The sequence below is a fragment of the Narcine bancroftii genome, chromosome 2 (assembly GCF_036971445.1).
Source record: "Narcine bancroftii isolate sNarBan1 chromosome 2, sNarBan1.hap1, whole genome shotgun sequence".
In the NCBI taxonomy this organism is placed as follows: domain Eukaryota; kingdom Metazoa; phylum Chordata; class Chondrichthyes; order Torpediniformes; family Narcinidae; genus Narcine; species Narcine bancroftii.
In genome coordinates, this window is record NC_091470.1 from 120,861,281 (window position 1) to 120,933,369 (window position 72,089).

Sequence of the window (72,089 nt, forward strand, 5' to 3'; positions counted from 1 at the left end):
TCCACAACAACTCTCCCACTACGGGACCTGTTCGTTTTCCGTTGTAATCTTCTGTAATGTCCACAACCCCTCTCCCCACTCCCCATCCTGTCTGTATCTCACTGTAACCATCCACAACAACTCTCTCCATTCACTGTCCTGAACGTATCCCGTTGTAACATGCAACAACGTTCTACACTCTCCGCATCACGTTGTAATATTCGACCCCATCAACAACACCTCTCCCAACTCCCCATGCTGACCGCATCCTGTTGTAACCTACGACAACCTTCTAAACCATACCCAACCACTCTACCCACACCCCGTCTTGTCCGTATCCCATCGTAACCAACAACAACCTTCTACAACTTCCACAACCCCTCGATGCACTGCCCATTCTGTCAACATCCCGTTGTAACCTATGAGAACCTTCTACACTGTCCACAAACTATCTCTCCACTCTCTGTCCTGTCCGTATTCAGTTTTAACCATCTGCACCATCCACAAGACCACTCCCCACTCCGCGTCCTGATCATATACCATTGTAACATACAACAAATTTCTACACTGTCCGTATCCCGTTGTAACCTTCCACACCGTCCACAACACCTCTCCCCACTCGCAGTCCTGTTTGCATTCTGATGTCACCTTCTACACTGTGCACAACCCCTCTCCTCACTCCCCATCCTGTCCTTATCGAAATGTAACATACAAAAACCTTGTACAACGTCCACCACTCTTCTCCATACACCCAGTCCTGTCCGTATCCCGTTGTAACCTACAATATCCATATACACCATCCGCAACGCCTCTCCCCACTCCCCGTCCTGACCCTATCCTGTCGTAACCTTCTGTACTGTCAATAAGCACACTCCCTTCTCCCCGTCCTATCCGTAAACCGTTGTAACCTTCTACACCATACAGAACACCTCTCTCCACTCCCCGTCATGTCTGTATCCCGTTGTAATCTACAACCTTCTACACCATCCACAATCCCCCTCCCCACTGCCTGAACTGGACGTATCCCATTATAACCTACAACAAACTTATATACAGTCCACAACCGCTCGCCCACTCCCCATCCTGAACGTATTCCGTTGTAACACACAACATTCTACACTGTCTGTATCACGTTGTAATATTCAACACCATTCACAACACCTCTCCCCACTCCCAGTGCTGTTCGTATTCTGTTGTAACCTTCTACACTGTCCACAAACCCTCTCCCAAATCCCCAATCCGTCCGTATGTCATTGTAACCATCTGCACCATCCATAACCCCTCTCCCCACTCCCTGTTCTCTCCATACCCTGTTGTAATCTATGACAACCTTCTACACCATACTCAACCCCTCTACCCACTCCCCATCCTGAACATATTCTGTTGTAACATACAACAATGTTCTACACTGTCTGTATGACGTTGTAATATTCGACACCATCCACAACACCTCTCCCCACTCACTGTCTTGCCTGTAACCCATTGTAACCTACAACAACCTTCTACACCTTCCACAACCCCTCGCCGCACTCCCCGTCCTGTCAACATCCCGTTGTAACCTATGAGAACCTACTATACTGTCCACAACTCCTCTCCCCACTCCCCGACCTCTTTGTTTTCCATTGTAACCTTCAACTCCCTCCACAACCCCTTTCCCCACTGCCTGTCATATACGTATTACGTTGTATCCTTCTACACGGTCCACAGCCCTTCCCTCCACTCCCTGTCCTGTCCATATCCTGTTGTAAACTCCTACACCCTCCATAACCACTCTCTCCACTCCCCGTCCTGTCCGTAACAAGTTGTAACCTTACACACAGTCCACAACCCCTCTCCCCACTTCGCGTCCTGTCTGTATCCCGTTGTAACCTTCTACACCGTCCACAATTCCTCTCCTCACTCCCCGTTTTGTACGTATCCCGTTGTAATATTCTACACAATCTACAATCCCTCTGCCCACTCCCCATCCTATCTGTTTACGGTCGTGATCTTCGACTGCCTACAATCCCTATACACACTCCCCATACAGCCGTATCCCTTTGTATCCTTTTACACTGTCCACAACCCTCTCCCCACTCACCATCCTGTGCTTATCCTATTGTGACCTATGACAACTTACTACACCGTCCATAACCCCTTTCCCCACTGCATGTCCTGTACGTATACCATTTTAAACTTCTACACCGCCTCCTACCCCTCTCCGCACTCCCTGTCCTATCCATATCCCGTTGGAAAATTCTACTTTATCCACAATCCCTCACCCCACACAGCATCCTGTCGGAATCCCGTTGTCTCACCCTCACCGTCCTCAACCCCTCTCACCACTCCCCGTCATATTAGTTTCCCATTGTAACCTTCTACACCATCTACAACACATCTCCCTGACCAGTCTGAATCCCGTTGTAACCCTCTACACTAACCACAAGCCCTCTCCCCATTCCCCGTCCTGTCCGTATAACATTGTAACCTACAACGAACTTCTACACCGCCCGCAACCCATTTGTCCAATCCCAGTCCTGTTCGTATCCCGTTCTAACCTTCACACCGTCCACAACTCCTCTCCCCACTCCCGGTCCTGTTCGTATTCCGTTGTAACCTTCTCCACTATGAACAACACCTCTCCCCACTCCCCGTCCTGTCCGAATCAAATTGTAACATACAACAAGCTTCTACAACGTCCACAACTCTTCTCCACACTCCCAGTCATGAACGTATCCCGTTGTAACCTATGAAATCCTTAAACACTGTCCCCAACCCCCTCTCCCCACTCACCGTCATGTCCCTATCCTTTTGAAACTTGCAACTCTGTTGACAACCCCTCTCCCCACTCCCGTGCCTATCCATAACCCGTTGTCACCTTCTACATCATCCAAAACCCCACTCCACACTCTCCCTCCTGTCTGTATCCCGTTGTTATCTTCTACAATGTCCACAACTCTCCCAACTCCCTGTCCTGTCTGAATCCAAATGTAACATACAACAAGCTTCTACAACATCCATAATCCTGCTCCACACTCCCAGTCATGAACGCATTCTGTTGTAACCTACAAAATCCTTAAACACTGTCCCCAACGCCCTCTCCCCACTCACCGCCATGTTCCTATACTTTTGCAACTTGCAACTCTGTTGACAACCCCTCTCCCCACTCCCGTTCCTGTCCGTAACCCGTTGTCACCTTCTACATCATCCAAAACCCCACTCCACACTCTCCCTCCTGTCTGTATCCCGTTGTTATCTTCTCCAATGCCCACAACTCCCCTCCCCACTCCCAGTCCTGTTCATATTCAGTTCTAACCTTTTACACCAAATACAACCCCTCTCCCTGTCCAGTCCATATACCGTTTTAACCTTCTACGCTAACCACAACCCTTCTCTCCACTCCCCGTCCTGTCCTTATCCTGTTGTAACCTAAACAACCTACTACACCGCCTACTACCTCTCTCCACACTCCCTGTCCTGTCCGTATCCTGTTGTAGCCTATGAAATCCTTATACACTGTCCCCAACCCCTCTCCCGACTCCCCTTCCTGTCCGTATCTCATTGTAATCATCTGCACCATCCACAACACCTCTCCCCACTCCCCATCCTGATGTATCCCGTTGTAACATACAACAACGTTCTACATTATCTGCATCACGTTGTAATATTCGACCCCATCCACAACACCTCTCCAAACTCCACATCCTGTCCGTATACCATTGTAACCAACAACAACCTTTCAACTTCCACAACCCATCTCTGCACTCCCTGTTTTGTCAACATCCCGTTGTAACCTCTGAGAACCTTCTACACTGTCCACAACCCCTCTCTCCACTCCCCGTCCAGTCCGTATCCCGTTTTAACCATCTGCACCATCCACAACAACTCTCCCCTCTCCCCGTCTTCAACCTATTCCGTTGTAAGATACAACTTTCTACAGTGTCCGTATCCCATTGTAACATTCCACACTGTCTACAACACCTCTCTCCACTCACAGTCCTGTTCGCATTCCTATGTAACCTTCTAAACCATTCCTAAACCCTCTACCCACTCCACATCCTGTCCAACAACAACAACCTTCTACACCTTCCACAACCCCTCGCCGAACTCCCCGTTTTGTCAACATCCCGTTGTAACCTATGAGAACCTACTACACTGTCCACAACACCTCTCCCCTCTCCCTGTCCTCTTTGTTTTCCATTGTAACCTTCAACTCCCTCCACAACCCCTCTCCCCACTGCCTGTCATGTACGTATTACGTTGTATCCTTCTACACGGTCCACAGCACTTCTCTCCACTCCCTGTTCTGTCCATATCCTGTTGTAAACTCCTACACCGTCCATAACTCCTCTCCCCACTCCCGTGCCTATCCATAACCCGTTGTCACCTTCTACATCATCCAGAACCCCACTCCACACTCTCCCTCCTGTCTGTATCCCGTTGTTATCTTCTACAATGTCCACAACAACTCTCCCAACTCCATGTCCTGTCTGAATCCAAATGTTACATACAACAAGCTTCTACAACATCCATAATCCTGCTCCACACTCCCAGTCATGAACGCATCCTGTTGTAACCTACGAAATCCTTAAACACTGTCCCCAACCCCCTCTCCCTACTCACCGCCATGTTCCTATACTTTTGCAACTTGCAACTCTGTTGACAACCCCTCTCCCCACTCCCGTTCCTGTCCGTAACCCGTTGTCACCTTCTACATCATCCAAAACCCAACTCCACACTCTCCCTCTTGTCTGTATCCCGTTGTTATCTTCTCCAATGCCCACAACTCCTCTCCCCACTCCCAGTCCTGTTCATATTCAGTTCTAACCTTTTACACCAAATACAACCCCTCTCCCTGTCCAGTCCATATACCGTTTTAACCTTCTACGCTAACCACAACCCTTCTCTCCACTCCCCGTTCTGTCCTTATCCCGTTGTAACCTAAACAACCTACTACACCGCCTACTACCTCTCTCCGCACTCCCCATCCTGTCCGTAACCCGTTGTAACCTTACACACAGTCCACAACCCCTCACCCCACTTCGCGTCCTGTCTGTATCCCGTTGTAACCTGCTATACCGTCCACAATTCCTCTCCGCACTCCCCATTCTCTACGTATCCCCTTGTAATATTCTACACAATCTACAACCCCTCTCCCCACTCCCCATCCTATCCGTATAGTCGTGATCTTCAACAAACATCTACACTGCCTACAATCCCTCCACATACTCCCCGTACAGCCGTATCCCATTGTATCCTTTTACACCGTCCACAACCCCTCTCCCCACTCACCATCCTGTGCTTATCCTACTGTAACGTATGACAACTTACTACACCGTCCATAACCCCTTTCCCCACTGCATGTCCTGTACATATCCCATTTTAACATTCTACACCGCCTACTACCCGTCTCCGCACTCCCTGTCCTGTCCATATCCCGTTGGAAAATTCTAATTATCCACAATCCCTCTCCCCACACAGCGTCCTGTCGGAATCCCGTTGTCTCACCCTCACCGTCCACAACCCCTCTCACCACTCCCCGTCCTATTAGTTTCCCATTGTAACCTTCTATACCATCTACAACACATCTCCCTGACCAGTCTGTATCCCGTTGTAACACACTACACTAACCACAAGCCCTCTCCCCATTCCCCGTCCTGTCCGTATAACATTGTAACCAACAACAAACTTCTACACAGCCCACAACCCATTTGTTCAATGCCAGCGCTGTTCGTATCCCGTTCTAACCTTCACACCGTCTACAACTCCTCTCCCCATTCCCCGTCCTGCAAGTATCCCGATGTAACCATCTACACCTTCCACAACCCCTCTACCCACACCCATCGAATCTGTATCCAGTTCAAACCTTCTACACGTCCACAACTCCTCTCCCCACTCCCAGTCCTGTTAGTATTCCGTTGTAACCTTTTCCACTAAGCACAACCCATCTCCCCACTCCTGTTTGTATTCAGTTGTAACATACAACATTCTACACTGTCCGTATCACGTTGTAACCTTCCACACATTCCACAACACCTCTCCCCACTCCACGTCCTGTCCGAATCCAATTGTAACATACAACAAGCTTCTACAACGTCTACAACTCTTCTCCACACTCCCAGTCATGAATGTATCCCATTGTAACCTACGAAATCCTTAAACACTGTCCCCAACCCCCTCTCCCCACTCACCATCATGTCCCTATCCTTTTGCAACTTGCAACAGTATCTTCAACCCCTCTCCCCACTCCCCGTCCTGTCCCTAACCCGTTGTCACCTTCTACATCATCCAAAACCGCACTCCACACGCTCCCTCCTGTCCGTATCCTGTTGTTAACTTCTACAATGTCCACAACAACTCTCCCCACTCCCCGTCCTGTCTGAATCCAAATGTAACATACAAGAAGTTTCTCCAACATCCACAATCCTTCTCCACACTCCCAGTCATGAACGTATCCTGTTGTAACCTATGAAATCCTTAAACACAGTCTCTATCCGCCTCTCCCCATCACATCGCTATCCTTTTGCAACTTGTAACACTGTCGACAACCCCTCTCCCCAATCCCCGTCCTGTCCGTAACCCGTTGTCACCTTCGACATCATCCAAAACCGCACTCCACACTCTCCCTCCTGTCCGTATCCTGTTGTCATCTTCTACAATGTCCACAACTCCTCTCCCCTCTCCCAGTCCTGTTCATATTCAGTTGTAACCATTTACACCCAATACAACCCCTCTCCCTGTCCAGTCTATATACCGTTTTAACCTTCCACGCTAACCACAACTCTTCTCTCCACTCTCCGTCCTGTCCTTATCCCGTTGTAACCTAAACAACCTACTACACCGCCTACTATGCCTCTCCACACTCCCTGTCCTGTCCGTATCCTGTTGTAGCCTATCACACTTTCCACAACTCCTCTCCCCACTCCCGGTCCTGATCGTATTCCGTTGTAACCTTCTCCACTATGAACAACACCTCTCCCCACTCTCCGTCCTGTCCGAATCCAGTTGTAACATACAACAAGCTTCTACAACGTCCACAACTCTTCTCCACACTCCCAGTCATGAACGCATCCTGTTGTAACCTACGAAATCCTTAAACACTGTCCCCAACCCCCTCTCGCCACTCACCGTCATGTTCCTATCCTTTTCAACTTGCAACTCTGTTGACAACCCCTCTCCCCACTCCCGTTCCTGTCCATAACCCGTTGTCACCTTCTACATCATCCAAAACCCCACTCCACACTCTCCCTCCTGTCTGTATCCCATTGTTATCTTCTACAATGTCCACAACAACTCTCCCCACTCCACATCCTGTCCGTATCCCGTTGAAACTTTTCACACCGTCCACAACTCCTCTCCCCACTCCCAGTTCTGTTCATATTCAGTTGTAACCTTTTACACCCAACACAACCCATCTCCCTGTCCAGTCCATATACCGTTTTAACCTTCTACGTAACTACAACACTTCTCCCCACTCTCCGTCCTGTCTGTATCTCGTTGTAACCTAAAACAACTTTCTACACCATCCACAACCCCTCTCCCCACTCCCCATTTTGTCCTTATCCCGTTGAAACCTAATCAACCTACTACACCGTGTATAACCCCTCTCACCACTGCCTGTCCTGGACATATCCCGTTGTAACCTTCTACACCACCTACTACTCATCCCCACATGCCCTGTCCTGTCCGTAACCCATTGTAACCAACAAAAACCTTCTACAACTTCCACAACCCTTCAATGCACTGCCCGTTCTGTCAACATCCCATTGTAACCTATGAGAACATTCTACACTGTCCACAACACATCTCTCAACTACCCATCCTGTACGTATCTCATTGTAACCGTCTGCACCATCCACAACACCACTCCCCACTACCGGTCCTGTTCGTATTCTGTTGTAATCTTCTGCACTGTCCACAACCCCTCTCCCCACTCCCCATCCTGTCCATATCTCATTGTAACCATCTGCAACATCCACAATACCTCTCCCCACTCCGCGTCCTGAACGTATCCCGTTGTAACATACAACAACATTCTGCCCTGTCCGCATCACGTTGTAATATTCAACCCCATCCACAACACCTCTCCCAACGCCCCATCCTGTCTGTATCCCGTTTTTACCTACGACAACCTTCGAAACCATACCCAACCGCTCTACCCACTCCCCGTCCTGTCCGTATCCCATTGTAATCAACAACCTTCGACAACTTCCACAACCCCTCTATGCACTGCCCATTCTGTCAACATCCCGTTGTAACCTATGAGAACCTTCTACACTGTCCACAACCCATCTCTCCACTCCCTGTCCTGTCTGTATCCAGTTTTAACATCTGCACCATCCACAACACCTCTCCCCACCCCCCGTCCTGATCATATACCATTGTAACATACAACTTTCTAAACTGTCCGTATCCCGTTGTAACCTTCCACACTTTCCACAACTCCTCTCCCCACTCCCGGTCCTGTTCGTATTCTGTTGTAACCTTCTCCACTATGAACAACACCTCTCCCCACTCCCCATCCTGTTCGAATCCAATTGTAACATACAACAAGCTTCTACAACATCCACAACTCTTCTCCACACTCCCAGTCATGAACGTATCCCGTTGTAACCTATGAAATCCTTAAACACTGTCCCAAACCCCCTCTCCCCACTCACTGTCATGTCCTTATCCTTTTGCAACTTGCAACACTGTCTCCAACCCCTCTCCCCACTCCCCGTCCTGTCCATAACCCGTTGTCACCTTTTACATCATCCAAAACTGCACTCCACACTCTCCCTCCTGTCCGTATCCTGTTGTTATCTTCTACAATGTCCACAACTCCTCTCCCCACTCCCAGTCCTGTTCATATTCAGTTGTAACCTTTTACACCCAATACAACCCCTCTCCCTGCCCAGTCCATATACCGTTTTAACCTTCTACGATAACCACAACCCATCTCTCCACTCTCCGTCCTGTCCTTATCCCGTTGTAACCTAAACAACCTACTACACCGCCTACTTCCCCTCTCCACACTCCCTGTCCTCTCCGTATCCTGTTGTAGCCTATGAAATCCTTATTCACTGTCCCCAACCCCTCTCCCGACTCCCCTTCCTGCCCGTATCCCGTTGTAACCTTCTACACCATACCCAACCCCTCTACCCACTCCCCGTCCTGTCCGTATCCCATTGTAAGCAACAAAAACCTTCTACAATTTCCACAACCCTTCAATGCACTGCCCGTTCTGTCAACATCCCATCGTAACCTATGAGGACTTTCTACACTGTCCACAACCCATCTCTCCACTACCCATCCTGTCCGTATTACATTGTAACCATCTGCACCATCCATGACAACTCTCCCCACTACCGGTCCTGTTTGTATTCTGTTGTAATCTTCTGCACTGTCCACAACCCCTCTCCCCACTCCCCATCCTGTCCGTATCCCGTTGTAACCTATGACAACCTTCTAAACCATACCCAAGCCCTCTACCCAGTCCCCGTCCTGTCTGTATCCCATTGTAACCAACAACAACCTTCCACAACACCTCTATGCACTGCCCGTCCTATCCGTATTCTGTTTTAACCATCTGTACCATCCACAACACCTCTCCCCACTCCTTGTCCTGATCATATACCATTGTAACATACAACAACTTTCTACACTGTCCGTATCCCATTGTAACCTTCCATACCGTCCACAACACCTCTTCCCACTCGCAATCCAGTTCACATTCCGATGTAACCTTCTACATTTTGCACAACCCCTCTCCCCACTCCCCATCCTGTCCGTATCTCATTGTAACCATCTGCACCATCCACAACACCTCTCCCCACTCCCCATCCTGATGTATCCCGTTGTAACATACAACAACGTTCTACATTGTCTGCATCACGTTGTAATATTTGACCCCATCCACAACACCTCTCCCAACTCCACATCCTGTCCGTATACCATTGTAACCAACAACAACCTTTCCAACTTCCACAACCTATCTCTGCACTGTTTTGACAACATCCTGTTGTAACCTCTGAGAACCTTCTACACTGTCCACAACCCCTCTCTCCACTGCCCGTCCAGTCCGTATCCCGTTTTAACCATCCACAACACCTCTCCCCACTTCCCGTCTTGAACCTATCCTGTTGTAAGATACAACTACTTTCTACAGTGTCCGTATCCCATTGTAACATTCCACACTGTTCACAACTCCTCTCCCCACTCCCCGTCCTCTTTGTTTTCCATTGTAACCTTCAACTCCCTCCACAACCCCTCTCCCCACTGCCTGTCATGTACGTATTACATTGTATCCTTCTACACGGTCCACAGCCCTTCTCTCCACTCCCTGTCCTGTCCATATCCTGTTGTAAACTCCTACACCGTCCATAACCCCTCTCCCCACTCCCCGTCCTGTCTGTAACCCGTTGTAACCTTACACACAGTCCACAACCCCTCTCCCCACTTTGCGTCCTGTCTGTATCCCGTTGTAACCTTCTATACTGTCCACAATTCCTCTCTGCACTCCCCGTTCTGTACGTATCCCGTTGTAATATTCCACACAATCTACAAACCCTCTCCCCACTCCCCATCCTGTCCGTATCTCGTTGTAACCTACGACAACCTTCGAAACCATACCCAAGCCCTCTACCCAGTCCCCGTCCTGTCCGTATCCCATTGTAACCAACAACAACTTCCACAACTTCCACTACCCCTCAATTCACTGCCCGTCCTATTCGTATTCTGTTTTAACCATCTGTACCATCCACAACACCTCTCCCCACTCCTCGTACTGATCATATACCATTGTAACATACAACAACTTTCTACACTGTCCGGATCCCGTTGTAACCTTCCACACCGTCCACAACACCTCTCCCCACTCGCAGTCCAGTTCACATTCCGATGTAACCTTCTAAACCATACCCAAACCCTCTACCCACTCCCCGTCCTGTCCAACAACAACAACCTTCTACAACTTCCACAACCCCTCTATACACTGCCCATTCTGTCAACATTCCGTTGTAACTAGGAGAACCTACTACACTGTCCACAACCCCTATCTCCACTCCCCATCCTTTCCTATCTCATTGTAACCATCTGCACCATCCACAACACCTCTCCCCATTCCCCGTCCTGATCATATACCATTATAACATACAACAATTTTCTACATTGTCCGTATCCCATTTTAACCATTGGCACCATCCACAACAACTCTCCCCACTATGGGACTTGTTCGTTTTCCGTTGTAATCTTCTGCACTGTCCAAAACCCCTCTCCCCACTCCCAATCCTGTCTGTATCCCATTGTAACCATCTACACCATCAACAACACCTCTCCCCACTCCCCGTCCTGTCCGTATCCCATTATAACCTACAACAAACTTATACACAGTCCACAACCCCTCTCCCCACTCCCCATCCTGAACGTATTCCGTTGTAACATACAACAATGTTCTACACTGTCTGCATCATGTTGTAATATTCGACGCAATCTGCAACACCTCTCCCCACTCCCAGTCCTGTTCGTATTCCGTTGTAACCTTCTACACTGTCCATAACCCCTCTCCCCAATCCCCGTTCCGTCCATATGTCATTGTAACCATCTTCACCATCCACAACACCTCTCCCCACTTCATGTTCTGTCCATACCCCGTTGTAACCTACGACAATCTTCTACACCATACCCAACCCCTCTACCCACTCCCTGTCCAGAACATATCCCATTGAAACATACAACAAATTTCGAAAATGTCCGTATCCTGTTGTAACCTTCTACACTGTGCACTACCCCTCTCCCTACTCCCCGTCCTGTCCGTATTCAACTGTAACATACAACAACTTTCTACAACGTCCACAACCCTTCTCCATTCTCCCAGTCCTGTACGTATCCCATTGTAACCTACCACATCCTTATACACAGTCCTCAACCCCTCTCCCTAATCCCGTCCTGTCCGTAAACTGTTGGAAACCTTCTACACCTTCCACAACCCTTCTCCACACTCCCGGTCCTGTCCATATCCCATTGTAACCATTTGCACCATTCAAAACAATTCCCCCCACTACCGGTCCTGTCCATATTCTGTTGTAATCTTCTGCACTGTCCAAAACCCCTCTGCCCACTACCCATCCTGTCCGTATCTCATTGTCACCATCTACACCATCCTCAACACCTCTCCCCACTCCCCATCCTGAACGTATCCTGTTGTAACATAAACAAAGTTCTACACTGTCCGCATCACGTTGTAATATTTGACCCCATCAACAACACCTCTGCCAATTCCCCATCCCGTCCGTATCCCGTTGTAACCTACGACAACCTTCTACACCATACCCAACCGCTCTACCCACTCCCCGTCCTGTCCATATCCCATTGTAACCAACAACAACCTTCTACAACTTCCACAACCCCTCTATGCACTGCCCGTTCTGTCAACATCCCGTTGTAACCTATGAGAACCTTCTACACTGTCCACAACCCCTCTCTCCACTCCCCGTCCTGCCTGTATCCTGTTTTAACCATCTGCACCATCCACAACACCTCTCCCCACTCCCCATCCTGAACATATTCTGTTATAACATACAACTTTCTACACTGTACGTATCCCGTTGTAACCTTCCACACCGTCCACAATAACTCTCCCCACTCGAAGTCCTGTTTGCATTCCGATGTAACCTTCTACACTGTGTACAACCCCTCTCCCCACTCCCCATCCTGTCCGTATCCAAATGTAACATACAATAACCTTCTACAAGGTCCACCACCCTTCTCCATACTCCCAGTCCTGTCCATATCCCTTTATAATCTACAACATCCTTAGACACTGTCCCCAAAGCCTCTCCCTTCTCCATATCCCGTTGTAACCTACAACCTTCTACACCTTCGACAAACCCTCTCCGCACTTCCCATCCTGTCAGCATCCCATTGTAATCTATGAGAACCTTCTACACTGTCCACTACCCCTCTCCCCACTGCCCATCCTCTGTATCGCGTTTTATCCTTCTACACCGTCCACAGCCCTTCTCGCCACCACCCGACTTGTCCATATCACGTTGTAGCTTCCTACACCATCCACAAACACTCTCCCCACTCACCGTTCTGTCCGTAACCCAATGTAAACTTCTACACCATCCACAACCCTCTACCACTCCCCGTCCAATCCATATCCCATTGCAACCATCTCACCATCCACAACAGCTTTCCCCACTCCCCGTCCTGTCCGTATCTCTTTGTAACCTTCTACACCATCTTCAACAACTCTCCCCACTCCCTGACTGTTAATATTCCATTGTAGCCTTCTACACTGTCCACAACCCCTTTCTCCACTCTCCATCCTGTCTGTATCTCATTGTAACCATCTGCACCATCCACAACACCTCTCCACACACCCCGTCCTGAACGTATTCCGTTGTAACATACAACAATGTTCTACACTGTCTGTATCACGTTGTAATATTCGACACCATCCTTAACACCTCTCCCCAATTCCCGTCCTGTCTGTATCCCGTCGTAACCTACAACAACCTTCCTCACGTTCCACAACCTCTGTCCGCACTCCCCGTCCTGTCAACATCCCGTTGTAACCTGTGAGAACCTTCTACACTGTCCACAAGCCCACTCCCCACTCCCCATCCTGTCTGTAACCCATTGTAACCATCTGCACCGTCGACAACATTTCTCCCCACTCCCCGTCCTGAACGTATACAGTTGTAACAATCAACAACTTTCTACACAGTCCATAACCCGTTGTAACCTTCCACACCATACAGAACAAGTCTCCCCACTCCCAGCCTTGTCAGTATCCCGTTGTAACCTACAACCTTTTACACCTTCGACAACCCCTCTCCGCACTCCTCGTCCTGTCAGCATCCTGTTGTAACCTATGAGAACCTTCTACACTGTCCACAACCCCTCTCCCCACTGCTGTCCTGTACGTATTCTGTTTTATCCTTCTACACTGTCCGCAGCACTTCTCTCCACTCCCCGACCTGTCCATATCCCGTTGTAACTTCCCACACCGTCCACAAACGCTCTCCCCACTCACCGTCATGTCCGTATCCCATTGTAACCTACAACAACCTTCTACAGCTTCCACAACACGCTCCCCACACTCCCTGTTCTGTCAAGATCCTGTTGTAACCTATGAGAACCTTCTACAACGTCCACCACCCTTCTCCATACTCCCAGTCCTGTCCGTATCCTGTTGTAACCTACAACATCCTTATTCACTGTCCCCAACGCCTCTCTCCATTCCCCGTCCTGACCCTATCCTGTTGTAACTTTCTGCACTGTCAATAACCCCTCTCCCTTCTCCCCATCCCGTCCGTAAACCGTTGTAACCTTCTTCACCGTCCACAACACCTCTGCCCACTCCCATTCCTGTCCGTATCCCTTTGTAACCTTCTACACCATACAGAACATCTCTCCCCACTCCCAGTCTTGTCAGTATCCCATAGTAGCCTACAACCTTCTACACCTTCAACAACCCCTCTCCACACTCCCCCTCCTGTCAGCACCCTGTTGTAACCTATGAGAACCTTCTACACTGTCCAACTCTCCGACCTGTCCATATCCCGTTGTAACTTCCTACACCATCCACAAAGTCTCTCCCCACTCCCCGTCCTGTCCGTATCCCATTATAACCTACAACAAACATACACAGTTCACAACCCCTCTCCCCACTCCCCACTCCCAGTCCTGTCCACATACATTTGTAATCTTCTACACCATCTACAACTACTCTCCCCACTCCCGGTCTTGTTCGTATTCCGTTGTAACCTTCTACACTGTGCACAACCCCTCTCCGCACTCCCCGTCCTGTCCGTATGCAATTGTAACATACAACAACTTTCTACAACGTCCACAATCCTTCTCCATACTCGCAGTCCTGTCCGTATCCCATTGTAACCTACAACATCTTTATACACACTCCCCAACACCAATCCCTACTCCCCCTGTCCATAAACTGTTGTAAACTTATGAGAACATTCTTCACTGTCCACAACCACTCTCCCCACTCCCAGTCCTGTCCATATCCCGTTGTAAAATACAATAAACTATTACACTGTCAGTATCCCATTGTAACCTTTGAGACCACCCATACCAATCTCCCAACTCCCTGTCCTTACCGTATCACGTTGTAACCTATGACAACCTTCTACACCATGCCAAAACACTCTCCACATTCCCTGTCTTCTCCGTATCCCGTTGTAACCTACAACAACCTTCTACACCTTCCACAACACCTCTCCAGACTCCCTGTCCAGTCCGAATACCGTTGTAACCATCTGCACCATCCACAACTCTCCCCACTAGCAGCCCTGTTTGTATTCTGTTGTAACCTTCTGCACTTCCACAACCCCTCCCCCACTCCCCATTCCGCCCGTATCTCATGGTAACCATCTGCACCATCCACAACACCGCTCCCCACTCCCCGTCCTGTCTGAATCCATTTGTAATCTTCCACACCATCTACAACAACTCTCCTCACTCCGTCCTGTTCGTATTCCGTTGTAACCTTCAACACTGTCCTCAACCGCTCTCCCCACTCCCTGTCCTGTCTGAAACTCATTGTAACCATCTGCACCATCCACAACACCTCTCCCCACTCTCCGTTCTGTCCATATCCCGTTATAACTTACAACAACCTTCTACATCTTCCACAATCCCTCTCCAAACTCCCTGTCCTGTCCGTATCCCATTGTAACCATCTGCACCATCCACAACAACTCTCTCCACTCCCCGTCCTGTCCGTAGCACCTTTGTAACCTTCTACACCATCGACAACAACTCTCCCCACTCCCTGACTGTTTGTATTCCGTTGTAACCTTTTACACTGTCCACAACCCCTCTCCCCACTCCCCGTCCTGTCCGTATCCTGTAGTGATCTACAACAAACATCTACACTGCCCACAACACCTCTCCCCACTCCCCGTCCTGTCCCTATCCAGTTGTAACCTTCCAAACCGCCCACACCTCGTTCCCCACTCCCGGTCTTGTTCATATTCTGTTGTAACCTTCTACACTGTCCAAAATTCCTCTCTCCACTCCACGTCCTGTTCGTATCCTGTGAAACCTACGACAAACTTGTATACCGTCCGCAATGCCTCTCCCCACTCGTCCTGTCCGTATCTAGGTGTAAACTATGACATCCTTATACACTGTCCTCAACCCTCTCCACACTCCCCATCCTGTTGTAACCTTCTGCACTGTCACAACCCCTCTCCCAACTATCCGTCCTGTCCGTATCCCAGTTACCTACGACAACATACTACACTGTAAACCCACTCCCCTCTGCCTTTCCCGTAAGTATCCCATTGTAACATTCTACATCAAACACTAATCCTCTCCCCACTCCCTATCCTGTCTGTATCCCATTGTAAACTTGGGGATGGTGTATAAGGAAGTCGTAGATTAAAACAGGATACAGACAGGACTGGGAGTGTGGAGAAGGGTTATGCACGTTGTCCACAGCACTTCTCCATACTCTCCGTCCTGTCCTTATCCCGTTGTAAATTCTACACCATCCACAACACCTTTCCCCACAATACATAGTAATCATCTGCACCATCCACAACACCCCTCACCATTCCCTGTCCTGAACGTATCATGTTGTTAACATACGACAACCCTCTACACAATCCCCAACAGCTCACCCTACTCCCCGTCCTGTCCATATCCCGCTGTAACCTACGACAACCTTCTACACCGTCTACAACCTCCCAGTCCTGTCAACATCCCGTTGTAACCTATGAGAACATTCTTCACTGCCCTCAACACCTCTCCCCACTCCCCGTCCTGTCCCTATCCTGTTGTAACATTCCAAAACGCCCACACCTCGTTCCCCACTCCCGGTCTTGTTCGTATTCCGCTGTAACCTTCTACACTATCCAAAATCCCTCTCTCCACTACACGTCCTGTTCGTATCCTGTTGAAACCTACGACAAACTTGTATACCGTCCGCAATGCCTCTCCCCACCCCGTCCTGTCTGTATCTAGGTGTAACCTATGACATCCTTATACACTGTCCCCAACCCTCTCCACACTCCCCATCCTGTTGTAACCTTCTACACTGTCACAACCCCTCTCCCAACTACCCGTCCTGTCCGTATCCCGCTGTTACCTACGACAACATACTACACTGTAAACCCACTCCCCTCTGCCTTTCCCATAAGTATCCCATTGTAACATTCTACATCAGACACTAACCCCCACTCCCTATCCTGTCCGTATCCCATTGTAAACTTGGGGATGGTGTATAAGGAAGTCGTAGGTTACAACAGGATACAGACAGGACTGGGATTGTGGAGAAGGGTTATGCACGTTGTCCACAACCCTTCTCCATACTCCCCGTCCTGTCCTTATCCCGTTGTAAATTCTACACCATCCACATAACCTTTCCCCACACTACATCCTGTCCGTATCCCATTGTAATCATCTGCAACATCCACAACACCCCTCACCACTCCCAGTCCTGAACGTATCATGTTGTTAACATACGACAACCCTCTATACAATCCCCATCAGCTCACCCTACTCCCCGTCCTGTCCATATCCCGCTGTAACCTACGACAACCTTCTACACCGTCTACAACCCCTTTCCGCACTCCCAGTCCTGTCAACATCCCGTTGTAACCAATGAGAACATTCTTCACTGTCCACAACCACTCTCCCCACTCCCAGTCCTGTCCATATCCCGTTGTAAAATACAATAAACTTCTACACTGTCAGTATCCCATTGTAACCTTCGACACCACCCACAACAATCTCCCAACTCCCTGTCCTTACCGTATCATGTTGCAACCTATGACAACCTTCTACACCATCCCAAAACCCTCTCCCCATTCCCCGTCTTGACCGTATCCCGTTGCAACCTACAACAACCTTCTACACCTTCCACAACACAAATCCCGTTGTAACCATCTGCACCATCCACAAATCTCCCCACTAGCAGCCCTGTTGGTATTCTGTTGTAACCTTCTGCACTTCCACAACCCCTCACCCACTCCCCATTCCGCCCGTATCTCATTGTAACCATCTGCACCATCCACAACACCGCTCCCCACTACCCGTCCTGTCCGAATCCATTTGTAATATTCCACAACATCTACAACAACTCTCCTCACTCCCAGTCCTGTTCGTATTCCGTTGTAACCTTCAACAATGTCCTCAACCGCTCTCCCCACTCCCTGTCCTTTCCGAAACTCATCGTAACCATCTGCACCATCCACAACACCTCTCCCCACTCCCCGTCCTGTCCGTATCCCGTTGTAACCTACAACAACCTTCTACACTTTCAACAACCCCTCTCCGCACACCCTGTCCTGTCAACATCACGTTGTAACCTGTGAGAAACTTCTACACTGTCCACAATCCCTCTCCCCACTCCCCGTTCCGTCCGTAACCCGTTGTAACCATCTGCACCGTCCACAACTCCTCTCCCCACTTCCCTGTCCTGTCCGTATCCCATTGTAACCATCTGCACCATCCACAACAACTCTCTCCACTCCCCGTCCTGTCCGTAGCACCTTTGTAACCTTCTACACCATCTACAACAACTCTCCCCACTCCCTGACTGTTCGTATTCCGTTGTAACCTTTTACACTGTCCACAACCCCTCTCCCCACTCCCCGTCCTGTCCGTATCCTGTAGTGATCTCCAACAAACATCTACACTGCCCTCAACACCTCTCCCCACTCCCCGTCCTGTCCCTATCCTGTTGTAACATTCCAAACCGCCCACACCTCGTTCCCCACTCCCGGACTTGTTCGTATTCCGTTGTAACCTTCTACACTATCCACAATCCCTCTCCACACTCCACGTCCTGTACCTATCCCGTTGTAACCTTCTACACTGTCCAAAATCCCTCTCTGCACTCCACGTCTTGTTCGTATCCTGTTGAAACCTACGAGAAACTTGTATACCGTCCGGAATGCCTCTCCCCACCCCGTCCTGTCCGTATCTAGGTGTAACCTATGACATCCTTATACACTGTCCCCAACCCTCTCCACACTCCCCATCCTGTTGTAACCTTCTACACTGTCACAACCACTTTCCAACCTCCCGTCCTGTCCGTATCCCGCTGTTACCTACGACAACATACTACACTGTAAACCCACTCCCCTCTGCCTTTCCCGTAAGTATCCCATTGTAACATTCTACATCAGACACTAACCCTCTCCTCACTCCCTATCCTTTCCGTATCCCATTGTAAACTTGGGGATGGTGTATAAGGAAGTCGTAGGTTACAACAGGATACAGACAGGACTGGGAGTGTGGAGAAGGGTTATGCACGTTGTCCACAGCCCTTCTCCATACTCTCCGTCCTCTCCTTATCCCGTTGTAAATTCTACACCATCCACAACACCTTTCCCCACACTACATCCTGTCCGTATCCCATAGTAATCATCTGCACCATCCACAACATCCCTCACCACTCCCTGTCCTGAACGTATCATGTTGTTAACATACGACAACCCTCTACACAATCCCCAACAGCTCACCCCACTCCCAGTCCTGTCCATATCCCACTGTAACCTACAACAATCTTCTACACCGTCTACAACGCCTCTCCGCACTCCCAGTCCTGTCAACATCCCGTGGTAACCTATGAGAACATTCTTCACTGTCCACAACCACTCTCCCCACTCCCCGTCCTGTCCATATCCCATAGTAAAATACAATAAACTTCTACACTGTCAGTATCCCATTGTAACCTTCGACACCACCCACAACAATCTCCCAACTCCCTGTCCTTACCGTATCACGTTGTAACCTATGACAACCTTCTACACCATCCCAAAACCCTCTCCCCATTCCCCGTCTTGTCCGTATCCCGTTGCAACCTATAACAACCTTCTACACCTTCCACAACACCTCTCCGGACTCCCCGTCCAGTCCGAATTCCGTTGTAACCATCTGCACCATCCACAACTCACCCCACTAGCGGTCCTGTTTGTATTCTGTTGTAACCTTCTGCACTGTCCACAACCCCTCCCCCACTCCCCATTCCGCTCGTATCTCATTGTAACCATCTGCACCATCTACAACACTGCTCCTCACTCCCCGTCCTGTCCGAATCCATTTGTAATATTCCACAACATCTACGAAAACTCTCCTCACTCCCAGTCCTGTTCGTATTCCGTTGTAACCTTCAACACTGTCCTCAACCGCGCTCCCCACTCCCTATCCTGTCCGAAAGTCATTGTAACCATCTGCACCATCCACAACTCCTCTCACCACTCTCCATCCAGAACATATCCCATTGTAACATACAACAACTTTCTACACTGTCCGTATCCCGTTATAACCTTCCACACCATCCAAAACACCTCTCCCCACTACTGGTCCTGTTTGCATTCCGTTGCAACCTTCTACACTGTGCACAACCCCTCTCCCCGTCCTGTCCGTATCCAATTGTAACATACAACCACTTTCTACAACGTCTACAATCCTTCTCCATACTCGCAGTCCTGTCCGTATCCCATTGTAACCTACAACATCCTTATACACAGTCCCCAACCCCTGTCCCTACTTCCCCTGTCCATAAACTGTTGTAAACCTATGAGAACATTCTTCACTGTCCACAACCACTCTCCCCACTCCCCGTCCTGTCTATATCGCATTGTAAAATACAATAAACTTCTACACTGTCAGTATCCCATTGTAACCTTCGACACCACCCACAACAATCTCCCAACTCCCTGTCCTTACCGTATCACGTTGTAACCTATGACAACCTTCTACACCTTCCACAACACCTCTCCGGACTCCCCGTCCAGTCCGAATCCCGTTGTAACCATCTGCACCATCCACAACACTGCTCCCCACTCCCCGTCCTGTCCGAATCCATTTGTAATATTCCACAACATCTACAACAACTCTCCTCACTCCCAGACCTGTTCGTATTCCATTGTAACCTTCAACATTGTCCTCTACCGCTCTCCCCACTCCCTGTCCTGTCCGAAACTCATTGTAACTATCTGCACCATCCACAACACCTCTCCCCACTCCCCGTCCTGTCCGTATCCTGTTGTAACCTACAACAACCTTCTACACTTTCAAAAACCCCTCTCCGCACACCCTGTCCGGTCAACATCCCGTTGTAACCTGTGAGAAACTTCTACACTGTCCACAATCCCTCTCCCCACTCCCCGTTCCGTCCATAACCTGTTGTAACCATCTGCACTGTCAACAACTCCTCTCCCAATTCTCGTCCTGTCCTTATCCTATTGTAACCTTCTACACCATCCACAACCCCTCTCCCCACTTCCTGTCCAGTCTGTATCCCGTGGTTACCTTCTGCACCATCCACAACAACTCTCTCCACTCCCCGTCCTGTCCGTATCCCTTTGTAATCTTCTACACCATCTTCAAGAACTCTCCCCACTCCCTGACTGTTCGTATTCCGTTGTGACCTTTTACACTGTCCACAACCCCTCTCCCCATTCCCCGTCCTGTCCGTATCCTGTAGTGATCTACAACAAACATCTACACTGCCCTCAACACCTCTCCCCACTCCCCGTCCTGTCCCTATCCTGTTGTAACCTTCCAAACCGCCCACACCTCGTTCCCCACTCCCGGTCTTGTTCGTATTCCGTTGTAACCTTCTACACTATTCACAACCCCTCTCCCCACTCCACGTCCTGTACCTATCCCGTTGTAACCTTCTACACTGTCCAAAATCCCTCTCTCCACTCCACGCCCTGTTCGTATCCTGTTGAAACCTACGACAAACTTGTATACCGTCCACAATGGCTCTCCCCACCCCGTCCTGTCCGTATCTAGGTGTAACCTATGACATCCTTATACACTGTCCCCAACCCTCTCCACACTCCCCATCCTATTGTAACCTTCTACACTGTCACAACCCCTCTCTCACTACCCTACCTGTCCATATCCCGCTGTTACCTACGGCAACATACTACACTGTAAACCCACTCCCCTCTGCCTTTCCCGTAAGTATCACATTGTAACATTCTACATTAGACATTAACCCTCTCCCCACTCCCTATCCTGTCCGTATCCCATTGTAAACTTGGGGATGGTGTATAAGGAAGTCGTAGGTTACAACACGATACAGACAGGACTGGGAGTGTGGAGAAGGGTTATGCACGTTGTCCACAGCCCTTCTCCATACTCTCCGTCCTGTCCTTATCCCATTGTAAATTCTACACCATCCACAACACCTTTCCCCACAATACATAGTAATCATCTGCACCATCCACAACACCCCTCACCACTCCCTGTCCTGAAAGTATCATGTTGTTAACATACGACAACCCTCTACACAATCCCCAACAGCTCACCCCACTCTCCGTCCTGTCCATATCCCGCTGTAACCTACGATAAACTTGTACACCGTCTACAACCCCTCTCCGCACTCCCAGTCCTGTCAACATCCCGTTGTAACCTATGAGAACATTCTTCACTGTCCACAACCACTCTCCCCACTCCCCGTCCTGTCCATATCCCATTGTAAAATACAATAAACCTCTACACTGTCAGTATCCCATTGTAACCTTCGACACCACCCTCAACAATCTCCCAACTCCCTGTCCTTACCGTATCACGTTGAAACCTATGACAACATTCTACACCATCCCAAAACCCTCTCCCCATTCCCCGTCTTGTCCGTATCCTGTTGCAACCTACAACAACCTTCTACACCTTCCACAACACCTCTCCGGACTCCCCGTCAAGTCCGGATCCCGTTTTAACCATCTGCACCATCCACAACTCTCCCCACTACCGGTCCTGTTTGTATTCTGTTGTAACCTTCTGCACTGTCCACAACCCCTCCCCCACTCCCCATTTCACCCGTATCTCATTGTAACCATCTGCACCATCCACAACACCGCTCCCCACTCCCCGTCCTGTCCGAATCCATTTGTAATCATCCACACCATCTACAACAACTCTCCTTACTTCCAGTCCTGTTCGTATTCCGTTGTAACCTTCAACACTGTCCTCAACCGCTCTCCCCACTCCCCGTCCTGTCCATATCGCATTGTAAAATACAATAAACTTCTACACTGTCAGTATCCCATTGTAACCTTCGACACCACCCACAACAATCTCCCAACTCCCTGTCCTTACCGTATCACGTTGTTACCTATGACAACCTTCTACACCTTCCACAACACCTCTCCGGACTCCCCGTCCAGTTCGAATCCCGTTGTAACCATCTGCACCATCCACAACACTGCTCCCCACTCCCCGTCCTGTCCGAATCCATTTGTAATATTCCACAACATCTACAACAACTCTCCTCACTCCCAGACCTGTTCGTATTCCATTGTAACCTTCAACATTGTCCTCTACCGCTCTCCCCACTCCCTGTCCTGTCCGAAACTCATTGTAACCATCTGCACCATCCACAACACCTCTCCCCACTCCCCGTCCTGTCCGTATCCTGTTGTAACCTACAACAACCTTCTACACTTTCAAAAACCCCTCTCTGCACACCCTGTCCGGTCAACATCCCGTTGTAACCTGTGAGAAACTTCTACACTGTCCACAATCCCTCTCCCCACTCCCCGTTCCGTCCGTAACCTGTTGTAACCATCTGCACCGTCAACAACTCCTCTCCCAATTCTCGTCCTGTCCTTATCCTATTGTAACCTTCTACACCATCCACAACCCCTCTCCCCACTTCCTGTCCAGGCTGTATCCTGTTGTTACCTTCTGCACCATCCACAACAACTCTCTCCACTCCCCGTCCTGTCCGTATCCCTTTGTAACCTTCTACACCATCCACAAGAACTCTCCCCACTCCCTGACTGTTCGTATTCCGTTGTGACCTTTTACACTGTCCACAACCCCTCTCCCCATTCCCCGTCCTGTCCGTATCCTGTAGTGATCTACAACAAACATCTACACTGCCCTCAACACCTCTCCCCACTCCCCGTCCTGTCCCTATCCTGTTGTAACCTTCCAAACCGCCCACACCTCGTTCCCCACTCCCGGTCTTGTTCGTATTCCGTTGTAACCTTCTACACTATCCACAACCCCTCTCCCCACTCCACGTCCTGTACCTATCCCGTTGTAACCTTCTACACTGTCCAAAATCCCTCTCTCCACTCCACGTCCTGTTCGTATCCTGTTGAAACCTACGACAAACTTGTATACCGTCCACAATGGCTCTCCCCACCCCGTCCTGTCCGTATCTAGGTGTAACCTATGACATCCTTATACACTGTCCCCAACCCTCTCCACACTCCCCATCCTATTGTAACCTTCTACACTGTCACAACCCCTCTCTCACTACCCTACCTGTCCATATCCCGCTGTTACCTACGGCAACATACTACACTGTAAACCCACTCCCCTCTGCCTTTCCCGTAAGTATCCCATTGTAACATTCTACATCAGACATTAACCCTCTCCCCACTCCCTATCCTGTCCGTATCCCATTGTAAACTTGGGGATGGTGTATAAGGAAGTCGTAGGTTACAACACGATACAGACAGGACTGGGAGTGTGGAGAAGGGTTATGCACGTTGTCCACAGCCCTTCTCCATACTCTCCGTCCTGTCCTTATCCCGTTGTAAATTCTACACCATCCACAACACCTTTCCCCACAATACATAGTAATCATATGCACCATCCACAACACCCCTCACCACTCCCTGTCCTGAAAGTATCATGTTGTTAACATACGACAACCCTCTACACAATCCCCAACAGCTCACCCCACTCTCCGTCCTGTCCATATCCCGCTGTAACCTACGATAAACTTGTACACCGTCTACAACCCCTCTCCGCACTCCCAGTCCTGTCAACATCCCGTTGTAACCTATGAGAACATTCTTCACTGTCCACAACCACTCTCCCCACTCCCCGTCCTGTCCATATCCCATTGTAAAATACAATAAACTTCTACACTGTCAGTATCCCATTGTAACCTTCGACACCACCCTCAACAATCTCCCAACTCCCTGTCCTTACCGTATCACGTTGTAACCTATGACAACATTCTACACCATCCCAAAACCCTCTCCCCATTCCCCGTCTTGTCCGTATCCCGTTGTAACCTACAACAACCTTCTACACCTTCCACAACACCTCTCCAGACTCCCTGTCCAGTCCGAATACCGTTGTAACCATCTGCACCATCCACAACTCTCCCCACTAGCAGCCCTGTTTGTATTCTGTTGTAACCTTCTGCACTTCCACAACCCCTCCCCCACTCCCCATTCCGCCCGTATCTCATGGTAACCATCTGCACCATCCACAACACCGCTCCCCACTCCCCGTCCTGTCTGAATCCATTTGTAATCTTCCACACCATCTACAACAACTCTCCTCACTCCGTCCTGTTCGTATTCCGTTGTAACCTTCAACACTGTCCTCAACCGCTCTCCCCACTCCCTGTCCTGTCTGAAACTCATTGTAACCATCTGCACCATCCACAACACCTCTCCCCACTCTCCGTTCTGTCCATATCCCGTTATAACTTACAACAACCTTCTACATCTTCCACAATCCCTCTCCAAACTCCCTGTCCTGTCCGTATCCCATTGTAACCATCTGCACCATCCACAACAACTCTCTCCACTCCCCGTCCTGTCCGTAGCACCTTTGTAACCTTCTACACCATCGACAACAACTCTCCCCACTCCCTGACTGTTTGTATTCCGTTGTAACCTTTTACACTGTCCACAACCCCTCTCCCCACTCCCCGTCCTGTCCGTATCCTGTAGTGATCTACAACAAACATCTACACTGCCCACAACACCTCTCCCCACTCCCCGTCCTGTCCCTATCCAGTTGTAACCTTCCAAACCGCCCACACCTCGTTCCCCACTCCCGGTCTTGTTCATATTCTGTTGTAACCTTCTACACTGTCCAAAATTCCTCTCTCCACTCCACGTCCTGTTCGTATCCTGTGAAACCTACGACAAACTTGTATACCGTCCGCAATGCCTCTCCCCACTCGTCCTGTCCGTATCTAGGTGTAAACTATGACATCCTTATACACTGTCCTCAACCCTCTCCACACTCCCCATCCTGTTGTAACCTTCTGCACTGTCACAACCCCTCTCCCAACTATCCGTCCTGTCCGTATCCCAGTTACCTACGACAACATACTACACTGTAAACCCACTCCCCTCTGCCTTTCCCGTAAGTATCCCATTGTAACATTCTACATCAAACACTAATCCTCTCCCCACTCCCTATCCTGTCTGTATCCCATTGTAAACTTGGGGATGGTGTATAAGGAAGTCGTAGATTAAAACAGGATACAGACAGGACTGGGAGTGTGGAGAAGGGTTATGCACGTTGTCCACAGCACTTCTCCATACTCTCCGTCCTGTCCTTATCCCGTTGTAAATTCTACACCATCCACAACACCTTTCCCCACAATACATAGTAATCATCTGCACCATCCACAACACCCCTCACCATTCCCTGTCCTGAACGTATCATGTTGTTAACATACGACAACCCTCTACACAATCCCCAACAGCTCACCCTACTCCCCGTCCTGTCCATATCCCGCTGTAACCTACGACAACCTTCTACACCGTCTACAACCTCCCAGTCCTGTCAACATCCCGTTGTAACCTATGAGAACATTCTTCACTGCCCTCAACACCTCTCCCCACTCCCCGTCCTGTCCCTATCCTGTTGTAACATTCCAAAACGCCCACACCTCGTTCCCCACTCCCGGTCTTGTTCGTATTCCGCTGTAACCTTCTACACTATCCAAAATCCCTCTCTCCACTACACGTCCTGTTCGTATCCTGTTGAAACCTACGACAAACTTGTATACCGTCCGCAATGCCTCTCCCCACCCCGTCCTGTCTGTATCTAGGTGTAACCTATGACATCCTTATACACTGTCCCCAACCCTCTCCACACTCCCCATCCTGTTGTAACCTTCTACACTGTCACAACCCCTCTCCCAACTACCCGTCCTGTCCGTATCCCGCTGTTACCTACGACAACATACTACACTGTAAACCCACTCCCCTCTGCCTTTCCCATAAGTATCCCATTGTAACATTCTACATCAGACACTAACCCCCACTCCCTATCCTGTCCGTATCCCATTGTAAACTTGGGGATGGTGTATAAGGAAGTCGTAGGTTACAACAGGATACAGACAGGACTGGGATTGTGGAGAAGGGTTATGCACGTTGTCCACAACCCTTCTCCATACTCCCCGTCCTGTCCTTATCCCGTTGTAAATTCTACACCATCCACATAACCTTTCCCCACACTACATCCTGTCCGTATCCCATTGTAATCATCTGCAACATCCACAACACCCCTCACCACTCCCAGTCCTGAACGTATCATGTTGTTAACATACGACAACCCTCTATACAATCCCCATCAGCTCACCCTACTCCCCGTCCTGTCCATATCCCGCTGTAACCTACGACAACCTTCTACACCGTCTACAACCCCTTTCCGCACTCCCAGTCCTGTCAACATCCCGTTGTAACCAATGAGAACATTCTTCACTGTCCACAACCACTCTCCCCACTCCCAGTCCTGTCCATATCCCGTTGTAAAATACAATAAACTTCTACACTGTCAGTATCCCATTGTAACCTTCGACACCACCCACAACAATCTCCCAACTCCCTGTCCTTACCGTATCATGTTGCAACCTATGACAACCTTCTACACCATCCCAAAACCCTCTCCCCATTCCCCGTCTTGACCGTATCCCGTTGCAACCTACAACAACCTTCTACACCTTCCACAACACAAATCCCGTTGTAACCATCTGCACCATCCACAAATCTCCCCACTAGCAGCCCTGTTGGTATTCTGTTGTAACCTTCTGCACTTCCACAACCCCTCCCCCACTCCCCATTCCGCCCGTATCTCATTGTAACCATCTGCACCATCCACAACACCGCTCCCCACTACCCGTCCTGTCCGAATCCATTTGTAATATTCCACAACATCTACAACAACTCTCCTCACTCCCAGTCCTGTTCGTATTCCGTTGTAACCTTCAACAATGTCCTCAACCGCTCTCCCCACTCCCTGTCCTTTCCGAAACTCATCGTAACCATCTGCACCATCCACAACACCTCTCCCCACTCCCCGTCCTGTCCGTATCCCGTTGTAACCTACAACAACCTTCTACACTTTCAACAACCCCTCTCCGCACACCCTGTCCTGTCAACATCACGTTGTAACCTGTGAGAAACTTCTACACTGTCCACAATCCCTCTCCCCACTCCCCGTTCCGTCCGTAACCCGTTGTAACCATCTGCACCGTCCACAACTCCTCTCCCCACTTCCCTGTCCTGTCCGTATCCCATTGTAACCATCTGCACCATCCACAACAACTCTCTCCACTCCCCGTCCTGTCCGTAGCACCTTTGTAACCTTCTACACCATCTACAACAACTCTCCCCACTCCCTGACTGTTCGTATTCCGTTGTAACCTTTTACACTGTCCACAACCCCTCTCCCCACTCCCCGTCCTGTCCGTATCCTGTAGTGATCTCCAACAAACATCTACACTGCCCTCAACACCTCTCCCCACTCCCCGTCCTGTCCCTATCCTGTTGTAACATTCCAAACCGCCCACACCTCGTTCCCCACTCCCGGACTTGTTCGTATTCCGTTGTAACCTTCTACACTATCCACAATCCCTCTCCACACTCCACGTCCTGTACCTATCCCGTTGTAACCTTCTACACTGTCCAAAATCCCTCTCTGCACTCCACGTCTTGTTCGTATCCTGTTGAAACCTACGAGAAACTTGTATACCGTCCGGAATGCCTCTCCCCACCCCGTCCTGTCCGTATCTAGGTGTAACCTATGACATCCTTATACACTGTCCCCAACCCTCTCCACACTCCCCATCCTGTTGTAACCTTCTACACTGTCACAACCACTTTCCAACCTCCCGTCCTGTCCGTATCCCGCTGTTACCTACGACAACATACTACACTGTAAACCCACTCCCCTCTGCCTTTCCCGTAAGTATCCCATTGTAACATTCTACATCAGACACTAACCCTCTCCTCACTCCCTATCCTTTCCGTATCCCATTGTAAACTTGGGGATGGTGTATAAGGAAGTCGTAGGTTACAACAGGATACAGACAGGACTGGGAGTGTGGAGAAGGGTTATGCACGTTGTCCACAGCCCTTCTCCATACTCTCCGTCCTCTCCTTATCCCGTTGTAAATTCTACACCATCCACAACACCTTTCCCCACACTACATCCTGTCCGTATCCCATAGTAATCATCTGCACCATCCACAACACCCCTCACCACTCCCTGTCCTGAACGTATCATGTTGTTAACATACGACAACCCTCTACACAATCCCCAACAGCTCACCCCACTCCCAGTCCTGTCCATATCCCACTGTAACCTACAACAATCTTCTACACCGTCTACAACGCCTCTCCGCACTCCCAGTCCTGTCAACATCCCGTGGTAACCTATGAGAACATTCTTCACTGTCCACAACCACTCTCCCCACTCCCCGTCCTGTCCATATCCCATAGTAAAATACAATAAACTTCTACACTGTCAGTATCCCATTGTAACCTTCGACACCACCCACAACAATCTCCCAACTCCCTGTCCTTACCGTATCACGTTGTAACCTATGACAACCTTCTACACCATCCCAAAACCCTCTCCCCATTCCCCGTCTTGTCCGTATCCCGTTGCAACCTATAACAACCTTCTACACCTTCCACAACACCTCTCCGGACTCCCCGTCCAGTCCGAATTCCGTTGTAACCATCTGCACCATCCACAACTCTCCCCACTAGCGGTCCTGTTTGTATTCTGTTGTAACCTTCTGCACTGTCCACAACCCCTCCCCCACTCCCCATTCCGCTCGTATCTCATTGTAACCATCTGCACCATCTACAACACTGCTCCTCACTCCCCGTCCTGTCCGAATCCATTTGTAATATTCCACAACATCTACGAAAACTCTCCTCACTCCCAGTCCTGTTCGTATTCCGTTGTAACCTTCAACACTGTCCTCAACCGCGCTCCCCACTCCCTATCCTGTCCGAAAGTCATTGTAACCATCTGCACCATCCACAACTCCTCTCACCACTCTCCATCCAGAACATATCCCATTGTAACATACAACAACTTTCTACACTGTCCGTATCCCGTTATAACCTTCCACACCATCCAAAACACCTCTCCCCACTACTGGTCCTGTTTGCATTCCGTTGCAACCTTCTACACTGTGCACAACCCCTCTCCCCGTCCTGTCCGTATCCAATTGTAACATACAACCACTTTCTACAACGTCTACAATCCTTCTCCATACTCGCAGTCCTGTCCGTATCCCATTGTAACCTACAACATCCTTATACACAGTCCCCAACCCCTGTCCCTACTTCCCCTGTCCATAAACTGTTGTAAACCTATGAGAACATTCTTCACTGTCCACAACCACTCTCCCCACTCCCCGTCCTGTCTATATCGCATTGTAAAATACAATAAACTTCTACACTGTCAGTATCCCATTGTAACCTTCGACACCACCCACAACAATCTCCCAACTCCCTGTCCTTACCGTATCACGTTGTAACCTATGACAACCTTCTACACCTTCCACAACACCTCTCCGGACTCCCCGTCCAGTCCGAATCCCGTTGTAACCATCTGCACCATCCACAACACTGCTCCCCACTCCCCGTCCTGTCCGAATCCATTTGTAATATTCCACAACATCTACAACAACTCTCCTCACTCCCAGACCTGTTCGTATTCCATTGTAACCTTCAACATTGTCCTCTACCGCTCTCCCCACTCCCTGTCCTGTCCGAAACTCATTGTAACTATCTGCACCATCCACAACACCTCTCCCCACTCCCCGTCCTGTCCGTATCCTGTTGTAACCTACAACAACCTTCTACACTTTCAAAAACCCCTCTCCGCACACCCTGTCCGGTCAACATCCCGTTGTAACCTGTGAGAAACTTCTACACTGTCCACAATCCCTCTCCCCACTCCCCGTTCCGTCCGTAACCTGTTGTAACCATCTGCACTGTCAACAACTCCTCTCCCAATTCTCGTCCTGTCCTTATCCTATTGTAACCTTCTACACCATCCACAACCCCTCTCCCCACTTCCTGTCCAGTCTGTATCCCGTTGTTACCTTCTGCACCATCCACAACAACTCTCTCCACTCCCCGTCCTGTCCGTATCCCTTTGTAATCTTCTACACCATCCACAAGAACTCTCCCCACTCCCTGACTGTTCGTATTCCGTTGTGACCTTTTACACTGTCCACAACCCCTCTCCCCATTCCCCGTCCTGTCCGTATCCTGTAGTGATCTACAACAAACATCTACACTGCCCTCAACACCTCTCCCCACTCCCCGTCCTGTCCCTATCCTGTTGTAACCTTCCAAACCGCCCACACCTCGTTCCCCACTCCCGGTCTTGTTCGTATTCCGTTGTAACCTTCTACACTATTCACAACCCCTCTCCCCACTCCACGTCCTGTACCTATCCCGTTGTAACCTTCTACACTGTCCAAAATCCCTCTCTCCACTCCACGCCCTGTTCGTATCCTGTTGAAACCTACGACAAACTTGTATACCGTCCACAATGGCTCTCCCCACCCCGTCCTGTCCGTATCTAGGTGTAACCTATGACATCCTTATACACTGTCCCCAACCCTCTCCACACTCCCCATCCTATTGTAACCTTCTACACTGTCACAACCCCTCTCTCGCTACCCTACCTGTCCATATCCCGCTGTTACCTACGGCAACATACTACACTGTAAACCCACTCCCCTCTGCCTTTCCCGTAAGTATCACATTGTAACATTCTACATTAGACATTAACCCTCTCCCCACTCCCTATCCTGTCCGTATCCCATTGTAAACTTGGGGATGGTGTATAAGGAAGTCGTAGGTTACAACACGATACAGACAGGACTGGGAGTGTGGAGAAGGGTTATGCACGTTGTCCACAGCCCTTCTCCATACTCTCCGTCCTGTCCTTATCCCATTGTAAATTCTACACCATCCACAACACCTTTCCCCACAATACATAGTAATCATCTGCACCATCCACAACACCCCTCACCACTCCCTGTCCTGAAAGTATCATGTTGTTAACATACGACAACCCTCTACACAATCCCCAACAGCTCACCCCACTCTCCGTCCTGTCCATATCCCGCTGTAACCTACGATAAACTTGTACACCGTCTACAACCCCTCTCCGCACTCCCAGTCCTGTCAACATCCCGTTGTAACCTATGAGAACATTCTTCACTGTCCACAACCACTCTCCCCACTCCCCGTCCTGTCCATATCCCATTGTAAAATACAATAAACCTCTACACTGTCAGTATCCCATTGTAACCTTCGACACCACCCTCAACAATCTCCCAACTCCCTGTCCTTACCGTATCACGTTGAAACCTATGACAACATTCTACACCATCCCAAAACCCTCTCCCCATTCCCCGTCTTGTCCGTATCCTGTTGCAACCTACAACAACCTTCTACACCTTCCACAACACCTCTCCGGACTCCCCGTCAAGTCCGGATCCCGTTTTAACCATCTGCACCATCCACAACTCTCCCCACTACCGGTCCTGTTTGTATTCTGTTGTAACCTTCTGCACTGTCCACAACCCCTCCCCCACTCCCCATTTCACCCGTATCTCATTGTAACCATCTGCACCATCCACAACACCGCTCCCCACTCCCCGTCCTGTCCGAATCCATTTGTAATCATCCACACCATCTACAACAACTCTCCTTACTTCCAGTCCTGTTCGTATTCCGTTGTAACCTTCAACACTGTCCTCAACCGCTCTCCCCACTCCCCGTCCTGTCCATATCGCATTGTAAAATACAATAAACTTCTACACTGTCAGTATCCCATTGTAACCTTCGACACCACCCACAACAATCTCCCAACTCCCTGTCCTTACCGTATCACGTTGTAACCTATGACAACCTTCTACACCTTCCACAACACCTCTCCGGACTCCCCGTCCAGTTCGAATCCCGTTGTAACCATCTGCACCATCCACAACACTGCTCCCCACTCCCCGTCCTGTCCGAATCCATTTGTAATATTCCACAACATCTACAACAACTCTCCTCACTCCCAGACCTGTTCGTATTCCATTGTAACCTTCAACATTGTCCTCTACCGCTCTCCCCACTCCCTGTCCTGTCCGAAACTCATTGTAACCATCTGCACCATCCACAACACCTCTCCCCACTCCCCGTCCTGTCCGTATCCTGTTGTAACCTACAACAACCTTCTACACTTTCAAAAACCCCTCTCTGCACACCCTGTCCGGTCAACATCCCGTTGTAACCTGTGAGAAACTTCTACACTGTCCACAATCCCTCTCCCCACTCCCCGTTCCGTCCGTAACCTGTTGTAACCATCTGCACCGTCAACAACTCCTCTCCCAATTCTCGTCCTGTCCTTATCCTATTGTAACCTTCTACACCATCCACAACCCCTCTCCCCACTTCCTGTCCAGGCTGTATCCTGTTGTTACCTTCTGCACCATCCACAACAACTCTCTCCACTCCCCGTCCTGTCCGTATCCCTTTGTAACCTTCTACACCATCCACAAGAACTCTCCCCACTCCCTGACTGTTCGTATTCCGTTGTGACCTTTTACACTGTCCACAACCCCTCTCCCCATTCCCCGTCCTGTCCGTATCCTGTAGTGATCTACAACAAACATCTACACTGCCCTCAACACCTCTCCCCACTCCCCGTCCTGTCCCTATCCTGTTGTAACCTTCCAAACCGCCCACACCTCGTTCCCCACTCCCGGTCTTGTTCGTATTCCGTTGTAACCTTCTACACTATCCACAACCCCTCTCCCCACTCCACGTCCTGTACCTATCCCGTTGTAACCTTCTACACTGTCCAAAATCCCTCTCTCCACTCCACGTCCAGTTCGTATCCTGTTGAAACCTACGACAAACTTGTATACCGTCCACAATGGCTCTCCCCACCCCGTCCTGTCCGTATCTAGGTGTAACCTATGACATCCTTATACACTGTCCCCAACCCTCTCCACACTCCCCATCCTATTGTAACCTTCTACACTGTCACAACCCCTCTCTCACTACCCTACCTGTCCATATCCCGCTGTTACCTACGGCAACATACTACACTGTAAACCCACTCCCCTCTGCCTTTCCCGTAAGTATCCCATTGTAACATTCTACATCAGACATTAACCCTCTCCCCACTCCCTATCCTGTCCGTATCCCATTGTAAACTTGGGGATGGTGTATAAGGAAGTCGTAGGTTACAACACGATACAGACAGGACTGGGAGTGTGGAGAAGGGTTATGCACGTTGTCCACAGCCCTTCTCCATACTCTCCGTCCTGTCCTTATCCCGTTGTAAATTCTACACCATCCACAACACCTTTCCCCACAATACATAGTAATCATATGCACCATCCACAACACCCCTCACCACTCCCTGTCCTGAAAGTATCATGTTGTTAACATACGACAACCCTCTACACAATCCCCAACAGCTCACCCCACTCTCCGTCCTGTCCATATCCCGCTGTAACCTACGATAAACTTGTACACCGTCTACAACCCCTCTCCACACTCCCAGTCCTGTCAACATCCCGTTGTAACCTATGAGAACATTCTTCACTGTCCACAACCACTCTCCCCACTCCCCGTCCTGTCCATATCCCATTGTAAAATACAATAAACTTCTACACTGTCAGTATCCCATTGTAACCTTCGACACCACCCTCAACAATCTCCCAACTCCCTGTCCTTACCGTATCACGTTGTAACCTATGACAACATTCTACACCATCCCAAAACCCTCTCCCCATTCCCCGTCTTGTCCGTATCCTGTTGCAACCTACAACAACCTTCTACACCTTCCACAACACCTCTCCGGACTCCCCGTCAAGTCCGGATCCCGTTTTAACCATCTGCACCATCCACAACTCTCCCCACTACCGGTCCTGTTTGTATTCTGTTGTAACCTTCTGCACTGTCCACAACCCCTCCCCCACTCCCCATTTCACCCGTATCTCATTGTAACCATCTGCACCATCCAGAACACCGCTCCCCACTCCCCGTCCTGTCCGAATCCATTTGTAATCATCCACACCATCTACAACAACTCTCCTTACTTCCAGTCCTGTTCGTATTCCGTTGTAACCTTCAACACTGTCCTCAACCGCTCTCCCCACTCCCCGTCCTGTCCATAATCGCATTGTAAAATACAATAAACATCTACACTGTCAGTATCCCATTGTAACCTTCGACACCACCCACAACAATCTCCCAACTCCCTGTCCTTACCGTATCACGTTGTAACCTATGACAACCTTCTACACCTTCCACAACACCTCTCCGGACTCCCCGTCCAGTCCGAATCCCGTTGTAACCATCTGCACCATCCACAACACTGCTCCCCACTCCCCGTCCTGTCCGAATCCATTTGTAATATTCCACAACATCTACAACAACTCTCCTCACTCCCAGACCTGTTCGTATTCCATTGTAACCTTCAACATTGTCCTCTACCGCTCTCCCCACTCCCTGTCCTGTCCGAAACTCATTGTAACTATCTGCACCATCCACAACACCTCTCCCCACTCCCCGTCCTGTCCGTATCCTGTTGTAACCTACAACAACCTTCAACACTTTCAAAAACCCCTCTCCGCACATCCTGTCCGGTCAACATCCCGTTGTAACCTGTGAGAAACTTCTACACTGTCCACAATCCCTCTCCCCACTCCCCGTTCCGTCCGTAACCTGTTGTAACCATCTGCACCGTCAACAACTCCTCTCCCAATTCTCATCCTGTCCTTATCCTATTGTAACCTTCTACACCATCCACAACCCCTCTCTCCACTTCCTGTCCAGGCTGTATCCCGTTGTTACCTTCTGCACCATCCACAACAACTCTCTCCACTCCCCGTCCTGTCCGTATCCCTTTGTAACCTTCTACACCATCCACAAGAACTCTCCCCACTCCCTGACTGTTCGTATTCCGTTGTGACCTTTTACACTGTCCACAACCCCTCTCCCCATTCCCCGTCCTGTCCGTATCCTGTAGTGATCTACAACAAACATCTACACTGCCCTCAACACCTCTCCCCACTCCCCGTCCTGTCCTTATCCTGTTGTAACCTTCCAAACCGCCCACACCTCGTTCCCCACTCCCGGTCTTGTTCGTATTCCGTTGTAACCTTCTACACTATCCACAACCCCTCTCCCCACTCCACGTCCTGTACCTATCCCGTTGTAACCTTCTACACTGTCCAAAATCCCTCTCTCCACTCCACGTCCTGTTCGTATCCTGTTGAAACCTACGACAAACTTGTATACCGTCCACAATGGCTCTCCCCACCCCATCCTGTCCGTATCTAGGTGTAACCTATGACATCCTTATACACTGTCCCCAACCCTCTCCACACTCCCCATCCTATTGTAACCTTCTACACTGTCACAACCCCTCTCTCACTACCCTACCTCTCCATATCCCGCTGTTACCTACGGCAACATACTACACTGTAAACCCACTCCCCTCTGCCTTTCCCGTAAGTATCCCATTGTAACATTCTACATCAGACATTAACCCTCTCCCCACTCCCTATCCTGTCCGTATCCCATTGTAAACTTGGGGATGGTGTATAAGGAAGTCGTAGGTTACAACACGATACAGACAGGACTGGGAGTATGGAGAAGGGTTATGCACGTTGTCCACAGCCCTTCTCCATACTCTCCGTCCTGTCCTTATCCCGTTGTAAATTCTACACCATCCACAACACCTTTCCCCACAATACATAGTAATCATCTGCACCATCCACAACACCCCTCACCACTCCCTGTCCTGAAAGTATCATGTTGTTAACATACGACAACCCTCTACACAATCCCCAACAGCTCACCCCACTCTCCGTCCTGTCCATATCCCGCTGTAACCTACGATAAACTTGTACACCGTCTACAACCCCTCTCCGCACTCCCAGTCCTGTCAACATCCCGTTGTAACCTATGAGAACATTCTTCACTGTCCACAACCACTCTCCCCACTCCCCGTCCTGTCCATATCCCATTGTAAAATACAATAAACTTCTACACTGTCAGTATCCCATTGTAACCTTCGACACCACCCTCAACAATCTCCCAACTCCCTGTCCTTATCGTATCACGTTGTAACCTATGACAACATTCTGCACCATCCCAAAACCCTCTCCCCATTCCCCGTCTTGTCCGTATCCTGTTGTAACCTACAACAACCTTCTACACCTTCCACAACACCTCTCCGGACTCCCCGTCAAGTCCGGATCCCGTTGTAACCATCTGCACCATCCACAACTCTCCCCACTACCGGTCCTGTTTGTATTCTGTTGTAACCTTCTGCACTGTCCACAACCCCTCCCCCACTCCCCATTTCACCCGTATCTCATTGTAACCATCTGCACCATCCACAACACCGCTCCTCACTCCCCGTCCTGTCCTAATCCATTTGTAATCATCCACACCATCTAAAACAACTCTCCTTTCTTCCAGTCCTGTTCGTATTCCGTTGTAACCTTCAACACTGTCCTCAACCGCTCTCCCCACTCCCTGTCCTGTCTGAAACTCATTGTAATCATCTGCACCATCCACAACACCTCTCCCCACTCCCCGTCCTGTTCGTATCCCGTTGTAACCTACAACAACCTTCTACACTTTCAACAACCCCTCTCCGCACACCCTGTCCTGTCAACGTCCCGTTGTAACCTGTGAGAAACTTCTACACTGTCCACAATCCCTCTCCCCACTCCCCATTCCGTCCATAACCCGTTGTAACCATCTGCACCGTCCACAACTCCTCTCCCCATTACCGTCCTGTCCTTATCCTATTGTAACCTTCTACACCATGCACAACCCCTCTCCCCACTTCCCGTCCAGTCTGTATCCCGTTGTTACCTTCTGCACCATCCACAACACCTCTCCCCATCTTGTCCGTATCCTGTTGTAACTTACGACAACCTTCTACGCAGTCCACAACCTCTCTCCCCACTCCCCGCCCTGTCCTTATCCCGTTCTAACCTTCTACACCATCCACAACCGCTCTCCCCACTCCCTGTCCAGTCCGTATCTCATTGTAACCTTCTGCACCATCCACAACACCTCTCCCCATCTTGTCCGTATCCTGTTGTAACTTACGACAACCTTCTACGCAGTCCACAACCTCTCTCCCCACTCCCCGCCCTGTCCTTATCCCGTTCTAACCTTCTGCACCATCCACAACCGCTCTCCTCACTCCCCGTCCTGTCCGAATCCATTTGTAATATTCCACAACATCTACGACAACTCTCCTCACTCCCAGTCCTGTTCGTATTCCGTTGTAACCTTCAACACTGTCCTCAACCGCTCTCCCCACTCCCTATCCTGTCCGAAAGTCATTGTAACCATCTGCACCATCCACAACTCCTCTCACCACTCCCCATCAAGAACATATCCCATTGTAACATACAACAACTTTCTACACTGTCCGTATCCCGTTATAACCTTCCACACCATCCAAAACACCTCTCCCCACTACTGGTCCTGTTCGCATCCGTTGCAACCTTCTACACTGTGCACAACCCCTCTCCCCGTCCTGTCCGTATCCAATTGTAACATACAACCACTTTCTACAACGTCTACAATCCTTCTCCATACTCGCAGTCCTGTCCGTATCCCATTGTAACCTACAACATCCTTATACACAGTCCCCAACCCCTGTCCCTACTTCCCCTGTCCATAAACTGTTGTAAACCTATGAGAACATTCTTCACTGTCCACAACCACTCTCCCCACTCCCCGTCCTGTCCATATCGCATTGTAAAATACAATAAACTTCTCCACTGTCAGTATCCCATTGTAACCTTCGACACCACCCACAACAATCTCCCAACTCCCTGTCCTTACCGTATCACGTTGTAACCTATGACAACCTTCTACACCTTCCACAACACCTCTCCGGACTCCCCGTCCAGTCCGAATCCCGTTGTAACCATCTGCACCATCCACAACACTGCTCCCCACTCCCCGTCCTGTCCGAATCCATTTGTAATATTCCACAACATCTACAACAACTCTCCTCACTCCCAGTCCTGTTCGTATTCCATTGTAACCTTCAACATTGTCCTCTACCGCTCTCCCCACTCCCTGTCCTGTCCGAAACTCATTGTAACCATCTGCACCATCCACAACACCTCTCCCCACTCCCCGTCCTGTCCGTATCCTGTTGTAACCTACAACAACCTTCTACACTTTGAAAAACCCCTCTCCGCACACCCTGTCCGGTCAACATCCCGTTGTAACCTGTGAGAAACTTCTACACTGTCCACAATCCCTCTCCCCACTCCCCGTTCCGTCCGTAACCCGTTGTAACCATCTGCACCGTCCACAACTCCTCTCCCCACTTCCCTGTCCTGTCCGTATCCCATTGTAACCATCTGCACCATCCACAACACCTCTCCCCACTCCCCGTCCTGTCCGTATCCTGTTGTAACCTACAACAACCTTCTACACTTTGAAAAACCCCTCTCCGCACACCCTGTCCGGTCAACATCCCGTTGTAACCTGTGAGAAACTTCTACACTGTCCACAATCCCTCTCCCCACTCCCCGTTCCGTCCGTAACCTGTTGTAACCATCTGCACCGTCAACAACTCCTCTCCCAATTCTCGTCCTGTCCTTATCCTATTGTAACCTTCTACACCATTCACAACCCCTCTCCCCACTTCCTGTCCAGTCTGTATCCCGTTGTTACCTTTTGCACCATCCACAACAACTCTCTCCACTCCCCGTCCTGTCCGTATCCCTTTGTAACCTTCTACACCATCCACAAGAACTCTCCCCACACCCTGACTGTTCGTATTCCGTTGTGACCTTTTACACTGTCCACAACCCCTCTCCCCATTCCCCGTCCTGTCCGTATCCTGCAGTGATCTACAACAAACATCTACACTGCCCTCAACACCTCTCCCCACTCCCCGTCCTGTCCCTATCCTGTTGTAACCTTCCAAACCGCCCACACCTCGTTCCCCACTCCCGGTCTTGTTCGTATTCCGTTGTAACCTTCTACACTATCCACAACCCCTCTCCCCACTCCACGTCCTGTACCTATCCCGTTGTAACCTTCTACACTGTCCAAAATCCCTCTCTCCACTCCACGTCCTGTTCGTATGCTGTTGAAACCTATGACAAACTTGTATACCGTCCACAATGGCTCTCCCCACCCCGTCCTGTCCGTATCTAGGTGTAACCTATGACATCCTTATACACTGTCCCCAACCCTCTCCACACTCACCATCCTATTGTAACCTTCTACACTGTCACAACCCCTCTCTCACTACCCGACCTGTCCGTATCCCGCTGTTACCTACGGCAACATACTACACTGTAAACCCACTCCCCTCTGCCTTTCCCGTAAGTATCCCATTGTAACATTCTACATCAGACATTAACCCTCTCCCCACTCCCTATCCTGTCCGTATCCCATTGTAATCTTGGGGATGGTGTATAAGGAAGTCGTAGGTTACAACACGATACAGACAGGACTGGGAGTGTGGAGAAGGGTTATGCACTTTGTCCACAGCCCTTCTCCATACTCTCCGTCCTGTCCTTATCCCGTTGTAAATTCTACACCATCCACAACACCTTTCCCCACACTACATAGTAATCATCTGCACCATCCACAACACCCCTCACCACTCCCTGTTCTGAAAGTATCATGTTGTTAACATACGACAACCCTCTACACAATTCCCAACAGCTCACCCCACTCCCCGTCCTGTCCATATCCCGCTGTAACCTACGATAAACTTGTACACCGTCTACAACCCCTCTCCGCACTCCCAGTCCTGTCAACATCCCGTTGTAACCTATGAGAACATTCTTCACTGTCCACAACCAGTCTCCCCACTCCCCGTCCTGTCCATATCCCATTGTAAAATACAATAAACTTCTACACTGTCAGTATCCCATTGTAACCTTCGACACCACCCACAACAATCTCCCAACTCCCTGTCCTTACCGTATCACGTTGTAACCTATGACAACATTCTACACCATCCCAAAACCCTCTCCCCATTCCCCGTCTTGTCCGTATCCTGTTGCAACCTACAACAACCTTCTACACCTTCCACAACACCTCTCCGGACTCCCCGTCAAGTCCGGATCCCGTTGTAACCATCTGCACCATCCACAACTCTCCCCACTACCGGTCCTGTTTGTATTCTGTTGTAACCTTCTGCACTGTCCACAACCCCTCCCCCACTCCCCATTTCACCCTTATCTCATTGTAACCATCTGCACCATCCACAACACCACTCCTCACTCCCCGTCCTGTCCGAATCCATTTGTAATCATCCACACCATCTACAACAACTCTCCTTACTTCCAGTCCTGTTCGTATTCCGTTGTAACCTTCAACACTGTCCTCAACCGCTCTCCCCACTCCCTGTCCTGTCTGAAACTCATTGTAATCATCTGCACCATCCACAACACCTCTCCCCACTCCCCGTCCTGTTCGTATCCCGTTGTAACCTACAACAACCTTCTACACTTTCAACAACTCCTCTCCGCACACCCTGTCCTGTCAACGTCCCGTTGTAACCTGTGAGAAACTTCTACACTGTCCACAATCCCTCTCCCCACTCCCCATTCCGTCCATAACCCGTTGTAACCATCTGCACCATCCACAACTCCTCTCCCCATTACCGTCCTGTCCTTATCCTATTGTAACCTTCTACACCATCCACAACCCCTCTCCCCACTTCCTGTCCAGTCTGTATCCCGTTGTTACCTTCTGCACCATCCACAACACCTCTCCCCATCTTGTCCGTATCCTGTTGTAACTTACGACAACCTTCTACGCAGTCCACAACCTCTCTCCCCACTCCCCGCCCTGTCCTTATCCCGTTCTAACCTTCTACACCATCCACAACCGCTCTCCCCACTCCCTGTCCAGTCCGTATCTCATTGTAACCATCTGCACCATCCTCAACACCTCTCCCCACTCCCCATCCTGTTCATATCCCGTTGTAACCTACAACAACCTTTTACAATGTTAGTAAGTGTGAGGTTATCCACTTTGGCAAGATAAAAAAAAAGAGCTGAATATTATTTAAAGGGTGAAAAACTACAGCATTCTGTTGTGCAGAGGGACTTGGGAGTGCTTGTGCATGAATCACAAAAAGTTAGGTTGCAGGTGCAGCAGGTTATTAAGAAGGCAAATGGAATTTTGGCCTTCATCGCTAGAGGAATTGAATTCAGGAGTAGGGAGGTGATGCTGCAACTGTATAAGGTACTGGTGAGACCACACCTGGATCCCTGGGATGAAGGGGTTGACTTATGATGAAAGATTAAATCGTCTAGAATTGTATTCGCTCGAGTTCAGAAGAATGAGAGGAGATCTTTATAGAAACATATAGGATTATGAAGGGTATGGCTAGGATAGATGTAGGAAGGTTTTTTGAGCTGGCTGGGGAATCTAAAACGAGAGGACACAGTCTCAAGATTCGGGGGAGTAGATTTAGGACAGAGATGAGGAAAAATAGTTTTTCCCAGAGAGTAGTGAATGTTTGGAATTCTCTAACCAGGGAAGTGGTTGAGGCTGCCTCATTAAACATATTTAAAATTTGGTTAGATTAATTTTTACATGATAGAGAAATTAGGGGATATGGGGAGAAGGCAGGTAGGTGGAGTTAGGTCATAAATTATATCAGACATGATCATATTGAATGGTGGAGCAGGCTCGATGGACTATTTCCTATGTTCCTACTTCCTATGTTCCTATGTACACTTTCGATAACCTCTCTCCGCACTCCCCGTCCTGTCAACATTCCGTTGTAACCTATGACAACCTTCTACACTGTCCACAACCCCTCTCCCAACTGCCTTTCATGTACGTATCCTGTTTTATCCTTCTACACCGTCCACAGTACTTCTCCCCACTCCCTGACCTGTCCATATCCCGTTGTAACTTCCTACACTGTCCACAAACGCTCTCCCCACTTCCCGTCCTGTCCGTAACCCGATGTAACTTTCTACACCATCCACAACAACTCTAACCACTCCCGGTCCTGTTCGTATTCCGTTGTAACCTTCTACACTGTCCACAACCCCTCTCCCCTCTCCGCATCCTGTCTGTATCCAATTGTAACCATCTGCACTATCCACAAAACCTCTCCCCACTCCCCGTCCTGAACGTATCCTGTTGGAACATTCAACAACCTTCTACACTGTTCATATCCCGTTGTAACATTCGACACCATCCACAAGAAGTCTCCCCATTCCCTGTCCTGTCCGTATCCCATTATAACCTACAACAACCTTCTACACCTTCCACAACCCCTCTCAGCACTCTCCGTCCTGTCTGTATCCTGTTGTAACCTATGAGTACCTTCTACAATGTCTACAACCCCTCTCCCCACACCCTGTCCTGTCCTTTTCCCGTTTTAACCCTCTAAACCATCCACTACCCCTCTCCCTGTCCAATCTGTATCCCATTGTAACCTTCTACGCTAACCACAACCTCTCTCCCCCGTCTGTCCTGTACATATCCCGTTGTATCCTTCGACACCGTCCACAGCCATTCCCCCACTCCCTGTCCTGTCCATATCCCGTTGAAACCTTCTACACCATCCACACCCCCTCTCCCCACTGCCCGTAACCCGTTGAAACCTTCTAAACTGTCGACAACCCCTCTTCCCACTCCCCGTCCTGTCCGTATCCCGTTGTAACATTCCACACCGATCACAACACCTGTTACCACTCCCCGTCCTGAAGGTATCCCGTTGCAACATATCACAAACTTCTACACTGTCCATATCTATCTCGGCTGCACCATTTCATCGGATGCAAGGATCGACAACGAGGTAGACAACAGACTTGCCAAGGCAAATAGCACCTTTGGAAGACTACACAAAAGAGTCTGGAAAAACAACCAACTGAAAAACCTCACAAAGATTAGCGTATACAGAGCCGTTGTCATACCCACACTCCTGTTCGGCTCTGAATCATGGGTCCTCTACCGGCATCACCTACGGCTCCTAGAATGCTTCCACCAGTGTTATCTCCGCTTCATCCTCAACATTCATTGGAGCGACTTCATCTCCAACATCGAAGTACTCGAGATGGCAGAGGCCGACAGCATTGAATCCACACTGCTGAAGATCAAACTCCGCTGGGTAGGTCACGTCTCCAGAATGGAGGACCATCGCCTTCCCAAGATCGTGTTTTATGGCGAGCTCTCCACTGGCCACCGAGACAGAGGTGCACCAAAGAAGAGGTACAAGGACTGCCTAAAGAAAGCTCTTGGTGCCTGCCACATTGACCATCGCCAGTGGGCTGATATCGCCTCAAACCGTGCATCTTGGCACCTCACAGTTCGGCGGACAGCAACCTCCTTTGAAGAAGACTGCAGAGCCCACCTCACTGACAAAAGACAAAGGAGGAAAAACCCAACACCCAACCCCAACCAACCAATTTTCCCTTGCAACCGCTGCAACCATGCCTGCCTGTCCCGCATCAGACTTGTCAGCCACAAACGAGCCTGCAGCTGACGTGGACATTACCCCTCCATAAATCTTCGTCTGCGAAGCAAAGCCAAAGAAGACACTGTCCATATCCCGTTGTAACCTCCTACACCATCCACAAACACTCTACCCATTGCCCATCCTGTCCGTAACCCGTTGTAACCTTCTAAGCCATCGACAACCCATCTCCCCACTCCCCGTCCTATCGGTATCTCATTGTAACCATCTGCACCATCAACCACACCTTTCGCCACTCCCCGTCCTGTCCGTATCCATTTGTAATCTTCTACACCATCTACAACAACTCTCCCAATTCCTGGTCCTGTTCGTATTCTGTTGTAACCTTCTACACTGTCCACAACCCCTCTCCCCACTCCCCGTCCTGTCCGTATCCCATTGTAACCTACAATAAACTTCTTTCTTCTTTGGCTTGACTTCGCGGATGAAGATTTATGGAGGGGTAATGTCCACGTCAGCTGCAGGCTCGTTTCTGGCTGACAAGTCCGATGCAGGACAGGCAGACACGGTTGCAGCGGTTGCAAGGGAAAATTGGTGGGTTGGGGTTGGGTGTTGGGTTTTTCCTCCTTTTTCTTTTGTCAGTGAGGTGGGCTCTGCAGTCTTCTTCAAAGGAGGTTGCTGCCCGCCGAACTGTGAGGCACCAAGATGCACGGTTTGAGGCGATATCAGCCCACTGGCGATGGTCAATGTGGCAGGCACCAAGAGCTTTCTTTAGGCAGTCCTTGTACCTCTTCTTTGGTGCACTTCTGTCTCGGTGGCCAGTGGAGAGCTCGCCATATAACAGGATCTTGGGAAGGCGATGGTCCTCCATTCTGGAGACGTGACCTACCTAGCGCAGTTTGATTTTCAGCAGTGTGGATTCGATGCTGTCGGCCTCTGCCATCTCGAGTACTTCGATGTTGGTGATGAAGTCGCTCCAATGAATGTTGAGGATGGAGCGGAGACAACGCTGGTGGAAGCGTTCTAGGAGCCGTAGGTGATGCCGGTAGAGGACCCGTGATTCGGAGTCGAACAGGAGTGTGGGTATGACAACGGCTCTGTATACGCTAATCTTTGTGAGGTTCTGGAAAAACAACCAACTGAAAAACCTCACAAAGGTTAGCGTATACAGTGCCGTTGTCATACCCACACTCCTGTTCGACTCCGAATCACGGGTCCTCTACCGGCATCACCTACGGCTTCTAGAACGCTTCCACCCCACTCCCCGTCCTGAACGTATCCCATTGTAACATACAACAACGTTCTACACTGTCCATATCACGTTGTAATATTCGACATTATCCACAACAAATCACCCCATTCCCCATCCTGTCCGTATCCCGTTGTAAACTACAACAACCTTCTACACTTTCGAGAACCCCTCTCTGCACACCCCGTCCTGTCAACATCCCGTTCTAACCTGTGAGAACCTTCTACACAGTCCACAACCCCTCTCTCCACTTCCCGTCCTGCCGTAACCTGTTATAACCATCTGCACCATCCACAACACCTCTTCCCACTCCCCATCCTGAACGTATCATGTTGTAACATACAACAAACTTCTACACTATACGTATCTCGGTGTATCCTTCTACACCATACAGATCACCTCTCCCCACTCCCCGTCTTGTCCGTATCTCGTTGTAACCTACAACCTTCTACACCTTCGACAACCCCTCATCGTACTCCCCGTCCGGTCAGCATCCTGTTGTAATATATGAGAACATTGTACACTGTCCACAACCCCTCTCCCCACTGTCTGTCTTGTACGTATCCTGTTTTATCCTTCAACACCGTACACAGCCCTTCTCCCAAATTCCCGTCCTGTACATAATCTGATGTAACCTTCTACACACTCCCCATCCTGTCTGTATCAATTTGTAACCTTCTATTCCATTCACAACAAATCTCCCAACTCCTAGTTCTGTTCGTATTATGTTGTAACCTTCTACACGGTCCACAACCCCTCTCCCCACTCTCTGTCCTGTCCGTATCTAATTGTAACTATCTGAACCATCCACAACACCTTTCACCACTCCCCGTCCTGTCCCTATCCCATTGTAACCTACAACTACCTTATACACAGTCCACAACCACTCTCCCCACTCCGCTTCCTGTCTGTAGCCCATTGCAACCATCTGCACCATCAACAACATCTCTCCCCACTCCCCGTCCTGCCTGTATCCATTTGTAATCTTCTACACCATCTACAACAAATCTCCCCACTCCCGCTCCTGTTTATATTCCATTGTAACCTTCTACACTGTCCACAACCCCTCTCCCGGTCCTGTTCGTATTCCTTTGTACCCATCTACATCGACCACAAACCCTATACCAACTCCCAGTCCTGTCCGTATCTCATTGTAACTACCTGCACCATCCACAAGAGCTTTCGCCACTCCCCATCCTGTCCGTATCCCGTTGTAACCTACAACTTTATACACAGTCCACAATCCCTCTCCCCACTCCGTGTCCTGTCTGTATCTCATTTGTAACCTACAACAAACTTATACACAGTCCACAACCCCTCAACCCACTCTCCATCCTGTTTGTATCCCGTTGTAACCTAATACAACTTTCTTCACTGTCCACAACCGCTCTCCACACCCCCCATCCTGTCCCTATACTGTTGTAACCATCTAGACCGTCCATACCTCTGCACTGCCCGTTTTGTACGTATCCAGGTGTATCCTTCTATACCGTCCGCAATCCCTCTACCCACTCCCCATTCTGTACGTATCCATTTGTAATCTTCTATACCATCCACAAAAACTCTCGCCACTCCCGGTCCTGTACGTATTCCATTGCAACCTTCTACACTGTCCACAGCCCCTCTCCCCACTCCCCATCCTGAATGTATCCCGCTGTAACATACAACAACGTTCTACACTGTCCGTATCACGTTGTAATATTCGACACAATCCCCAAACCCTCTCCCCACTCCCCGTACTCTCCCTATCCATTTGTAACCTTCTACACCATCTACAACAACTCTGCCCATTCCCGGTCTTGTTCGTATTCCGTTGTAACATTCTACACTGTACACAACCCCTCGACCCACTCTGTCCGTATCCTGTAGTAACATAAGACAACCTTCTAGATAGTCCACAACCTCTCTCCCCACTCCCTGTCCAGTCTGTATCCTGTTCTAACTTTCCACACCGTCCACAACCCCTCTACCTACTCTCCATCCTGTCTGTATCTCGTTGTAACCTATAACAACTTTCTTCACCATCCACAACCCCTCTACCCACTCCCCTCCTGTCCGTGTCTCGTTGTAACACTCCACACCATCCACAACTCCTCTCCCCATTCCCGATTCTCTTCATATACCATTGTAACCTTCTACACTGTGCACAACCCCTGTCCCAAACGTTGTCCTGAACATATCCTGTTGTAACATCCAACAACCATCTACACTGTGCATATCCCGTTCTAACTTTCTTCACCATCCACAACCACTCTCCACACACCCCATCCTGTCCCTATACCGTTGTAACCATCTACACTGTCCATACCTCCTCTCCTCACTGCCCGTTTTGTATGTATCCCGGTGCATCCTTCTATACCGTCCGCAACTCCTCTACCCACTCCCCGTCAAGTCCGTATCCCTTTGTAATATTCTACACAAGCCACAACCCCTCTTCCCACTTCCCGTCCTGTCCGTAACCCGATGTAAGCATCTCCACCATCCACAACCCCTCTTCCCACTCCCCGTCCTGAACATATTCCGTTGTAACTATCTGCACCCTCCACAATACCTTTCCCCACTTCCCGTCCTGTCCGTATCCATTTGTAACCTTCTACACCATCCACAACCCCTCTACCCACTCCCCGTCCTGTCTGTATCTCATTGTAACCATCAGCACCATGCACAACACCTTTCGCCACTCCCCGTCCTGTCCGTATCCCGTTGTAACCTATGAGAACCTTCTACACTATCCACATCTCTCCCCACTGCCTGTCCTGTACGTATCCCGTTTTATCCTTCTACACTGTCCACAAACGCTCTCCCCACTCCCCGTCCTGTCGAAAACCCGATGTAACCTTCTACACCATCCACAACCCATCTACCCACTCCCCGTCCTGTCCGTATCCCATTTTAACCATCTGCATCATCCACAACACCTTATCCCACTCCCCGTCCTGTCCGTATCCATTTGTAATCTTCTACACCATCCACAACAACTCTCGCCACTCCCGGTCCCGTTCGTATTCCGTTGTAACCTTCTACACTGTCCACAGCCCCTCTCCCCACTCCCCGTCCTGTCCGTATCTAATTTTAACTATCTGCACTATCCAAACAGCTTTCACAACTCCCCGTCCTGAACGTATCCCGCTGTAACATACAACAACGTTCTACACTGTCCATATCACGTTGCAATATTAAACACAATCCACAACACTTCTCCCCACTCCCCGTCCTGTCCATATCACATTGTGACCTATGATAAACTTCTACACCATCCCCAACCCCTCTTCCCACTCCCCACTCCCTGTACTCTCCCATTCCATTTGTAATCTTCTACACCATCGACAAAAACTCTCCCCACTCCCGGTCCTGTTCGTATTCCGTTGTAACATTCTACACTGTCCACAACACCTCTACCCATTCCCGGTCCTCTTCGTAGTCCGTTGTAACCTTCTACACTGTGCACAAACCCTCTACCCACTCCCCGTCCTGTCCGTAACCCGATGTAACCTTCTAAACCATCCACAACACCTCTTCCCATCCCCGTCCTGTCCGTATCCCATTGTAACTATCTGCACCATCCACAACAACTTCCCCCACTGCCGGACCTGTTCGTATCCCCGTTGTGACCTTCCACACCCTCCACAACTCCTCTCCCTATTCCCGGTCCTCTTCGTAGTCCATTGTAACCTTCTACACTGTGCACAAACCCTCTTCCCACTCCCCGTCCTGTCCGTAACCCGATGTAACCTTCTACACCATCCACAACCCCTCTTCCCATCCCCGTCCTGTCTGTATCCATTTGTAACCTTCTACACTGTGCACAAACCCTCTTCCCACTCCCCGTCCTGTCCGTAACCCGATGTAACCTTCTACACCATCCACAACCCCTCTTCCCATCCCCGTCCTATCCGTATCTAATTTTAACTATCTGCACGATCCACAACAACTTTCCCCACTCCTGGTCCTGTTCGTATTCCATTGTAACTTTCTACACAGTCCACAAACCCTCTCCCCACTCCCCGTCCTGTTCTTTTCCCATTGTAACCATCTACACCATCCACTACACCTCTCACTGTCTAGTCCATATCCCTTTGTAACCTTCTACACTAACCACAACCTCTGTGCCCACTGTCTGTCCTGTACGTATGCCGTTGTATCTTTCGACACCGTACACAGCCCTTCTCCCCACTCCCTGTCCTGACCATATCCCATTGTAACCTCCTACACCATCCACAACTCCTCTCCCCACTCCCAGTCCTGTCCGAATCCCATTATAACCTACAACAAACCTGTACACGTCCACAACCCCACTCCCCACTCCATGTCCTGTCTGTATACCGCTGTATCCTATGACAACCTGATACACCGTTCACAACGCCTCTCCCCACTCCCCGTCCTGTCCGTAACCCGTTGTAACGATCTGCACCATCCACAACACCTCTCTCCACTCCCCATCCTGAACATATCCCGTTCTAACATACAACTTTTTACATTGTCCATATCCCGTTGTAACCTTCAACACCCTCCACAATACCTCTCCCCACTCCCTGTACTGAACGTATCCCGTTGTAACAGACCACAAACTTCTATGCTGTCTGTATCCCATTGTAACCTTCGACACCATCCACAACGCTTCTCCCCAATCCCCATCCTGTCCGTATCCCACTGTAACATATGACAACATTCTATAATGTCAACAAATCTTGTACACACTTCTAGTCCTGTCCGTATCCCGTTGAAGCCAATGACATCCTAAAACACTGTCCCCAACCCCTCTTCTCCCTCCCCGTCCTGTCCCTATCCTGTTGTAACTTTCTACACCATCCACAACACCTCTCCCCATTCCCCGTCCTGTCAGCATCCCATTGTATCCTTCTACACTAACCATAACGCCTTTCCCCACTGCATGTCCTGTACATATCCCTTCGTATCTTTCTACACTGTCCACAGCCCTTCTTGCCACACTCCGTCAAGTCCGTATCTCGTTGTATCATTGTACGCCATCCCCAACCCCTTTCCTCACTCCCCGTCCAGTCCATAACCTGATGTACCCTTCTATACCATCCACAACGGCTCTATCCACTCCCCGTCCTGTCCATATCCCATTGTAACTATCTGCAACATCCACAACACCTTTCCCCACGCCCCGTCCCGTCAGTATTCCGCTGTAACCTTCTACACTGTCCTCAACACATCTCCCCACTCCCCGCCCTGTCCATATCCATTTGTAATCTTCTACACCATCTAGAACAACTCTCCCCACTCCCAGTCCTGTTCGTATTCCGTTGTAACATTCTACACTGTCCACAACACTCTCCCCACTCCCCGACCTGTCCGTATCTCATTGTAACTATCTGCACCATCCACAACAGCTTTTGCCACTCCCAGTCCTGTCCATATTCCATTGTAACCTACAACAACCTTCTACACTTTCGACAACCCCTCTACCCACTCCCCCTCCTGTCCGTATCTCGTTGTAACCCTCCACACCATCCACAACTCCTCTCCCCATTCCCGATTCTGTTCATATACCGTTGTAACCTTCTACACTGTGCACAACCCCTCTCCCAATCCCCGTCCTGAACATATCCTGTTGTAACATCCAACAACCATCTACACTGTGCATATCCCGCTCTAACTTTCTACACCATCCACAACACCTCTCCCCACTCCCCGTCTTGTCCGTATCCCATTGCATCCTTCTACACTAACCATAACCCCTTTCCCCACTGCCTGTCCTGTACATATCCCTTCGTATCCTTCTACACCATCCACAGCCCTTCTCCCCACACTCCGTCAAGTCCGTATCTCGTTGTATCATTCTACGCCATCCCCAACCCCTCTCTCCATTCCCCGTCCAGTCCCTATGCTGTTGTAACCTGCTACACTGTCTGCAACACCTCTCCCCACGTCCCGTCCTGTCTGTATCTCACTGTAACCTTCTACACCCTCCACAACACCTCTCTCCATTTTGCTTCCTGTCCTTATCCTGTTGAAACTTTTTGCACGGTACACAAGCCCTCTCCCCACTTCCCATCCTGTCCGTATCCCGTAGTAACATAAGACAACCTTCTAGACAGTCCACAACCTCTCTCCCCACTCCTTGTCCAGTCTGTATCCTGTTCTAACTTTCTACACCATCCACAACTCCTCTCCCCACTGCCGGTCCTGTCCGTAACCCGTTGTAACCTTCAAAACCGTTAACAACCCCTCTCCACACTCACCGTCCTATCCGTATCCTGTTGTAACCTTCTACACCATCCTCAACCCTTCTCCCCAATCAGCATCCTGTCCGTATTCCATTGTAACCTTCTACAACGTCCACAAACTCTCTCTCCACTCCCAGTCCTGTCCGAATCCCATTATAACCTACAACAAACCTGTACACGTCCACAACCCCACTCCCCACTCCACGTCCTGTCTGTATTCCGCTGTATCCTATGACAACCTGATACACCGTTCACAACGCCTCTCCCCACTCCCAATCCTGTCCGTAACCCGTTGTAACCATCTGCACCATCCACAACACCTCTCTCCACTCCACATCCTGAACATATCCCGTTCTAACATACAACTTTTTACACAGTCCATATCCCGTTGTAACCTTCAACACCCTCCACAATACCTCTCCCCACTCCCTGTACTGAACGTATCCCGTTGTAACATACCACAAACCTCTATGCTGTCTGTATCCCATTGTAACCTTCAACACCATCCACAACGCTTCTCCCCAATCCCCATCCTGTCCGTATCCCACTGTAACATACGAAAACCTTCTATAACGTCAACAAATCTTGTACACACTTCTAGTCCTGTCCATATCCCGTTGTACTCTTCTACACCATCCACAACCCCTCTTCAAACTCCCCATCCTGTCTATATCCCGTTGTAATCTTCTACACGGTGCACCATCCCTTTGCCAACTCCCCGTCCAATCCGTATACCGCTGTAACCTTCTACACTAACCTTCTACACCGTCCACAACCTCTCTCACCACTCCCCGTCGTGTCCTTATCACATTGTAACCTTCTACTCCATCCAGAACCGCTCTGCCTGTCCTGTCCTTATCCAGTTGTAACCTTCTACAGCCTCCACAACCCCTCTCCCCACTTCTCGTCCAGTCTGTATACCGTTGTAACCTTTTGCACCATCCACAAACCCTCTCCCCATTTTGTCTGTAACCCGTTTTAACTTATAGCAACCTTCTACACGGCACACAACCTCTCTCCCCACTCCCCGTCCTGTCCATATCCAGTTGTAACCTACGACAACCTTCTACACCGTCCACAACCCCTCTCTGCACTCTCCCTCCTGTCAGTATCCCGTTGTAACCTTCTACACCGTCCAAAACCCATCTTCCTGTCCAGTCCGCATCACGTTGTGACCTTCCATACAGTTTGCAATCCCTCTCTCCACTCCCCGTCCTGTCCATTTCCCGTTGTAACATATGAAAACATTCTACAACGTCCACAATCCCTCTCTCCACTCCCCGTCCTGTCCGTATCCCGTTGTAACATATGAAAACATTCAACAATGTCCACAATCCCTCTCCCCACTCCCCGTCTAGTCTGTATCCTTTTGTAACCTTCTGCACAATCCACAACCTTTCTCACCTCTCCCCGTCGTGTCCTTATCCCATTGTAACCTTCTACGCCGTCCGCAACCCAACTGCCAGTCGTGTCCGTATCCTGTTGTAACCTACAACAACCTTCTACGCCGTCCACAACGCCTCATGCACTCACCGACCTGTCAGTATCTCGTTGTAACCTATGAGAACCATCAACACTGTCCATAAACACTCTACCCCCTCCCCGTCCTGTCCGTACCCCATTGTAACCTTCTACACAATCCACAAACCCTCTCCCACACCCGTCCTGTCCGTATCCCGTTGAAATCTACGACAACCTTCTACACCGCCACAACCCCTCTCCCTACTCACCGTCCTGTCCATATCCCGCCGTAACTTACGAAAACATTCTACACTGTCCATAAGCCCTCTCCGCACTCCCCGTACTGTCCTTATCCCGTTGTAACCTTCTACACCATCCACAGTCCCACTCCCCATTCCCCTTCCTGTCAGTATCCCGTTGTAACCGACATCAACCTTCTAAACCACACATAACACCACTTTACACTCCCCTCCCTTTCCGTTTCCCGATGTACATTTCTCCACCGTCTAAAACACCTCTCCCCACTTCTCGTTCTGTCTATATCCAACAGTACCGTATCACAACCTCCGACACCACCACAACTGCTCTCCCCACTCCTCGTCCTGTCCATATCCCGTTGTTACCAACGACAACTTTCTGAACCGTCCACAACACCTCTCCCCTCTGCCCGTCCTGTACGTATCCCGTTGTAAACTTCTTCCCTTTTCACAAACCCTCTCCCACTCTTCGTCCTGTCCATATCCCTTTGTAACCTACGACAACCTTCTACGCCGTCCACAACGCCTCTCCGCACTCACCGACCTGTCAGTATCTCGTTGTAACCTATGAGAACCATCAACACTGTCCATAAACACTCTACCCCCTCCCCGTCCTGTCCGTACCCCATTGTAACCTTCTACACAATCCACAAACCCTCTCCCACACCCGTCCTGTCCGTATCCCGTTGAAATCTACGACAACCTTCCACACCGCCACAACCCCTCTCTCTACTCACCGTCCTGTCCATATCCCGCCGTAACTTACGAAAACATTCTACACCGTCCATAAGCCCTCTCCGCACTCCCCGTACTGTCCTTATCCCATTGTAACCTTCTACACCATCCACAGCCCCACTCCCCACTCCCCTTCCTGTCAGTATCCCGTTGTAACCGACATCAACCTTCTAAACCACACATAACACCACTTTACACTCCCCTCCTTTCCGTTTCCCGTTGTACATTTCTCCACCGTCTAAAACACCTCTCCCCACTTCTCGTTCTGTCTATATCCAACAGTACCGTATCACAACCTCCGACACCACCACAACTGCTCTCCCCACTCCTCGTCCTGTCCATATCCTGTTGTAACCAACAATAACTTTCTGAACCGTCCACAACACCTCTCCCCTCTGCCCGTCCTGTACGTATCCCGTTGTAAACTTCTTCCCTTTTCACAAACCCTCTCCCACTCTTCGTCCTGTCTATATCCCTTTGTAACCTACAACAACCTTCTACGCCGTCCACAACGCCTCTCCGCACTCACCGACCTGTCAGTATCTCGTTGTAACCTATGAGAACCATCAACACTGTCCATAAACACTCTACCCCCTCCCCGTCCTGTCCGTACCCCATTGTAACCTTCTACACAATCCACAAACCCTCTCCCACACCCGTCCTGTCCGTATCCCGTTGAAATCTACGACAACCTTCTACACCGCCACAACCCCTCTCCCTACTCACCGTCCTGTCCATATCCCGCCGTAACTTACGAAAACATTCTACACCGTCCATAAGCCCTCTCCGCACTCCCCGTACTGCTCTTATCCCGTTGTAACCTTCTACACCATCCACAGCCCCACTCCCCACTCCCCTTCCTGTCAGTATCCCGTTGTAACCGACATCAACCTTCTAAACCACACATAACACCACTTTACACTCCCCTCCCTTTCCGTTTCCCGTTGTACATTTCTCCACCGTCTAAAACACCTCTCCCCACTTCTCGTTCTGTCTATATCCAACAGTACCGTATCACAACCTCCGACACCACCACAACTGCTCTCCCCACTCCTCGCCCTGTCCAGATCCCGTTGTTACCAACGACAACTTTCTGAACCGTCCACAACACCTCTCCCCTCTGCCCGTCCTGTACGTATCCCGTTGTAATCTTCTTCCCTTTTCACAAACCCTCTCCCACTCTTCGTCCTGTCCATATCCCGTTGTAACCTACGACAACCTTCTACACTGTCCACAACCCCTCTCCGCACTCCCCCTCCTATCAGTATCCCATTGTAACATACAAGAGCTTTCTACACCTTTCACAACAACTCTGACTACGCCCCGTCCTGTCCGTATGCTGTTGTAACCTACGACAACAATCTACACCGCCCACAACTTCTCTCACCACTCCTCGTCCTGTCCGTAACCCGGATGAACTTTCTGCACCGCATACTGCCTCACTCCCCACTCCACGTCCTGTCCGTATCCCATTGTAACCCTCTGCACCATCAACAACCTTTCTCACCTCTCCCCGTCATGTCCTTATCCCATTGTAACCTTCTACGCCTTCCGCAACCCGACTGCCAGTCGTGTCCGTATCCTGTTGTAACCTACAACAACCTTCTACGCCGTCCACAACGCTTCTCCGCACTCACCGACCTGTCAGTATCTCGTTGTAACCTATGAGAACCATCAACACTGTCCATAAACACTCTACCCCCTCCCCGTCCTGTCCGTACCCCATTGTAACCTTCTACACAATCCACAAACCCTCTCCCACACCCATCCTGTCCGTATCCCGTTGAAATCTACGACAACCTTCCACACCGCCACAACCCTTCTCTCTACTCACCGTCCTGTCCATATCCCGCCGTAACTTACGAAAACATTCTACACCGTCCATAAGCCCTCTCCGCACTCCCCGTACTGTCCTTATCCCGTTGTAACCTTCTACACCATCCACAGCCCCACTCCCCACTCCCCTTCCTGTCAGTATCCCGTTGTAACCGACATCAACCTTCTAAACCACACATAACACCACTTTACACTCCCCTCCTTTCCGTTTCCCGTTGTACATTTCTCCACCGTCTAAAACACCTCTCCCCACTTCTCGTTCTGTCTATATCCAACAGTACCGTATCACAACCTCCGACACCACCACAACTGCTCTCCCCACTCCTCGTCCTGTCCATATCCTGTTGTAACCAACAATAACTTTCTGAACCGTCCACAACACCTCTCCCCTCTGCCCGTCCTGTACGTATCCCGTTGTAAACTTCTTCCCTTTTCACAAACCCTCTCCCACTCTTCGTCCTGTCCATATCCCTTTGTAACCTACAACAACCTTCTACGCCGTCCACAACGCCTCTCCGCACTCACCGACCTGTCAGTATCTCGTTGTAACCTATGAGAACCATCAACACTGTCCATAAACACTCTACCCCCTCCCCGTCCTGTCCGTACCCCATTGTAACCTTCTACACAATCCACAAACCCTCTCCCACACCCATCCTGTCCGTATCCCGTTGAAATCTACGACAACCTTCCACACCGCCACAACCCCTCTCTCTACTCACCGTCCTGTCCATATCCCGCCGTAACTTACGAAAACATTCTACACCGTCCATAAGCCCTCTCCGCACTCCCCGTACTGTCCTTATCCCGTTGTAACCTTCTACACCATCCACAGCCCCACTCCCCACTCCCCTTCCTGTCAGTATCCCGTTGTAACCGACATCAACCTTCTAAACCACACATAACACCACTTTACACTCACCTCCTTTCCGTTTCCCGTTGTACATTTCTCCACCGTCTAAAACACCTCTCCCCACTTCTCGTTCTGTCTATATCCAACAGTACCGTATCACAACCTCCGACACCACCACAACTGCTCTCCCCACTCCTCGTCCTGTCCATATCCTGTTGTAACCAACAATAACTTTCTGAACCGTCCACAACACCTCTCCCCTCTGCCCGTCCTGTACGTATCCCGTTGTAAACTTCTTCCCTTTTCACAAACCCTCTCCCACTCTTCGTCCTGTCCATATCCTTTTGTAACCTACAACAACCTTCTACGCCGTCCACAACGCCTCTCCGCACTCACCGACCTGTCAGTATCTCGTTGTAACCTATGAGAACCATCAACACTGTCCATAAACACTCTACCCCCTCCCCGTCCTGTCCGTACCCCATTGTAACCTTCTACACAATCCACAAACCCTCTCCCACACCCGTCCTGTCCGTATCCCGTTGAAATCTACGACAACCTTCTACACCGCCACAACCCCTCTCCCTACTCACCGTCCTGTCCATATCCCGCCGTAACTTACGAAAACATTCTACACCGTCCATAAGCCCTCTCCGCACTCCCCGTACTGCTCTTATCCCGTTGTAACCTTCTACACCATCCACAGCCCCACTCCCCACTCCCCTTCCTGTCAGTATCCCGTTGTAACCGACATCAACCTTCTAAACCACACATAACACCACTTTACACTCCCCTCCTTTTCCGTTTCCCGTTGTACATTTCTCCACCGTCTAAAACACCTCTCCCCACTTCTCGTTCTGTCTATATCCAACAGTACCGTATCACAACCTCCGACACCACCACAACTGCTCTCCCCACTCCTCGCCCTGTCCATATCCCGTTGTTACCAACGACAACTTTCTGAACCGTCCACAACACCTCTCCCATCTGCCCGTCCTGTACGTATCCCATTGTAATCTTCTTCCCTTTTCACAAACCCTCTCCCACTCTTCGTCCTGTCCATATCCTGTTGTAACCTACGACAACCTTCTACACTGTCCACAACCCCTCTCCGCACTCCCCCTCCTATCAGTATCCCATTGTAACATACAAGAGCTTTCTACACCTTTCACAACAACTCTGACTACGCCCCGTCCTGTCCGTATGCTGTTGTAACCTACGACAACAATCTACACCGCCCACAACTTCTCTCACCACTCCTCGTCCTGTCCGTAACCCGGATGAACTTTCTGCACCGCATACTGCCTCACTCCCCACTCCACGTCCTGTCCGTATCCCATTGTAACCCTCTGCATCATCCACAACCTTTCTCACCTCTCCCCGTCATGTCCTTATCCCACTGTAACATTCTACGCCGTCCGCAACCCGACTGCCAGTCGTGTCCGTATCCTGTTGTAACCTACAACAATCTTCTACGCCGTTCACAACGCCTCTCCGCACTCACCGACCTGTCAGTATCTCGTTGTAACCTCTGAGAACCATCAACACTGTCCATAAACACTCTACCCCCTTCCCGTCCTGTCCGTATCCCGTTGTAATCTACGACAACCTTCTACACCGCCCACAACCCCTCTCCCCACTCACCGCCATGTCCGTAGCCCGCTGTAACATACAAAAACATTCTACACCGTCCATAACCACTCTCCGCACTCCCCGTCCTGTCAGCATCCCGTTCTTACCTTCTACACCATCCACAACCCCATTCCTCTTCCTGTCAGTATCCCGTTGTAACCGACGTCAACCTTCTAAACCACACATAACACCACATCACACTCCTCGCCCTGTCCGTTTCTCGTTGTAAATTTCTACACCGTCTATAACACCTCTCCCCACTCCCCATTCTGTCCATATCCAGTTGTAACATATCACAACCTTCAACACTGCCATAACTGCTCTCCCCACTCCCCGTCCAGTCCATATCCCGTTTTACCCTTCTACACCCTCCACACCCCTTTTCCACACTCGTAATCCTGTCCGTATCCCATTGCAACCTTATACACTGTCCACAACACCTCACCCCACTGCCCATCCTGTCTGAGTCCCGTTGTAACCTACAACAACCTTTTACACCGTCCATAAGCACTCTCCCCACTCCCCGTCCTGTCCGTATCCTGTTGTAACCTTCTACACACAACCCTCTCCCCACTCCTTGTCCTGTCCATATCCCGTTGTAACCAATGACAACTTTCTGAACTGTCCACAACACCTCTCCCCATCCTCTACGTATCCCATTGTAAACGTTTATCCTTTCAACAAACCCTCTCTCTCTTTGTCCTGCCCGTATCCAATTGTAATTTTCTGCACCGTCGAAAACCTCTCTCCCCACTCCCCGTCCTGTTCTTATCCCATTGTCACCTACGACAACCTTCTACATTGCCCACAACCCCTCTCCCCAATCCCCGTCCTGTCCAGATTCTGTTGTAAACTACGACAAACTTCAACACTGCCCACAACCCCTCTGCCCAATCACCGTCCTGACCGCATCCCATTGTAACCATCTTTATCCACAACGCCTCTCACCACACCCCATCCTGTCCTTATCCCGTTGCAACAAATGACAACCTTCTACACCGTCTATAACACCTCTCCCCAGTCCCCGTTCTGCATATGTACCGTTGTAAATTTCTACACCATCTACTATCCCTCTCCGCACTCCCCATCCTGTCAATATCCCGTTGTAACCTGTGACGACCTTCTACACTGTCCACAACCCCTCTCCCCACTCCTCGTCCTGTCCGTAACCTGTTATAACCATCTGCACCATCCACAACTCCTCTCCCCACTCCCAGTCCTGTTAATATTCCGTTATAACCTTCTACACTGTCCACAGCACCTTTCCCCACTCCCCGACCTGAACGTATCCTGTTGAAACATACATCAACCTTCTACACAGTCCGCTTCCCGATGTAACCTACAACATCCACAACACCTCTCCCCACTCCCCGTCATGTCCTTATCCCATTGTAACCTTCTACACCATCCGCAACCCGATTGCCAGTCGTGTCCATATCCTGTTATAACCTACAACAACCTTCTACACCTTCCACAACGCCTCTCCGCACTCACCGACCTGTCAGTATCTCGTTGAAACCCATGAGAACTTTCTACACTGTACATATATACTCTACCACCCTACCCATTCTGTCCGTACCCTGTTGTAACCTTCCACATAATCCACAACCCCTCTACCCACTCCCCGTCCGGTCCGTATCCTCTTGTAACCTTCTACACATTCCACAACACTTCTCCCCACTCTTCGTCCTGTCCATATCCCGTTGTAACCAATGACAACTTTCTGAACCGTCCACAACACCTCTCCCCTCTTCCCATCCTGTACGTATCCCATTGTAAACGTCTACCCTTTCCACAAACCCTCTCCCACTCTTCGTCCTGCCCGTATCCAATTGTAACGTACGACAACCTTATACATCGTCCACAACTTCTCTTTCCACTCCAAGTCTTGTCCATATCCCGTTGTAATCTTCTGCACCGTCGACAACCTCTCTCCCCACTCCCCCTCCTGTTCTTATCCCGTTGTCAGCTACGACAACTTTCTACATTGCCCACAACCCCTCTCCCCAATCCCCGTCCTGTCCAGATCCTGTTGTAAACTACGACAAACTTCTACACTGCCCACAACCCCTCTACCAAATTCCCGTCCTGACCGCATCCCATTGTAACCATCTTCTCCATCCACAACCCCTCTCCCCACACCCCATTCCATCCTTATCACGTTGCAACATAAGACAACCTACTGCACCATCCATAACACCTCTTCCCAGTCCCTGTTCTGTATATATACCGTTGTAAATTTCTACACCACCTCCTATCCCTCTCCACACTCCCCGTCCTGTCAACATCCCGTTGTCACCTGTGAGGACCTTCTACACTGTCCACAACCCCTCTACCCACTCCCCGTCCTGTCCGTAACCCGTTGTAACCATCTGCACCGTCCACAACTCCTCTCCCCACTCCCAGTCCTGTTAATATTCCGTTGTAACCTTCTACACTGTCCACAGCACCTTTCCCCACTCCCCGACCTGAACGTATCCTGTTGAAACATACATCAACCTTCTACACAGTCCGCACCCCGATGTAACCTTCAACATCCACAACACCTCTCCCCACTCCCCGTCATGTCCTTATCCCATTGTAACCTTCTACACCATCCGCAACCCGATTGCCAGTCGTGTCCATATCCTGTTATAACCTACAACAACCTTCTACACCGTCCACAACGCCTCTCCGCACTCACCGACCTGTCAGTATCTCGTTGAAACCCATGAGAACCTTCTACACTGTACATATATACTCTACCACCCTACCCATCCTGTCCGTACCCTGTTGTAACCTTCCACATAATCCACAACCCCTCTACCCACTCCCCGTCTGGTCCGTATCCTCTTGTAACCTTCTACACACTCCACAACACTTCTCCCCACTCTTCGTCCTGTCCATATCCCGTTGTAACCAATGACAACTTTCTGAACCGTCCACAACACCTCTCCCCTCTCCCCATCCTGTACGTATCCCATTGTAAACGTCTACCCTTTCCACAAACCCTCTCCCACTCTTCGTCCTGCCCGTATCCAATTGTAAAGTACGACAACCTTATACATGGTCCACAACTTCTCTTTCCACTCCAAGTCTTGTCCATATCCCGTTGTAATCTTCTGCACCGTCGACAACCTCTCTCCCCACTCCCCGTCCTGTTCTTATCCTGTTGTCAGCTACGACAACTTTCTACATTGCCCACAACCCCTCTCCCCAATCCCCGTCCTGTCCAGATCCTGTTGTAAACTATGACAAACTTCTACACTGCCCACAACTCCTCTACCAAATTCCCGTCCTGACCGCATCCCATTGTAACCATCTTCTCCATCCACAACCCCTCTCCCCACACCCCATTCCATTGTTATCCCGTTCCAACATAAGACAACCTACTGCACCATCCATAACACCTCTTCCCAGTCCCTGTTCTGTATATATACCATTGTAAATTTCTACACCACCTCCTATCCCTCTCCACACTCCCCGTCCTGTCAACATCCCGTTGTCACCTGTGAGGACCTTCTACACTGTCCACAACCCCTCTACCCACTCCCCGTCCTGTCCGTAACCCGTTGTAACCATCTGCACCGTCCACAACTCCTCTCCCCACTCCCAGTCCTGTTAATATTCCGTTGTAACCTTCTACACTGTCCACAACACCTTTCCCCACTCCCCGACCTGAACGTATCCTGTTGAAACATACGTCAACCTTCTACACTGTCCGCATCTCGTTGTAACCTACCACACCATCCACAACTCCTCTCCCCATTCCCGATTCTGTTCATTTACCGTTGTAACCTTCTACACAGTGCACAAACCCTCTCCCTAATCCCCGTCCTGAACATATCCCGTTGTAACAGAAAACAACCTTCTACACTGTGCATATCCCGTTCTAACTTTCTACACCATCCACAATACCTCTCCCCACTCCTCGTCCTGTCCGTATCCATTTGTAATCTTCTACACCATCTACAACAACTGTCCCCACTCCTGGTCCTGTTTTTATTCCGTTGTAACCATCTGCACCATCCACAATACCTCTCCGCACTCCCCGTCCTGTCCGTATCCCATTGCAACCTACAACCTTCTACACTTTCGACAACCCCTCTCCGCACTCACCGACCTGTCAGTATCTCGTTGAAACCCATGAGAACCTTCTACACTGTACAGAAACACTCTACCACCCTCCCCGCCCTGTCCGTACCCCGTTGTAACCTTCCACACAATCCACAACCCCTCTACCCACTCCCCGTCCGGTCCGTATCCTCTTGTAACCTTCTACACACTCCACAACACTTCTCCCCACTCTTCGTCCTGTCCATATCCCGTTGTAACCAATGACAACTTTCTGAACCGTCCACAACACCTCTCCCCTCTCCCCATCCTGTACGTATCCCATTGTAAACGTCTACCCTTTCCACAAACCCTCTCCCACTCTTCGTCCTGCCCGTATCCAATTGTAACGTACGACAACCTTATACATCGTCCACAACTACTCTTTCCACTCCAAGTCTTGTCCATATCCCGTTGTAAGCTTCCGCACCCTCCACAACACCTCTCTCCACTCCCCGTCCTTAACATACCACAAACCTCTACACTGTCCGTATCCCGTTGTAACCTTCTACTCCATACAGCACACCTCTCCCCACTCCCCGTCTTGTCCATATCCTGTTGTAACCTACATCCTTCTACACCTTCGTCAACCCCTCTCCGCACTCCCCGTCCGGTCAGCATTCCGTTGTACCCTATGAGAATCTTCTACACTGTCCACAACCCCTCTCCCCACTGCCTGTCCTGTACGTATCCCGGTATATCCTTCTACACTGTCCACAGCCCTTCTCCCCACTCCCCGACCTGTCCGTATCCAGTTGTAACCTTATGTACTGTACACAGCCTCCCTCCCCACTTCTCGTCCTGTCCATATCCCATTGTAACCTACAACAACCTTCTACACCATCCACAACCCTTCTTCAAACTCCCCGTCCTTCTATATCTTGTTGTAATCTTCTACACAGTCCACCATCCCTCTGCCAACTCCCTGTCCAATCCGTATACCGCCGTAACCTTCTATACCATCCACAACCTCTCTCACCACTCCCCATTGTGTCCTTATCTCATTGTAACCTTCTACACCGTCCACAACCCCTCTGCCCGTCGTGTCCACAACCCATTGTAACCTACAACCTTCTACACCATCCACAACCCCTCTACACACTCCCCATTCTGCCGTATCCCATTATAACAATCTGCACCATCCACAACCCCTCTCCCAATCTTGTCCGTAACCCGTTGTAACTTACAGCAACCTTCTATACCGTCTACCAAGGCTCTCCCAACTCTCCGTCCTGTCCATATCCCGTTGTAATCTAAACAACCTTCTACACCATCCACAACACCTCTCCGCACTCCCCCTCCTGTCAGTATCCCGTTGTAATGTACAACAAGTTTTTACACCTTCCACAACAAGTCTGCCTACGCCGTGTCCTGTCCGTACACTGCCCACAACCTCTCTCACCACTCCCCGTCCAGTCCATATCCCGTTGTAACCTTCTACACTATACAGCACACCTTTCCCCACTCCTCGTCTTTTCCGTATCCGGTTGTAACCTACATCCTTCTACACCTTCGACAACCCCTCTCCGCACTCCCCGTCCGATCAGCATTCCTTTGTAACCTATGAGAACCTTCTACACTGTCCACAACCCCTCTCCTCACTGCCTGTCCTGTACATATCCCGTTTTATCCTTCTACACAGTCCACAGCTTTTCTCCCCACTCCCCAACCTGTCCATATCCCGTTATAACTTCCTACACCATCCACAAACGCTCTCCCACTCCCCATCCTGTCCGTAACCCGATGTAACCTTCTACACCATCCACAACCCCTCTACCAACTCCCCGTCCTGTCCGAATCCCATTGTAACCATCTGCACCATCCAAAACACCTTGCCCTACTCCCGGTCCAGTCCGTATTCATTTTTAACCTTCCACACCAACTCTCCCCACTCCCAGTCCTGTTCATATTCCGTTGTAACCTTCTGCACTGTCCATAACCACTCTCCCCACTCCCTGTCCTCTCCGTAACTCATTGTAACTACCTGCACCATCCACAACAGCTTTTGCCACTCCCCATCCTGTCCGTATCCTGTTGTAACATACAACAACCTTATACACAGTCCACAACCCCTCTCCACACTCCGTGTGCTGTCTGTATCCCATTGTAACCTTCTCCACCTTCCACAGCCCCTCTCCGCACTCCCCGACCTATCAGCATCCCATTGTAACCTTTGAGAACCTTCTACAAACCCTCTTCCCACACCCTGTCCTGTTCTTTTCCCATTGTAACCATCTACACCATCCACTACCCCTCTCCCTGGCCAGTCCGCAACCAGTTGTAACCTTCTACACTAACACAACCTCTCTCCCCATTGTCTTTCCTGTACATATTCCATTGTAACTTCCTACACAATCCACAACCCCTCTCCCCACTGCCCGACCTGTCCGTAACCCATTGTAACCTTCCAAACCATTGACAACCCCTCTCCCCACTCCCCGTCCTGTTCGTTTCCTGTTGTAACATTCTACACCATCCACAAACCTTCTACCCACTCCCCATCCTTTCTGTATACAGTTGTTACCTTCTACACCATCCACAACCCTTCTCCTCAATCCCCATCCTGTTCGTATTCCGTTGTAACCTTCTACACCATACAGAACACCTCTCCAAACTCCCCGTCTTGTCCATATCCCGTTGTAACTTACAACCTTCAGCACCTTCACAAACCCCTCTTCGCACTCCCCGTCCGGTCAGCATTCCGTTGTAACCTATGAGAACCTTCTACACTGTCCACAACCCCTCTCCCCACTGCCTGTCCTGTACGTATCCTGTTTTATCCTTCTACACCGTCCACAGACCTTCTCCCCACTTCCCGACCTGTCCATATCCCGTTGTAACTTCCTACATCGTCCACAACCCCTCTACCCACTCCCCGTCCTGTCCGTATCTCATTGTAACTAACCATCTGTACAATCCACAACACCTTTCCCCAATCCTAGTCCTATTTGTATTTCATTGTAACCTTCTACTCTGTCGTCAACACCTCTCTCCACTCCCCGTCCTGTCCGTATCTCATTGTAACTATCTGCACCATCCACAACACCTTTCGCCACTCCCCGTATTGTCCGTATCCCGTTGTAACGTACAACAACAACCTTATACAGTCCATAACACCTTTCCCCACTCCGCGTCCTGTCTGTATCCCATTGTAACCATCTGCACCATCTACCATACCTCTCCCCACTCCCCTTCCTGTCCCTATCCCATTGTAATCTACAACAACCTTCTAAATCATCCCCAACCTTCTCCCCACTCCCTGTCCTGTCCGTATACTGTTGTCACCAACAAAAACCTTCTACACCTTCCACAACCCCTCTCCGCACTCCCCATCCTGTCAGCATCCCGTTGTAACCTATGAGAACCTTCTACAATGTCCACAACACCTCTCCCCACTCCCTTTCCTGTCAGTAATCCGTTGTAACCGACCTCAACCTTCTAAACCACACAAAACACCACTTCACACTCCCCGTCCTGTCTATTTCCCGTTGTAAATTTCTACACCGTCTAAAACACCTCTCACCACTCCCCGTTCTGTCCATATCCAGTTGTAACATATCACAACCTTCTACACTGCCACAACTGCTCTCCCCACTCCCCGTCCAGTCCATATCCCGTTTTACCCTTCTACACCATCCACAACCCTTCTTCACACTCGTCATCTTGTCCGTATCCCATTGTAACCTTGTACATCGTCCACAACACCTCACCCCACTGCCCATCCTGTCCGAGTCCCGTTGTAACCTACAACAACCTTCTACACCGTCCATAAGCACTCTCCCCACTTCCCGTCCTGTATGTATCCCGTTGTAAGGTTCTATGTGGTCCACAACCCCTCTCCCCACTCCCCGTCCTGTCCTTATTCCGTTGTAACCTTCTGACCGTCTACAACCACTCTAACAACACCCCGTCCTGTCCTCATCCCATTTTAACCTACGACAACCTTCTACACCGTCCAAAAGAACTCTCACCACTCCTCGACCTGTCCATATTCCGTTGTAACCTTCTACACCATCCATAGCCCCTCTCCCCACTCCCTGTCCTGGCCGTATCCTGTTGTAACCTTCTACACAGTCCACAACCCCTCTCCCCACTCTGCGTACTGTCCATATCCCGTTGTAATCAATGACAACTTTCTGAACTGTCCACAACACCACGCCCCTCTCCCCATCCTGTACGTATCCCATTGTAAATGTCTACCCTTTCCACAAACCCTCTCCCACTCTTCGTCCTGCCCCTAGCCAATTGCAACGTACGACAACCTTATACACCGTCCGCAACTGCTCTTTCCACTCCAAGTCCTGTCCATATCCCGTTGTAATCTTCTGCACCGTCGACAACCTCTCTCCCCACTCCCCGTCCTGTTCTTATCCTGTTGTCACCTACGACAAACTTCTACACTGCCCACAACCCCTCTGCCCAAATCCCGTCCTGACCGCATCCCGTTGTAACTATCTTCTCCATCCACAACCCCTCTCCCCACATCCCATCCTGTCCTTATCCTGTTGCAACATATGACAACCTACTACACCATCCATAACACCTCTTCCCAGTTCCCGTTCTGTATATATACCGTTATAAATTTCTACAGCACCTACTATCCCTCTCCGCACTCCCCGTCCTGTCAACATCCTGTTGTAGCCTGTGAGGACCTTCTACACTGTCCACAACCTCTCTCTCCACTTCTCGTCCTGTCCGTAACCCGTTGTAACCATCTGCACCGTCCACAACTCCTCTCCCCACTCCCAGTCCTGTTCATATTCCGTTGTAACCTTCTACACTGTCCACAATACCTTTCCCCACTCCACGACCTGAACGTAACCTGTTGAAACATACATCAACCTTCTACACTGTCCGTATCCCGTTGTAACCTACCACACCATCCACAGCTCCTCTCCCCATTCTCGATTATGTTTATATGCCGTTGTAACCTTCTACACTGTCCACAACCCCTCTCGCCACTCCCCGTCCTGCCCGTATCTCATTGTAAACATCTGCACCATCCACAATACCTCTCCCCACTCCTCGTGCTGAACGTATCCCGTTGTAACATACAACAACATTCTACACTGTCCATACTACGTTGGATTATTCGACATCATCCAGAACACTTCTCCCCACTCCCCCTCCTGTCCGTATTCTGTTGTAACCTACAAGAACCTTCTACACTTTCGACAACCCCTCTGCGCACTCCCTGTCCTGTCAACATCCCGTTGTAACCTGTGAGAACCTTCTACATTGTCCACAACCCCTCTCCCCACTCCCCGTCCTGTCCATATCCTGATGCAACCTTCTACACCATCCACAAACCATCTATCCACTCCCCAGCCTGTCTGTATACAGTTGTTACCTTCTACACCATCCACAACCCTTCTCCCAAATCCCCATCCTGTCCGTATTCCGTTGTAACCTTCTACACCGTCCACCACCTCTATCCCCACTCCCAGTCCTGACCGTATCACATTATAACCTACAACAAACTTGTACACAGTCCACAAACACTCTCCCCACTCCGCGTACTGTCTGTATCCCACTGTATCCTACGACCACCGTATACACTGTTCACAACGCCTCTGCCCACTCCCCGTCCTGTCCAAATCCCATTGTAACCATCTGCACCATCTAAAACACCTTGCCCTTCTCCCGGTCCAGTCCGATTTCATTTGTAACCTTCTACACCATCCACAACAACTCTCCCCACTCCCAGTCCTGTTCGTATTCCGTAGTATCCTTATACACTGTCCATAACCCCTCTCCCCACTCCCCGTCCTCTCCGTATCCCGTTGTAACCTACAACAACCTTATACACAGTCCACAACCCCTCTCCACACTCCGTGTCCTGTCTGTGTCCCATTGTAACCTTCTCCACCTTCCACAACCCCTCTCCGCACTCCCCGACCTATCAGCATCCCGTTGTAACCTATGAGAACCTTCTAGAATGTCCACAAACCCTCTTTCCACACCCTGTCCTGTTCTTTTCCCATTGTAACCATCTACACCGTCCACTACCCCTCTCCCTGGCCAGTCCGCAACCAGTTGTAACCTTCTACACTAACACAACCTCTCTCCCCATTGTCTTTCCTGTACATATTCCATTGTAACTTCCTACACAATCCACAACCCCTCTCCCCACTGCCCATCCTGTCCGTAACCCATTGTAACCTTCCAAACCGTTGACAACCCCTCTCCTCACTCCCCATCCTGTTCGTTTCCTGTTGTAACATTCTACACCATCCACAAACCTTCTACCCACTCCCCATCCTTTCTGTATACAGTTGTTACCTTCTACACCATCCACAACCCTTCTCCCCAATCCCTATCCTGTTCGTATTCCGTTGTAACCTTCTACACCATACTGAACACCTCTCCAAACTCCCCGTCTTGTCCATATCCCGTTGTAACTTACAACCTTCTGCACCTTCACAAACCCCTCTCCGCACTCCCCGTCCGGTCAGCATTCCGTTGTAACCTATGAGAACCTTCTACACTGTCCACAACCCCTCTCCCCACTGCCTGTCCTGTACGTATCCTGTTTTATCCTTCTACACTGTCCACAGACCTTCTCCCCACTTCCCGACCTGTCCATATCCCATTGTAACTTCCTACATCGTCCACAACCCCTCTACCCACTCTCCGTCCTGTCCGTATCCCATTGTAACCATCTGTACAATCCACAACACCTTTCCCCAATCCCAGTCCTATTTGTATTCCATTGTAATCTTCTATTCTGTCGTCAACACCTCTCTCCACGGAGGGAGTCACGTGATGGAGTAGTGGCCGGACGGTGAACTCCAGCCCTCTCCAGAAAAGTCGGGAAAATCAAAGGAAAACACAAAGGCACAGAAATAAAAGTTACAGAAAAGTGAGTATAAAGGTGGAAAGAAGATGGCGACAAAAAAAGAAAAATCGAAAGCAATGGTAAGAACAGAGGAAGAGAAGACAAAGGAGGAAAAAGGAGGCCCGCTGCGGAGAGAGAAACCCACTCCCTCAGGTCGGTATATAATGGACTACAAAAATGGCTCGCTGAGCCGAGTAAAAGTGCGCAACCGCGCATGAAAAAAAACACACCGACGGGAGGTGGGACCAGCTGGGGAGTCGATCTCCACAACCGGCAACGACAGCTGCAGAACACCTGCAGCAAGAAGAGACCACAGAAGACAATAGAAACAAGAAAGAAGAGAAGGAAAGGGCACCAAAGAAACAACAGATGGCCAACCCAGAGGAAGAAGAAGAGGAAGAGGAAGAGTACAGTGAAATAGAAGAAGAAAAGAAAGGCAAGATAAAGGATATACTTTCTCTTATTAAAGGATACATGGAATCATTTAAAGAATGGCAAACACAGGAATTTAAGGATTTAAGAAAAAGAATAAACAACACAGAAGAGAAAATGAATAAAATAGAGATGACCTTAACAGAAATGGGAAAGAAAATGGACAAGATGGAAGAGCGGGCAGTAGCAGCAGAAATGGAGGTAGAAGACTTAAAAAAGAAATTGGAGGAATCTAATAAAAAAACTAAAGAGACACAAGAACTACTAGCTCAAAAAATAGATACAATGGAAAATTATAACAGAAGAAATAACATAAAGATAGTGGGCCTTAAGGAAGATGAAGAAGGCAAGAATATGAGGGAGTTTATAAAAGAGTGGATCCCTAAGACCCTAGGATGTCCAGAACTACAGCAAGAAATGGAAATAGAAAGGGCACATAGAGTATTGGCCTCTAAACCACAACCTATGAGAACCTTCTACAATGTCCACAACCCCTCTCCCCACTCCCCGTCCTGTCAGCATCCTGTGGTAACCTATGAGAACCTTCTACAATGTCCACAACCCCTCTCCCCACTCCCCGTCCTGTTCTTTTCCCATTGTCACCATCTACACCATCCACTACCCCTCTCCCTGTCCAGTCCTTATCCTGTTGTAACCTTCTACACACTCCACAACACCTCTCCCTACTCATCATCCTTTCCATATCCCATTGTAACCAACGACAACTGTCTGAAACGTCTGCAACACCTCTCCCCGTCCTGTACGTATCCCATTGTAAACTTCTACCCTTTCCACAAACCCTCTCCCACTCTTCGTCCTGCCCACATCCAATTGTAACGTACGACAACCTTATACACCGTCCACAACTGCTCTTTCCACTCCAAGTCCTGTCCATATTCTGTTGTAACCTTCTGCACCGTCGACATCTCTCCCCACTCCCCGTCCTCTTCTTATCCCTTTGTCACCTACAATAACCTTCTTTACTTCCTACAATTCCTCTCCCCAATCTCCATCCTGTTCGTATTCCGTTGTAACCTTCTACACCGTCCACCACCTCTCTCCCCACTCCCAGTCCTGTCGGTATCCCATTATAAACTACAACAAACTTGAACACAGTCCACAACCCCTCTCTCCACTCTGCGTACTGACCGTATCCTGCTGTAATCTACGACAACCTTATACACCGTTCACAACGCCTCTCCCCACTCCCCGTCCTGTCCATAACCCATTGTAACTATCTGCACCATCCACAACACCTCGCTCCACTCCCCATCCTGAACGTATCCCGTTCTAACATACAACTTTTTACACAGTCCATATCCCGTTGTAACCTTCCACACCCTCCACAACACCTCTCTCCACTCTCCGTCCTGAACGTATCCCGTTTTAACATACAACACACTTCTACACTGTCCGTATCCCATTGTAACCTTCTGCACCATACAGAACACCTCTCCAAACTCCCCGTCTTGTCCATATCCCATTGTAATTTAAAACCTTCTGCACCTTCAAAAACCCCTCTCCACACTCCCTGTCCGGTCAAAATCCTGTTGTAACCTATGTGAACCTTCTACACTATCCAAAACCCCTCTCCCCACTGCCTGTCCTGTACGTATCCTGTTTTATCCTTCTGCACCGTCCACAGCCCTTCTCCCCACTCCCCGACCTGTCCATATCCTGTTGTAACTTCCTACAACGTCCACAAACGCTCTCCCCACTCCCCGTCCTGTCCGTAACCCGATGTAACCTTCTACACCATCTACAACCCCTCTACCCACTCCCCGTCCTGTCTGTATCCCATTGTAACCATCTGCACAATCCACAACACCTTTCCCCACTCCTCGTCCTATCCGTATCCATTTGTAACGTACACCATCCACAACAACTCCCCCCATTCCCAGTCCTATTCGTATTCCATTGTAACCTTCTACTCTGTCGTCAACACCTCTCTCCACTCCCCGTCCTGTCTGTATCCCATTGTAACCATCTGCACCATCTACAACACCTTTCCCCTCTCCCCGTCCTGTCCCTATCCCGTTGTAAACAACAAAAACCTTTACACCTTCCACAGCCCCTCTCCGCACTC